Source organism: Larus michahellis, chromosome 1 (assembly GCF_964199755.1).
Source record: "Larus michahellis chromosome 1, bLarMic1.1, whole genome shotgun sequence".
Classification (NCBI taxonomy): Eukaryota; Metazoa; Chordata; class Aves; order Charadriiformes; family Laridae; genus Larus; species Larus michahellis.
Window position 1 is genome coordinate 212,591,357 of NC_133896.1, and position 60,948 is coordinate 212,652,304.

The following is a 60,948-nucleotide window of genomic DNA, read 5'->3' on the forward strand; positions in this document are numbered from 1 at the left end:
TCTTCTCATTTTTACATACATTATATGCAGGACCTCTGCTTTTGCTTTAAAGTAAGAGCAATCAAAAGGCCTTTGCACGGGATCTGGTGAAGTGCAGGTCCATCTCGTGTATTGGTTCAGCATTAAATGTTGCATAGTCCCTGCAATTAATACAGTCACAAGAGCAGTGACATAAACATAACACAAAATCATCTGCATGAAGCATAAAAGAGATTAGTAATTTATGAATATTGCTTTTAAACTATATTAACCACTGTCCCGGCAAAAAAAAAACATTTACTGAGCCTTATTCACTTTGTAGTTAAATCAAATTTAGGATAGGATAAAATGTTTCTTATCAATTAAATTTTACTTTAATCCTTACAGAACTGATAGAGAAAACAGATATTAAATCCCAAAATAGAATTCTAAGTATGCATGAAGAACGGGGCAGGACAGCAAGACTCGAGAGCGCAAGCAGCAGGTTTGGACTAGGTCACTAGAAAGAGATTTTTAGGGCAGAACAACACCGCTACTTGTGGCAGGGGTTACCTGAACACTGTGTCTGGTAGTTCACAGCAACACGGCTAATCATATTATGTGATTTCTTGATACAGCTGTTCCTTTCATCACATGGGAATGTGGAATGACCTTTGATTAAATGGAACCGGAATTTGAAAGGGCAGGAACATGAAGGATAAAACTTTACATTTTTTGTTACTATTTCATCTCCTTACCTAACATTAAACTCCCAAATACGTACTTAGAAGGGATGGCAAAAACATCCCCATCGAAATATATTCTTTTTCAGTAGGAAACTAGGGCTTTGATTGAATGAACAATTTTGTGAAATGCATCTGCTTTCCCTAATAAGAAAATTTTGATTTTTATGTAGGGGTAAAAAAATCAAAACTCCCAAATCATCCATGTATTCAGGTTCTTAGTATTCAGTTAGACTTGTTACGAGATGCCTAAAGGTTCTCACAAATATTTCATCTCTGTTTTATACGGAAAGTAAAAAACATTTTTCTCTAACTCTGTTATTTAGATATCCAGGGTGAATTTACTGAGTGACATGAGAAGAAGGAGCCCAAACCCTTCCAGTAGTACAGCCTGATGCCAACTATGGCATCATGGTGGCATGACAGGGGAGGAGAGGGGTGTCCACCAGGCTCTCACCTCCAGGCACATCACTGCTGCCCCAAGCCCTAAGCTCAGCGCTGAAGCAAACTGATTTCCTGGCACTGATTTCCCAGCAGGGAAATTCTTTTGTCTCAACAATTTACCTGGTGAAGTTTTAGGTTCTCAGACTTGGATCAATCCCTACTCGTAAACAAAGTGGGGGAAGAAGTCACCAAGCAGAACGTGTGCCCATGAGGTACGTGACCCCTGAGCAGACAGCTTATAAGAGGGAGATCCCACAGGCTGCTGTGGCCGTCGGAGGTTTGGCTGTGCAGTTCTCGTCTTCAAAGAAGCCCGTTCTCGCTGCTTGCAGGCTCATGCTGGGACCCCTCCCACCTGCCACAGTGCAAGGAGCAAGATGTCACACAGACACTCAGGACACGGTCTTTGTTAAAAGGGAAAAAATAATCCAGGGGGATCTTGGCACAGGGCAACACTTGCACAGGAAACAAAATCTCCCAATGCGACAGCAGGTTTCTGACCAGTGGTGACAGTAGTCTCCACTGCAGGTGTACCTTGTATCTGCAGCAACATCTTCAGTTGGACCGAAAGAGACACCCCAAACCTCTGCTCTGATCAGTTCTTATAACCCAGCTGGCCACAGTCCTATGTGACCAGCCCAGAACACCCATAATCCATCTTGACTACTTCCTAAAGACTGCCCTCTGTGACAATTTCTGCAGGAACAGTTTCCATTGAATGTTCATAAATGTCTTACCTATGTAAAATTTCATCACTTCTAAAGCAGAAACACCTAGGGGAGTCTTTGGGACACTCCACTTAGGATGTTAATCAACACCTTGAAGTATGCAAAGTGGACTAGACACAGGAGGACCTGAGCTGGGGAATGTCTAGAATTGTCCTGGAAAGCTCCTGTGACAGCCAAATACCTAACTATAAAGTTTCAGTCAATCACCGAGTCTGATGCCGTTACCTCATCTGGTCCACGATCTCAATCAGCCCGTTGTCTCATCCCCGCAGGTGACAAGCCAGGAGGACTTGCTGGACCACGCAAGGAATTAATGTCCTAAATGCATTGGGTTTGCACCGCTCTGAGACCAAGCTAAACCACAGTCATAACTAAAAAGCAAACTACATTTTCATACATGGAGCTCACGGCCCTCAGCTCTTGCCACAACGGTGGGCTGGATGCTACTAAGCTGGATGCCTGGAGAAAGTTTTTGTACCATAAGGCAGACTCCTGTTTCTGCGTGTGTCTGCTTTACTACAACTTGGCTACCCACAAGTGTTGTCATGCAGCAGCGAACATAGCGTGCTGCTCTGGGTCTCCTTTCCTTTTGAATAATAATCCAAAAGCCAGGAAAGAGTATTCTGTTTTTCACTGATCAGCATATAACTTTGTTCAAAGTGGGTCAGACCATCATGCAAATGTGTGAGGATCAGTCCGTGGCTGTAGAAAGAAAAGCCTGGGGAACAGAAATAGACTTAGGGATGACTACATGTTCCTTCAGGCTTTCGCAGGGGCAGAGGAAAAGAAAAAGAAGCCGCGTTTGTAGTATTGGGTCCTGGTTTGCATAGTTTCTGAGCACCCTGATCTCCATTCAATATCGCTGATGTTCTAGAAATTAGGCCAGAAATCGCGCTGCTCCTGCGCTGATGGGAGTGACAGGTGCCTACTCGGATGACAGCTGAAACGCTCTCTCCGTGCTGGCAGGGCAGAGCCCTGGGCTGTTCATCCTGAATGCGTTCTTTACCGAAGCAACAGATTTGGGTTTGGTTACATCTTTTATGAACGCTTTTTCAATAAATTAATCAGAAGCTTCAGGGGATTTAAGGCTTTTAAAAACAGATCAGTTCTTTTGCAATTCCCTTCTGAGAGCTTCAAAACTGGATTTCTTCCCATTCAATTTTTCATATTTCCATTTTGCAAAATTGAAGATTCCTGAGCCAATGCAGACAGAGTCTGTACTCTCCTTGATCAGAATTTGCCTCGTAGCCACTGGCCGTGGGGTCTGATGGCTACTCCACGCAACATCCCTGATTCCTAGCTGCGTCAAAGAGTCACAGCCTCCATAACCATAAATTCCTGAACCACGATTCCTCCTGCTCGTTAAAAAGCTCCAAACACCATCTTGTCTCAAATTGCCCCTCTAGGCTTGGACAAGGTGAATAGACTTCAGAACAGAAGTGCCTTGAGATACTCGCTGCACCTGGGGAGTTGCATGGCTTTCTAAAGTCCTCTTTGGGCCAGTTGGGCTGCTCCCAATGGCTACAATGAATTGCAGCCATTGCTTTGAAGCTTCTTGCTATTGTTTGGGAAGCCAGTTCAGAGTTAATACTTTCTTATATTCAGAAAGAAAGAGCATTGAGTTCATTGATAAGCTCATGCTGTGCAGGACATCAATAGACGGAACGAGGGATACAGAGGGTTCAGACAGAGCCTGGAATTGCAGCTGGGAGTATCCCCTCTGCTCCACTAAAATAGGTGGAAGAGATATATGGAGTTTATTTCAGGCGCTTACCTTGTCAGCCGGTGTGGTAGCGCCCTTCTGTGAGGAGAGACCCAAAGGAGATAACAGAAGTCCTTACAACCCCACAAAAACAGCCTGCACATCATATACCACATCATTTCAAAGGATTCTCCATAAAAGAGGTGCACAAAAGGCAGGTTATTTGTGGTCTTTTGGATCTTTTGCTGTTTGCACAGTAAAAAATCAAAGCAAAGGAGACACAAGGGCACAGTCACAGCTCATATAACTTTTTACAACAAATACACAAACGTACCATTCCTAACTATATATTTTCAATCTCTCTTGTCTGATTTCTGGTTATTTCTATAATATATAGCGGCATGTGCAGCATTAGGGGTCTCTCAAGCACTTTGAAGTTCTACTGCTGAGATACCTGACATGGAGACAAAAGAGAGGCCAATATTTCTTTAGTGTGGTCTTGATTCAGACAGGTGTCTAGGCAGAGTCCTCACAGTAAGGCATAGGGTTTAAGAGCTTAAGAATCCCTGTTAATATTAATGGAAGTATAAAAGACCTTGTAGCTATGTAGAAAACAATTGTGGTACTGGAAGAGTGTTTGGACTGAAGACAACAGTGTAAAGGAAAATTGAAAACTGAACCTACCCGTTCTCAGCAATGTACAGTCTCCTGGTGCTCAGACTGCCTTGGAAACTTTGATGTTTGACTGTTTAAAGTTTGCTTTTTCTTTTGATCAAAAAAAAAAAAAAAGAGCATTTTTTTCTTTTTCTAAGTAGCACAAGGCCCTCAGTAGTCTTTCGCAGGAAATCTCTCAAGACTGAAAGTCAATAAAAGCTGAAAAGGGTAATCGTGGCAAAGGCTTTTCTTCTGAAATCCCTTGGCCAGAGACGAACTTTGCATTTGTCAAGAATATATACTATAAGTAAAAGTGTGCGTATGCAGTAGGGAAAGAGAAAAGTACAGTCCAGTGGATGTGGGTGTGACAGCAGATCTATGGTCTTTCAGTCTGGCAGCCCATGGAAAATTTCTAAGGGATCTGCAGAGGATAACGAAGAAATAAAAGGCTTTTGTCACTAGGCTAGAATATGGTATACAGGGGTCTACGCTTCCACAGAAAAAAATCTTAGGAGTTCAAAACTGAAAGAAGTTGAAAGCCACAAGAGTGGAGAGATGCATGAAAGAGAAAGAGATATGGAATGCATGATAATGTAAGTTATAAAATTGTTAATATCCAGAAGTCTTAAAGAGAAACTAGTGTCCATACACACCTCCTGAAAGACAGCTTCCAATTTGAGAACTCTCACGGGCTAAGAAAAAAATGGGGTAACAACTCATAGATTCATCCAAAACCTGTATTTTACTGGCATTTTATGTCAATACTTAATATAAAAATAAGCTACAATATGGACAGTCAAGGGGCCTGTATTTGCAAATAATGGATTACACTCAGAGGTGAACAAAATTTGGAATTTTTCTTGAAGGAAAAACAGGCATGCAAGCATTTTTTTTGTAATGTATGCTGGCAAAAATTTTGAATTAAAAACATTTTCATACAAAAATAAAATTTTTCTTTTGAAATTGTCATCTAGAATAAAATATTTTAACTGAAGTTCAGTTGAGCAGCTTCACTGTTGATTACTGATATGAACTCACATGTTTTGTTTGGATTTAGTTTAATACACATGCAGGACTTTTTCATTAAAACACCTCACCGGCATTATATCTCAAGAGAGTGATGCCCATGTTCCCGTTCACAACTTGGATTGGTTTATCTTCTGTTATGATGTACCAGGGTCAGATGATTTCTACCTTGAAACGTAGAGCATGCTCAGAAGGAAATCCATTTTGTCTTGTGAAAGAAGAAAACCACCCTTTGGAGACCTCTAGGTGACCAGGGGTGATGACAGCATCTCAAACTGCCGCCTCATGGACCAATGCACCAAGTGAGAACGCAGCATAACAATTTGCCAAACAGAGCAAGCTAAATCTTCTGAGCCAGTTCGACGGAACACAACACTTTCACCTGGGCTGAACCAACACAAACTAAAATGATCCTACCCGACCCTAGCCAGGGAAAGAGGCTTTGTTTTCTAAAAGATTAAAAAAAAAAAAAAAAAAAAAAGGCATAACATTTTGGCACCGTATAAACAGCATTTTTCATCTAAAAAGAATTGCAATCACCTTTACCTGCAAATTCTAACAGAAACAAAATACATCAATCATCTTGATTCACAGCTTTTGTTTTCTTTTGGCTCCAATTTTTATACATGCAACATACTTGTGTGAGGGACAGTGAATTTATTATGTCATTAAAAGGTATGTGCAGCTGCCATTTACCACGGCATTAGTTAAATGCTGTTCTTTCACCTTCAGGAAAACCACTTTCCTTTATGGAAGAAGGTACCTGGTGGCAGCAGCAGCTGATGGCCAAGAGAAGCGAAAGTGAACCTCAGCACAACTGATGCGCGTAGGCTGAAAATCTGTCCCCAAAGGCAGCAGGACAGTGTTTGCAAGGACACACGTCTTGTTGACAGAGGAGCTCGACAAAAGCCAATGGTGAACAAATGAAACGCTTTTGTGTGGGTGGCCCTGAGACAGGGCCAAGTCAAAGGCACTCGAGGTATTGAATTTTTAAACTGTGTTCAAAAGCTGCCTCTAGTGGTTTCTGCCAGGTTTGGGGAAGCATAACTTTGCGGATATTCGTTGTAAATAAGCAGGACAGCACCAAAAAAAACTGTCTGATTCCCGTCATCAATTTCTCCTCTTAATGGAAGCAACTTGGCTAGGCCCCAAACGCTAACTGCTCGGGTCAGGGGGACAACAGTATAAATGTTCGCAATAAAGGACTTCTGGGTTCAGAACACATTTGTTTAATCAAAAAGATTTGTGTAGTGATCAAAGAAATTACTCTAGCAAAAGCCATACAGTTTGTAGAGATTAAGCGAGTGATCCAGGCCTAGCAGGAGAACCATCTTTAAAGCTCGTTGCTGTAAATCCCACGGCTTTCAGCAGAAATCAGAGATGCGCTTAACAGTCAAGATGTAGTGTTCTTAATAGGACAATCTTGCACAAACACTTTCTGACCAAGGCTGAAAATACATTTGCACAAAAAAGTCAGGAAAGAGTTACAGACAATTAACCACATTTGTAAAATCAAGATAAGAGACAGCAAGCTAAAACATGAAGAGAGGTGCAGTTCTCTGAATAAATGACTATTTTTTTTACAAATTGTCAGTCTGCTGATGATTTACGGACAGATAAGTATGGAACATACAGTGATCCCTGACACATGGGAAGGGTGAATTCTTTATAGTGTGAATATTAATCACACCATTATATTGCTTCTCTCTGCTTCCGCTTTCTGCTCATCCTTACTGGAGTGGTTAAATGTAATTTAAATATTAAAAACCATCAATGCAGACTGAGATCCATGCTACAGTTAATTACAATGTCTTCTTTTTACTACTTATAGTTTTCATTCTGGGCATACCGTACCTGTACACTTTAATGAGGTTGCTGGTCACCAGGATGGCCAGAACAGCCCTACAGAATTAGAGGAGATACTGTACCATAAAGGAAGTACATCTGGGTAAACAAGGCTCTGGCATGCCTATTTGAAATCCAGTTATTTTTCTGCTGTGTGGGAAAACCTACATACCTCCATTTATTAAGAAAGAATGCTACAAGACAGCTCCATGAATGGAAAACTTCATACAAAGTTCTTTTTCTTCTATGCACACACATTTTCATGTCAGCTTGCACAGGTTCTCTGAAAAAACACAGCCCATTAAAAAAGCTCCCACTTCCAAGCAATACTCCGTTTGGATGATATTTGTCAAAGGACGTGAGGGGCTGGGAAACCAAACACTGAAGATGCCAATGCCTGCCACTTCAGAAAGATTCCGGCTAAATTTTCCCAACAGCAAAGTGCCAGAGCCACCCAAACGGTGCTGGTTATGAATGGGACTAGGGCTCCTTTGAAATCTTGAGCTTCATGCACGCTCACTAAACAGAGAGTCTTTTCACCATATCAGAGAGAATACAGGAGAAGTGGAGGAGGGAATCAAGACCCGAATCTAAATTTCTGGCACTGTAAATCATTTTTTGCATCAATAGTGCTTAATACCGGTCAATAATGGGGATTGCTAATAAAAGGTATTCTGATAGGAGTGCTGCAAAGAATGGACTCACCTTCTTATTTTCCATTCCTCTGAAGATCCCTCCTTGTTCTTGTCATTCTTTTTGCTATTTTCCAAAGACATGCCGTATGGGAAGAACTAAAAGAATCATCAAGTGGAATGATTAATGTTGCGACTGGGCTTTTGCTCTGCATATGATGCATAGGGATAGTTTTATCATGAGGAATTATAGTGAAATTCTATTGCTGGTGGTATCCAGGTTGTCCAACATGAACCATATCCACTGCAGAAACATTAATGACTTTAAGTGTTCTGCATTTTGAATGTCTTTCAAAACCATGCCCTCTCAGAACTGGAAGGGACTTCGTGTGATTTCCTAATTTACATGGCAAAGACTTTGTTCATCTATGGTGTCAAAGGTAATTGTTGGGCTAATGAGATTTTACATCAGACATTTATCCAGCTAAATAAACAGACTAGATTCAGCTTGTAAGAATGGCCAAGAGATTAATTTGAAATGCGCAAATGAAGGAATGGAATCTGGGGAAAGTATTTCTTGCTGCAACATGCAGGCAAACTGCAGAATCAGAAAAGCCAGAAGCTTTTTTATCACATGGTGGCAGTTATAGAGCTCAAACCAGGCTGGATCCCAAAGGTATACCACATAGCTTTCAACCAGTTCAAACTCATGGAGTAATTGATAGCAAGAGCTGATTGTCATCTTTGATGCGGATCAGCACAGACAGGGGAGAAGATGCTTTGCTGGAAGCCTTCACATGTGCAGAGAACAAGAAAACATGGGTTGGAAAACTCAGGCTGTGCTCCTGCCCAGTGCAAGAATGCAAGGGTCAATGAAGCATCTGCCCTTCCCTTCGCCTGCCGCAGCCTGATTCACTCCAACGTTACCCTGTTCTCCTTTTGCTCTCCATCCCACTCCACATGGTTCATCTTCATCTCTTCTCCTCACCCTTGCCACACCAGTTTCCCTTCAGGTTGCTCGCCCCAATCCCAGCCGTCACTCATCAGCCATGTCCAGTTCTTCAACTCCCTGCTTCTTCTCCTGATCCAGGCTCCTTGCCTGGTCGGTCCCTGGTCCCTCCCAACTTGGATCCTTGTGCAAGACATCGCCATCTCACCTCCAGTGCACCAGAGACCTGCTCCTTGCCCTCTAATTCCAACCCATATCCTTCGGGTTGTGTTTTCACTCATTCTCCATCGTTTCTTTGCCCAGACCCAGTAATTCTGCTCCCTCTGTGTCCACTCTCCATATCACAGTTCAGGTCTGCTGGAAGCTCCTTCCCCGAGGGCTGCTAAGGCACAAGGGCATTAGGAGGAGTACAGGAAGGACACACTCCCTGTTTGCATGTCTGTCCCCTGCACACCCTGTCCCCGCGCCACTTAACAGGCAACGACTTATTACAGGAAGTATCAGATATTCTTAGTAAAACAAAAATATGAAACAACAATAAATTGCGCATCCCATCTCCATTACCGAAATATTTCCCCTCTTGCTGGAATGCTTTAGAGCCCTGCTGCTTAGGCAGAAGAGGTTCACGTAAATAAGACTCTTTTGCAAAATTATCTGGACATAAACTGCCACCTTAAGTTTACTCACTGGAGCTTGGGGAGAGAGTTACTAATGCAAGAGGCAGACTTTTTGAGAAAAACAGTCAAAGTAGATTGGGAAAATCCACGAGAGATCCTCTGAAAGTACCAGAGGTTTTCCTGAAGGGGAGCAGAAATGGATTTAACGGCTGAAGAGGAAGAATGTGCTACACTGAGCCATGAAAACACTGGGGAAAAGAAGGGACACTCAGTGTATCCGAACCCTCAATAAATTTTTATCTACTGCTGACGCCAGTGATATCAGGAAGGAAGTTGGGAAAAGCACCAAGGGGATAGTATGAAAGAAAAGGTGCTTGCCCTTGGCATGACAGAAGGATTCTTCCTTTCTCAGAAGCTCTTTTACCAGCTCCCTTGCACTGCTCCCTCTCTCCTTCCCAGGAAAATAAAAAAAAAAAAGGTTGATTTGCATAATCTCTTCTTAGAGGTTGCAGTGGAACCTGTATCTCCCTTCTGGTTCTTAAGGGATCATTATTTTATTTCTTCTTTATAGACCTTTCTTCCTTAACGGGACTTTTTCCCTAAGCCCAGCAATACTATAAACCCGGAAAAATCAGAGCCAAGGCAACATGTTAAAGACATCAGTATATGCTATATTGTGGAAACCTACATCTAGGGGATGCACAGAAACTTAGCTCTGCCTGGGGAGATGCTACAGAAAAAACACTGTGACATTTTAATGTTGGTGGTCTCAGCTTAGACTAAGGATCGAATTAATATGACTATCTATCATTCCTGTGCCCACATACAGATCCTTGGCCAAACAGAGACGTTTCAATAGAGTGACGACTCAGAATAATTCCAGTTTCCACTTGTGGGACCAATCAGGGCCCCATTGCCCCTGCCAGTGGAAGGCGTAACTTCCTTTTGATAGTAAGTCATTCCAGTACGATACAAGGATTCTTCCTACTCCTCCATTATGGGAAAAGCTGTGCTTGTGTGGGAGTATGTATTCCTTTAGGGAATGAACCGACATAATCCCCATGAGTTTGCATGTGAACCTTCCTGGTTCCTTGCGCTATGCCAGAGGACATTTGCATAAATATAACAAGCAATGCAACAGTCAGTTGAAGACAGAAACTTCATGCTGTGTTTCTCAGTTCGCTAAAGGCCATATCCTTTGGCAGGGATAAATCTCCTGATGCTTTCCCTCAAGAACTCAGAATGCTGAACAATAGAAAATTAACAAGGTAACTTTCCCCAGATGACAGGTGAAGTTACATTCCTTAAGCTATTTTTTCCTTTTCAAACTCATACATTAAATGTTCCGGCACGCTATGAAATAAACAGGACACGCAGCATGGCTGAGCTAACAATGCTGAGAGAGCATTCATACAGTAAACTTAATGCTGCATGAACTGATCTTTTCTGCATTTGTTTTGAAAACTGCTTGTATTGAACTCCTTTTGCCCTTGTTTGGCAGGATTGACAATCTGTCCTCAGAAAGGATGCAGAACTGAAACAAGCGAGATGCCAAAGTTCCGCAGTGAGACAGAACAGAGCATGCGGATGTCGGCAACGCACCCTGGGCTTTGATGGCCGCCCAGGAACTTCCTAACCCGTGATTAATGGAGTTAAATCCAGCTGGCGGCCGGTCACAAGTGGTGTCCCTCAGGGCTCAGTGTTGGGACCATTTCTGTTCAACATCTTTATTGATGACCTTGATAAGGACATAGAGTGTATCCTCAGCAAGTTTGCAGATGACACGAAGCTAAGCGGGAGTGTTGATCCGCATGAGGATAGGGAGGCTCTACAGAGAGACTTGGATAGATTGGACCGATGGGCCAATGCTAACGGTATGAGCTTCAACAAGGCCAAGTGCCGGGTCCTGCACTTGGGCCACAACAACCCCATGCATCGCTACAGGCTGGGGGCAGTGTGGCTGGAGAGCTGCCTGGCAGAAAGGGACCTAGGGGTTCTGATTGACAAGCAGCTGAACATGAGCCAGCAGTGTGCCCAGGTGGCCAGTGTGCCCAGGTGGCCAAGAGGGCCAATGGCATCCTGGCTTGTATTAGAAATAGTGTGACCAGCAGAAGGAGGGAGGTGATTGTCCCCCTGTACTCAGCACTGGTGAGGCCACACCTTGAGTACTGTGTCCAGTTTTGGGCACCTCAATATCAGAGAGACATCGAGGTGCTGGAGCGAGTGCAGAGGAGGGCAACGAAGCTGGTGAAGGGCCTGGAGAATAAATCTTATGAGGAGCGATTGAAGGAGCTGGGACTGTTTAGTTTGAGGAAGAGGAGGCTGAGGGGAGACCTCATCACTCTCTACAACTGCTTGAAAGTACATTGTAGAGAGCTTGGTGCTGGTCTCTTCTCACAAGTAATTAGTGACAGAACAAGAGGGAATGGGTTCAAGCTGCAGCAGGGTAGGTTTAGGCTGGACATTAGGAAAAAATTCTTCACGGAAAGAGTGGTCAGACACTGGAATAGGCTGCCCAGAGAGGTGGTGGAGTCACCATCCCTGAATGTGTTTAAGACTCGTTTAGATGTGGTGTTAAGGCATATGGTGCAAGGGAGAGCTTTGTAGAGTGGAGTTGCTGGTTGGACTCGATGATCCCAAGGGTCTTTTCCAACCTAAATGATTCTATGATTCTATGATTACAAGTCAGAGCCTGACATATTGCCTTACTGTACCCCCAACGGTCTCCCAGCAAGTCCACATTCCCCTCACAACTGGGGTTCAGCAAATCCCTGGTAGGAAGAGTCAACCCCACCATGAAGACAAACAGAAGGAGGTTCTGGGGGAAACTGAGGCACATAGTGACCTGTAGAGGTGCAGCAGATGAGCAGTCTGGCTTTAAAGCTGAGTCTTGTAGCTTTAAGCCTGCTGCTGTACCCAGGGCCACATTTCTCTGCTGTGCTTATACTACCAGATTCCACTCCAAAGTTCACTGGAAATGAATAAAAAAACAACTATTGACTTAGCGGGCTTTGGACTTTGTTCTATAGCTCCAGGAATAACCATCCCAGTTTATTCAGAAATATCTACAAAAGGTAGCGAAAATACCCTATTAATTTTATACCCATTAACTTCTCATAACATGCTTGATTAATTTGTGTGTATCTGGAGAATGCTGCCATTAATGAAGCTGACACCCTTTCAATCGGATCAGAGTGCTATGGATCTACTGGGGAACTGGCTGGGGGCTGCATGGAGACTTGTGCCTTGTTAATATTTATTAACTGTACTGGCAAATGCGTTTCTGAAAGCATGAAAATAATGCCAGTGTATTTCCCCCTATTTTCCATTCCCTCCTTGCCTTTCCCTCCCCTGCATTTTTTGTGGAGGAAATGTAACACTCGTAGATTCTGCTGCCGTTCATTGCAGAGATGACAAAATCCCTCGTATCAGCAAGTAAACTGGAGCCACGAAGACAAGCTCAGAGATTTCTCCTCCATTCTTTCAGGCGAGGGAAAGTTCATGCCCACAGTTTTGCTGCAGAGAAGCTCAGCAAATTCATTAATACTCCAGAAGTAGGTAATCAGTCCCTTCAGGTCAAAGATGAGAGGTAATGGTATCAAGGTTTAAATAGCAACCCTTCAGCAGTTCATCTGGTATTGGCTTCAGATTATGGCGACGCGTCTCTGAAGCTGAAGGCCAGGTTTTGTGTGTTCTCTCCCCACTTCACATAATCCTTGATTGTGGTTGAGCTTTTTGTGGTTTTTTGTGGTTTGTTTTTTTTTTCTTCCTTTCTTAAAGGGGAGAGCTTCACAAAAGGTAGAGAGGCATTCCTTCTGGAAGTAAATGGATGTCCTACTAGAAAAACCCCTACCCTCTGACATGCATGCAATACATAAAATGTTGACAAGAAATGAGAGCATACGTTCAGAGCAGAAATGCTGTGAAAGGTAAAGAGCAGTGCAAAGAGTTTCACGCCATTTTCTGTACTTGAAGGACCGTGGCCATCTTATTCCCAGGAAGCACAATGTGTTGGAAACCTGAAGAATGGGTAAATTGTGAATGAATCTTCATTTTTTTTTAGCTTACTGTTCTACCTGCCGTATTGCTGCCATTAGCATCAGCAATACCCTCTCCGGCTTCGGCTCTATTCATCAGATACAAGCACCCCACAAAAACAAATACTTGCAGCTTAAATAAGATAGCTATTCTTTATACACAAGGCAGCAGTTTTGATATAGAGGAGGGTCACATAAGAAACTTCTAGTTTCATGCTGTGCACTGCTAGTAGATGCAATTTATTTTCAGCACTACCTGCATTCTCTAGTTAACAATGGCACTAGATTAAAGCCTGTTTACTGACTTGCAATATTGCGGTTGCTGGTGAAAGGAAGGAAAGAATAAATTACAGAACGCCAAGAATTCAACAGAAACAAGTACGTAGTGTTGAAGCGCACAATTTCTTTCCAAATAGCCTGGGGCTTCTGGATGGTGCCGGACCAACCGAGAGACCCCCATGCATCTTCTGAAAGCCAGGGCCTGGTACAGACACTGCAGGAGGGACACAGGTCATGGGAATCATAGAATCACAGAACCATAGAATGGTCTGGGTTGGAAAGGACCTTAAAGATCACCTGCTTCCAACCTCCCTGCCATGGGCAGGGACACCTCCCACTAGACCAGGCTGCTCAAAGCCCCATCCAGCCTGGCCTTGAACATCTTCACAGATGGGGCAGCCACAGCTTCCCTGGGCAACCTATTCCAGTGCCTCACCACCCTCACAGTAAAGAATTTCTTCCTGATATCCAATCTAAATCTCCCCTCTTTCAGTTTGAAACCATTACCCCGTGTTCTATCATTACACTCCCTGATAAAAAGCCCCACCCCATCTTTCCTGTAGGCCCCATTCAGGTACTGAAATGCCACTACAAGGTCTCCTCGCAGCCTTCTTTTCTCCAGGCTGAACAACCCCAACTCCAGGCTGAACCTCCCCAACAGGGAAGACCTGTTCTCCGAGGGAAGGACAGGAGAAGGGCTGTGGATGAACCAGAGGGCAGTGGGCGAAGAGCTCATGGCAGCATTTCACTGCAGCAGCGTGGAGCAGGTGTTGAGCACTTGTGGAGCCCCAGGTCTTTGTGGCCAGCTGTGGCAGGGCTGGGTGGCTCCCCATGACATGCCTCTGCTTTTCCAGTGAGGATCCTGCCCCCTGGCATCCATGCAGCTCTGTCCCACCAACAGAGGTAGCAACTGCTATCCCCATTTAGTGGCTTTCCACATAAAGTCTCATCCTTTGTGTGGGGGAACAAGAGGAACGCCCTGGATCAACAAGATAATGTGGCTGAAATAAATATTATTTTCCAAATTAACTGAACTTGCTGGCCCCAGCTCACTCACGGCTGGAGAGAACTGCACAGTCAGGGCGAAGGCATCCATTTTTTCTTTATTTTTCACTTTTTAACCACATTGGCAGCAATGGAATTAATTTTTGTAGGAAGTAGCTCCTAAAAAATCTCATATGCCCATGGGCTCTGTGCATGTAGTGGTAGTATATGAGTAAATAAAGTGAGTAAAAAGGTTAAATTGAGGAGCAATGAGGTGCTCTAAGAAAAACTGAGGCCATTAAACCAAAAACTAGCTCCAAACTCTGCAAGTGCCCCCACAATGGCAGCAGAGTGAACAAATGAAACGGCCGGGGTTTAATTTTACTGTTACATCTGCTAATCTGACACCGAGATATTTTCTTTGCTGTTATTCCTGACTTAAAGTACTGCAGCACAGCGCAGAATCAGATAGGAAGATCAGGGATCTTTTATATGACTTGGGATTTCTTTTTCTTTTTTTTCTAATCTTTTTGATATCTATTGAAGATTTCACAACGTAGAACTCAGGCAATAAACTGAATCATAGATTAAAATATGCAACAGTGTCAAGAACAGTGCTAATCTCAGTCTACTAGCTCACATGGTAACTAAATCCCATATCATCCCTTCCAAAAATGATTCAGGCAGATTAAATCTGACAGGCCAGCGTGGGGTAATTTGTGCTGTGGTAGCATGCAGTGTACTAGTTTTCAGATAATTTCTCATTTCCAGGGCATTTGAACGTTTAGCTTTGAAACTCTGACACATAAAAGGGAAAAAGCATTTGAGAAAAATTGTTTTCTCCCTCTCCTCCTCACCTTTTACTTTGCTTTTGAAGAAGCAAAGGGACGTGAAGACGGATTGCCATCTATTGGTGTGACCAAGAAATACCGTGAGTGAAAATTTCCTGGTCAAATGCAACTAGAGTACCTCATTTCCGAAAATCTAGAGGTACTAAGTCCCCATATGTAGCACTTGCTTATGCAAATCAGGTGCTCTCTAAGATATACCTACAACCTAATTTAATTAAAGGACATATTTAGACAAAACCAGTTTTCCCACTTTTTCTCCATTTTTCCCCAAGCAATATACCTGGATTCTCCAATCACGTTAGTTCTGAATGCAGTCAATAGGTATCAGAGATTGTCTTTGCACAGTCCTGTTATTTATAGAGGCCTTTCAAGCTACAGCCTGGCTTTGCAAAACAAATTAGAAATAATTAAAAAACAAAGGTCTTGCCTGAAACAGCTCCTTTTAGCAAAGGAAATTTAGGTATCTTGGGAAGACACAAGAGATTTCCTTCTTTGCAGAAAAACTCAGAGAGAGGAAGGAGAAGAGAAAGAGAATTAATTTAGGGATTTCAAGGCATAGAGACATTTCTTGGTAAGCAAGAAGAGAGGCTGTATCAGGAGAGAGACAGGGAAGGAAGCACAAAGAGGACACAGGAGAAGAGGTGAGGAGACCAAGCAACATAGGTATTCCATGTTTTTAGCCAGCTGGCCCCTCCACCAGCCTTTCCACCACGGAGTCAATATTTCCCAGCTAATCTTCCAAGTTTAGTGACTCTCAAAGCCACGAGCAGGCAAGCTGCCCCACAGATGATGCTACCTCAGATGCATGCTGCCACACACCAGCTGGATGTTACTCTCCTTATCCACCACTTGAGCAGTTTATAGGGTATTTTTCAATTTCCTTCATGGTAGCACCAATTACAGATATTACACTACTTTTGCTTAAAGGCAATTATTTCACAAAAGCAGAACTACAGGAACAACAGTCACCAGCAAAGGGAACGCTGGTGGTGGTATTCTCTTCTCCCACCACAGCCGGCTCCTGAGCAGGACGTGTGCTCTGCATTAATGGCAAAGGCTCTTTGCATCCGTGTCCCTGCAGAAATTTTTCCTAGCACAGACTGGAGTTTTACTTCAGGTTTCAGTGAGGCCACAGTTCCCCTTTTTTCTTGCTCCAAACATTCATTTTATAACGGCTCAAAGAGGTCTTCCTTTGTTTCATTTCCTCACTCATAAAAGGGATGTGTCTGTATCAGTGTAGTCACCAAGCCCTATACTGAAATTTTCTATCTTCTTCTATCCATAAGGCTCCACCTGCCTTTAGATTAGGTTTCTGTCCTCCCTTTAAACAGCCATGACACCTTGGCATAATACCCTCTTCTTCCCATGATGTAGAGCACTTTTCCAGCCAGCACCGCTAACGCGTGGGAGCGGGAGGGCTGCAGTCCCCTAATGCCTTGGGAAACGCACTCTGGAACAAGGATTCACACAGCAAAGCCTATTATTCAAACTAAGGCCTGCCAAACCTCTTTTTTCTGTGTGTGTGTGTGATCTTAGCAAGGAGAGCACGAAATGAGAAGACCAGAGAAAGCTGTTCCCCAAGCTCTGGGCTTTCACGATGGCCAGAATAAGTCAGTCCAGCTCCTCTGCATTTATTAGAGTTGTCAAGGTTTAGACCTAGTCTTGCACCAGCCCTTGGCTTCCAACGCCACCGCTACTTCTGGGCATCAAAGTACTCTCCAAAAGAAACAAAATGAAAACACCACTTCCCTGTTTTAGGAAAGAGACTCTCTATGACTCTGTCAGCAGAAGGTTAAAAGGGGCTGCTGTTAGTAGATAAGTAGAGTACCAGGGAGCTGGGCAATAAAGCATCTCAGAGATATTTACCAAATAGGTGGGCTGATGTTAATGCCTGTTAGATCAGCCTGGAAACACCCTCTGGGGGTATATAATAAACAATATTATCCGAGTGGAGTGCAGGGAATATCAGATTCCACTGCTGACTGACAAAGTAAGAGATTGGTTTATTTACTATTAAGAAGCCAATTTGCAGCGTTGTGAGGTTGCTATGTCTCTGTTTACTAGGAAATAATATATAGCTCTGATGTTCATTTGTTGTGTAAACATTTCTCAACTACTTGATCCCCAAAAAGGCAGTTGGTGGTACCGATATCGCACGGGAAGGCTTAGTTGCACAACAGCATTTGCTGACTTTGGTACTGTGAAATGACATGTTGATCTAAACCACATTATGAGGAAAAAGAGCAATGATTACTAACAAAATCATGAAAAAAGCAAGAGAGTTTAATACCCAGAGAATGAAAAGTCCACCTACGGCTTTTGTTGCTGTCAATTGATTTCCAAGTGAAAAGGCACTCCAGGGCCACGTTCAAACCACCTAATAGAGGGGCTGAACTTCACCGTCGTAACTGCTGCGCTGCCAAAGGTCAAAAAGCACTCTAGCAGGTGGCCAACCTACATTATCGCCCACAACTTCCAGGTCTTGGCTCCATATACGGAGAAGACAGAAAAATACTCCCAGTATTTTTCTCCCAACTCCAGCCTTAGAGGTAAAGCACCCAATGCAAGAGTCACCTTGCAACAGACTGCTTAGGCAGCTTGGGAACAGTCAAAATACACCCCCAAGACACTTTGCTGATGTTTGGCAACAAGAAACTGTTGTAATCATTACTGTGAAAATCCCTGTGAAAGGTGAGGTATGTGGTAAACCCGGGGCCTGCCTCTTGCTAACGACAACAGGTTATAACAGGTGCAAAATCACTGAATTCTGTAAGTAAGAATCACATTCATACATTGGACGTAGACTGCCTCGTCCTTCTATCATCCAACGCCTTTGTGTAAATCACTCGAGTGTCAATTCATATATGAAAATACCTTGTCTTTGGACTCTCCACCTTCTCGAGCATTCAGAAGTCTTGGCAATAACTTTGAAACACTACCACGATTGTCAGCAGTGAAAGTCTGCCCATTAATACTATGGAATAACGATCTCCGAGGTCTTGAAGGAAATTGTTAAAAAAAATCTTAATGGGTGTGATAACAGGGTCCTGAAAATACGCAGTGCAGAAGGCCGTAAACAGGTAACTTCTGAAACTTTGGAATCCTGGGAGCCAGTTTGAAAGTTTCTGTGCCAGCATGAGATGAATCACACCCTGACTACAGAAGGAGCCTGCGATGATTCATTCATGTTTGGTCTTCAAATTTGTAGCTGCTTGAGTTAGGGCAGGTAAATTACCCTGTTTCCACCCCTGCCATTCAATTGGTTCCACAGATTTGGGGTTGTGTGAAAAAAAATCAGAGTAAAAGCTCCACTGTCATCTTTTAAATGCCTGTCCATACTTTTAAAGACTCATTTTAATGACACTGGTAAAATCTGTTATTCTATGAAGACAGACGGCGGAGGACCTTCAGTTATTTAAGCCGTGCTGGTAGCAGGGGACAGAGTTTACATGACGTACGCAGCTTATATTGGCCATTTGCAGAAAGAAGAATTCCCCCTCCAGCCCTGCATATTTTCCCAGCATTTCTGACATGAAATATGCAGCACAACAGCATCTAGGCATTTTCTTTCTACACACTGGACCATGACAACGTAAGAATGCAATGAAGGCACGAGTCCAGAGAGGTCCTGATAAAGCACCACCATCTGGGTTATTTATGCTGTTCTCTGTCAATCTGCACTGTAATCTGATTAAGAATTAGAGGGGTTTGGAAGGAAGGCTGTGATCCAGCTTCTAAAAGAGATTTCTTAAAGTCAAGGAAGGTTTGTCCTTAGCATCAATTACACGTTCTGCCTGAAAATACTGAATATGTTCTGCCTTATTCATTCTGGGTCAGTATCCATCACATATAAAACTCAGATTTCATTAAGTATTGCACTATTCCAAATGCGTTCTTCAGCGTTCTGGTTATAGACAGGAGAAACTATAGGATTAATAATGTTGATTTCATACACTATGGATTTGGTAAAGGTTATTTCAAATTTCAGGGCTTGATCTCGCAACCAGAGCCATTGGCTCTAATGCATTGTGTACATAAGGAGAGCAAGACCTGGTCACTGGTGTGCGAAGTTTCAGCGTGGACTACAGTAGGAGGGAGATCGTTATGATAAGCAATACGAAAGTGTAGCACTAATGACACAGGAGTATTGACATAATGTAACAGAACCTGCAATCAGCTTTCTACAGTACAGCAAAAAACATAGTTTTTGACTTAGTAAACAGGGGCCTAAGTCAGCACAAAAAAAAAAAAATTGTTGTCAACTTTGGTGCAAATTAGAACAATAGAGTCAACATGATGGAAAGCATTATTGAGAACTTTACTTCAAGGACTCTCTCCTTTCTAATTTTTGTTTCTCAATTTTTGTCAAGGTTCCCCCTCAACGGAGGTAGGAAGTTCTCCTCTAAAGAGAAAGGAATGAAAAAATCCAGCAGACCTTCCTGACAAGGAAGTTAAACCATGTTTTTCCATCTACATCCAGCTTCTTTACATGATACTGACTTGGGATGATGGGATACACGAGCAAAGCCACGGCATATTCTCACCCTTTGACAGAAAGGCTGTACGAGCAGTCATCAAGCCTATTTTGTGCAGTGATTATTAGTAGCTCTTCTTGCACAAAGAACTTCCCCAGAAGTTGAGCAGTCTTTGCTAGGCTTGCCTCTCAAACACACCGTTCACACTGCCGCCACCACAGGGCAGCGTCCTTGAAACGCCTGTGCTGTTGTCCATTGTCACCTCACAGTCACCCACTCTGCAGCAGAGCTCTGGGACTGAGCCTGCTCCCAGGAGCTCTGTCCTACGGACAAGTTTAACTCTTACAGAATTCCCCTCCATTTCAAATGGCACATGGTTCAATCCCTCCTTTTGCTGCCAACTCTTACTTTGAAGGACCCCCTCTCTTCTTTATCTGCTTCGGCAGAACCTGATACGAGCAGAGGAAAGTCTCAAGGACTATCTGGAGTTTTGTGCAATATTCTGACTTTCATATTGCTGTGCAACCAAGTATTATTTAGCATCTGCTGTTGTGAGCCAGTAAATATTAACCACTGTTCCTGATCCTACACGCTTTCGCAAAGAACTCGGTCTTTCCTGTAGGCAAGCTCTTTGAACATCACAAGTGGATGAATTGCTAAGGTCTTTTGGACAAAGAAATTAGCATTAAAAAAAAAATAGAAGAAAGAAAAGGAAGAAAAAAGAAAGAATGCTTTGTTAATGTGTGCTACAGTCAAAAATTGAATAATGCTTTTAACACTTGCAGTGCAGCATCGGAGAAGATACATTTGTGACCATCTTCACTGAATTTTGCTGAAATGTTTCCACTGAGCTTTTAATACCAGTTTGTTATTTCTTAACATCTGGATCAGATTTAATAGTAATTACACATGTTGAAAAGAGCTTGGGGTTTGGGGTTTTGAGGGGGCGGCAAAGGTGGCTTTCAGTAGAGGAATGAGCCCTGAGTCATTCAAAGGGAATCCCATTCATGACAAATTATTTACTTTCTCCTTTACCTTACCGAAACAGGGCTCAAAAAAACCTGTCCGGTATTTTTGTCCAAGAATTTCAAAAGCAGCTGGAGCAGGATTCAATTGCCTAAACTTAGGCATATGGCACAATTCTGGACCCACTAGGGTATTCAGATATCAGTATGGAGCTGTCAGCCTTGCCATCAGGAAGACCCATGCCATTCTGGCCGGACACGAGTATTTCAGAGGGAGCACTGAAAATCAGTAACCACATTTGCAATTCTTGGCCACAATGCTTGAACCGGAGTTGCACAGCCATTACAACTTACTGGCAGTGATGAAAAAGACAGGCATCGGTCATCTGGAAAATGATCTGAGCCTTTAAAAATCTGAGCCTTTAAACCAGCAAGAGCAGCAGTAGTTCAAAACTATGGTAGTCACCACTGAAAAATGAAGTACTAGAGATACAGCGGCTACAACGCATTTGCCATTGATAACTGTGACGGGTGCTGAGCTCCACCTGCTAGAGAAGCGAAACGGGTTATCAATTTAGTTATCATTAAGAAGCAAATTGAATACAAAATGCTGTCATGGGCAGGAGTTATTTGATTGACTTTTATCATGTGCCAGATGAAAAATGGAGATTCTGGATCAAATCCTCGCCTTGTATAAATGGATTTTGTCCCCCTACAGTAAATGGAAATACATTTAACTACACCCCAAAGGAAGTCAATCCCTTCATCCTACACATATGGAAAAGGCACTTTAATTCAAATTCTTTATATTCCAGAAATATTTCCGTCACTGATGTGACTCTTTTGGGGGCAGCAGGCAAATTCTATTTTGTCCACACCTGGTCACAATAATTGTTGTGGGGCCATTATTACACAAATCAGACATTTGGGGTGATATTTACTAAATGTAGATTTCTGTATTTGAACTACTCTTTATAGGCTTCCTTTATAACCAGGGGGGAAAAATAAACATTTTTAGTTGCTATTTTTCTTGTGCTAAAGTAGACATCTAAAATAGGTCAAAAGAACTGCACCTTAGAAGTGCCCATTTCTCTTCACCACTAACACAGAACTTCGGGTAGCTCAAAAGTATATGTCAGCACTGCAGATGTCTACGGTTAGATGAGATTAATTCAATCCCAAATTAAAAAGAGATGCAGATTATGTTAATGCTTCTTAACAGCACTTACCCATGTTATGAAGTATCCTCAACTGTGGATTAAGCAAGAAACAAGCTTAATGTACTTTTGTCTTCAAACCCGTAATCGTCCTGCTATTGCAACATTCCTTCTAGTGGGAAGTAATACACCAGTGATGATATACTGATATCTAATATGACAATTTATGACAAGAGTTGGATATCAGTTCTGTAATGGCCCTATTAATGTATTTTTCAGCATCACAATTCATCATAAACGTCTACATTAAATATTAGAAGAACAGCATCTGTGTCACATTGTAGAAAATTGCAGTAGAGCTATTTAGACCAGTATGAATAAAATGTATGGGTGCGGAAGCACCTCAAGGATCACACAGCAGGAGGAGGTCTAGAAGAAGGACATGCGTTGATGTCACTTAGATCCGGAAGTCATCGAGATCCCAGCACATATCCATGTTTCTTCTCAGGATACGCAGGCCAGGAAACAAACAACAGTGAGTAAATCCTGATGACTCACAGGTGGGACACGGTGCAGAGACTAATCCCTGTCAGTTTATAAGGGGAACAAAAAGGCATATCCAAAATCATCAACCTCAGATGAACCCAGATGTGAAGAGAAATTGGCCTGTTTCTCTCGTCCTCTGTGTTACCACAAGGAATCTCAGTCTGCCAGCGTCTTGGTGCCCCCAGGGTAGGCAAACTATTTGGAAATACACGTTTTGGTGTTGTATGCGCTTATGGGAACGTGTGGACGAATGAATGAAATCAGTTTTGTTTTAAAATATAATCGCCTTCCTCTCCCTAAAGTCTCCCGCTGAGATCTGCTGTGCTGTTGCTCCAATGCTGCAGCATTATTTCTGAGAGTACTTCTCCGTCTCTGTCAAAAAACAGCTCCTCACCAGCCTGGATCCACCATTTTCTTTCATGTCAGTAAATATCCAAGGGCAGGAATTATTTCACACTCTGTAACGCTCAAGACTTCATGAGCATTACACCAGATTTTTGGAGGCATACATAAGAAAAGATTCTAGTCCTGTTTAACTTTTCATTTCAGACTAGCAGCATGACTAAACTCACATTATTTCACCTGGGTGACGCTGACGATTAAAATGGACAATGACAAACCCTAATCCTAGAAAGCACTGAATTATGAGAGACAGGGTGTTTTACAACTGGTTGTGTTCCACAGCGTTGTGAATGAACAGGTTGAAATCTGGCACTTACTATAAAAAAGAAAAATTAATACTTGGGTATATTATTCATTCAAAAGAAAAAGAGACAAGCCTTTTGCTGGCATAAATTGCCACGGCTCCACTGATTTCAAACAAGAGGTGATTTGCATCGGATGAACATCCAAGCCATATTTTATAAGATGCTCGATTTTGATTAACTGTTATTACAGTCCTAAACAGGATCTTTCGATGCTCAATTATTTTCAGCACCATACACGAGAAGAAAACAAAAAGCCCTGCTGCTGAATATACCACACTCTCCAGCCATAAGACAATAAATAATTCCTTTCATAATTTAAAGAACGTTAGACTTGATGTTCTCCGTTGACTTGTCTGTGAAAAGTGAGCAACTACGTCTCCTACACTCGGCCAGGTGGACTCAACAACGTTGTCTGTGTTCAATTTTGTGGTGTTCCTTTCACCAGCGTGTTGGGTCGTCAGGAACACTTCCTGCACAGAAAGCCCCAAGGGGACACTCTTAATGCCTGGACAGAACTGGATACGGTTTCCCACATGACCGGTATAGAGGTGTCTGTATGAGCCATCTGAAAAACTCTTATAAAAAAATTGTTCAGAACTACAGAAGCATTATTCTTGCAGCAGTCTGGGCCTCCATTCTTCGGTTACTCCTGTCTTTAATTTACATACCATTACAATTCTTCCTTAGAAATAAAAAATCGCACATTATTCTGAGTACTGTGCTCCCATGTGATACAAACCAGGTTGTTTTTTTCTTGATCTGTCAATGATTTTATGGTTCATTCTCTTTCCTTCTGTACTAGTAACATACTGGATGTTTGGGAAAGTTGTGTCTGCAGGTTGTTATTGTACAGATATGTGAGAAAGAGGGGAAGCAGAGCGGGAAGGCAAAAGGGAAAGGAGAGAAAAAGACAGGGAGGGAGGGAGGGAGGAAGGAAGGAAGGAGGGAGGGAGGGAAGGAAGGAGGGAGGGAGGGAGGGAGGGAAGGAAGGAGGGAGGGAGGGAAAGAGGGAGGAAGGAAGGAAGGAAGGAAGGAAGGAAGGAAGGAAGGAAGGAAGGAAGGAAGGAAGGAAGGAAGGAAGGAAGGAAGGAAGGAAGGAAGGAAGGAAGGAAGGAAGGAAGGAAGGAAGGAAGGAAACTGAGATGGAGGAGGTGGAGAGGGAGGGAGGAAGGAAGGAAAATGGGCAGCTACCCTGTCACTAGAGGAATCAACACATCTGATCACACTACGAAACGGAGCTGAGAGAACTGTAACTCAAAGCACAAGTCAAGAGGTGATTTCTTCAGTCAATTCTCCTCTGTGTAAACCCTTGTGGATAAGAAGTATGTTTACATCTAAAACTTTTCTCTCTGATAAATCTGTGTGTTATTTCTGTTTATTTAACGGGTTTTTTTCAGTGGCTTCATCCTGAATACATCAACATCCCTCATCTCATTCTACCACGGCGTAATATTCTTGACCCCTTCCTGCTTGATTTAAATCACAGTTAGAATCATCTCACATGAGTCTGTTCTGTGCTGTCTAGTGCCATGATCTCTTCTGACTTCATATGTCAAGCTGCCTTGGACTAAATTTACACGTAGATGGAAGATCTTCTGAAAAATACATCTGTAAAAGAAAAAAAAAACCACAACAGTAGTTTTGGTAGTTCAGAACATAAGGTTATTCTCTGTGAGTAGGCAATCTGTACCTTTACAGAAAGGTGCTATAGAATTTGCTATAGGATTATAAAATGCTATAGCATTTTGAAGCAGACTAGAAGATTCTTTAGTGGGGAGTCTATGCCCCGTTATATTTTATGGCCCTGGCCCCTCCACAGTGATAAATCTTGACCGATTCAAATGGTCATATAAAAGGTTATTTGCTTCAGCAAGCTACCTATAAAATGTGCTATGATTCCAAATCAGGCTCTATTTTCAACCATAAACTTCTATAGATGTTTGTAAATTTTGTTCTGCCATCTTGAATGTATTACCAGCAAAATATTCCATAGTATGTATTATGGGAACAACTGGCTGATCCCAACTGTTACAGAAATAAAAATCTGTTCTTTCATGAGGTTGTACAAACATAATATAATAATGACTATGGAAGGAAGCTCAGTAAACATTGATTTACTCCTGCGGCCTATTAATATTTTCCCATACATTACCATGTAGATCTGTAGCCATTCTTTTTCACAGGATCACAGGGAAATTCAGGTTGGAAGGGACCTCGGGAGGTCTCTAGTCCAACCTCCTGCGCAAAGTAGGGTCAGCTCTGAGGTCACACCAGGTTGCGCAGGGCTTTACCCAGTCTGGTCTTGGGAACTTCCAGACACAGAGGCTGCACAACGTCTCTGGGCAACCTGTGAATCTCCCATTTCCACATATGCCTGCTGTCTCTCATCCTCCAACCATGTATCACGTCCTTAGTTAAGGCTTTTCTTTTGGTTTGTGTGTTGTCATAGCTATGTCTTTAATCCCTAAATTGGATTTATATTGGTGCGCCTTAACGCGTGTAAAAAGTCCTGGTGATACTAACGAGATTATGCCTAAGTGCAAAGACATCCATACCAGCCCTGTTGCAGGGCTGCAGACTCTGCAGACCTTCTCTGCAAGCAAAAGGGAACAAAAATAAAGTAATAAAAAAAAAAATATTTCAGAAAATTTCAACTTGTCACTTAAAAAAGCACATTTTCTGTAGATCTCACTTACTGAAACAAACACAAAAAAAAAAAGCCACCAAACCCCCTCCATTAGATATATAATTTAACAAAGCTGGGTATGTAAAAGAAACTGGAACAGCAGGTGCCTTTAAAACAGTCCAGGCTGAATCTTGAGGGGCTTTATATGATGCAGTAATGATCTACCTAGAATTATATGAAATTTTCTATTACCTTAGCAAAATGCCATATCGGTACGCTAGCTTATCCCACATATTTAAAGACAGAGATAGGCAAATAAATGAAAGCAAGATTGGAGACTGTGACATAAAAATAGAGAAAACAGGAGTCTAATATATACTGTCAGATAAAAGGAGCCTGAAGGGAGATGATAAAACAGTTTAAATACCCTGAAGGAAGCAATATCAAGGAATGAAGAGAATTATTCACACTATGTAGGAGAGCTAAACCAACTTGTGTTTACCAGGACCTGCACGTTTTAAAAAATAAAATATTTGGGCAAGACAATATGAAGATTTTAGGAGAACAATAATGCATAATTGGGACTCCAGCAGGGAGAGCACCACACTCCTCGAGTTTCTTGAGTGCTCTCTTGCTGGTCAGCCAGTTGGGTCTTGGCTGTTCAGCTGTCCCTTTTCTCAATGGCAGGGCACACCTGCGACAGTCTCCTGCCACCCATGTTGATCCCCTTGGTGGGCTGGAGCTCAGTTCAGCACAGTGCTGTTCTCTCCCCAGCAATTACAGGGTTAATTAGTGCCCACCCAGGGCTCACCTATAACAGAACCATCTGTGAGAACCAACCTATTTCAGAGAAGGCTACTTGGAAAGCATGAAGGCTGTCACACATCTCCACGTGAAGACCGGCCCATAGCCTCACCATGGTCAGTGGTGGAACCCCATTGCACACTACCATCAGCAGACCAAAAGCCCAGTCACTGAAGACGTGATGACCAGACCACATGTATTTCAGAGGGTCTCCTTCAGACTACTTCTAGTCCTGTCCCGTCTCCTGCATGCTCACTACCAACTGAAATGGGCTAGGTGCGCTCCTGGAGTACCTCTTCCAGCCCAGTTTCATCTGAGATGGTTCTAGTTTACGTGCTCTGAGACCACTCTGAAAGAAAGCACAGAAACTGGGGATCATTGGGAGACTGACTTCAAAAGTGCACTCTCAATCCAAATTAAAATGCTAATGGAGATTAATCCAATTGTCAGAACCGCCATTTCAGAGTTTGCAGGCAATTGTCTTCTTAGCCCTTTTCAGCTAGGTCAGAAAAATCCAGGCTTCCTTCCCAGCATGAAGCTCTTTTGTTTCTGCATTTGTATATTTGTGTTACTCACTCTCTCACTTCCAGTTTCTGCAGGGAGCATTGTTTAGATCAATGATTTTTGAACTTCACGACTTTGTAGAACGCTAATACATTTATTTTTTCGTCAGAAATGGCAGTCCATGTATACCACATTTAAACAATAAGCTTGCCTTTCTCTGATACCTTCTCCAAGGCCAAGGACCCCGCAGAAGTGGCTCAAAGATTTCCAGAGATTCAGAGGCCCCGAGAAGGAAAACGTTAGATTTGCGTTAGATTACCCACAGAACAAAGGGCAGAGCCAATAATCAGCCTATGACAGTAACACAGTACTTACAGTTGATGTCCTACTTCTGGAGAGGTAACGATGCCTCTTCAAATGCTCTCCTACTCCACGTCACTGCATCTCTCTCATATGGTTCAGGACTAAATCAGCATAATCACACAAGGGAAAGAAAATTCCACATATGTTACAATTAGATGGAAAAAACGTCCTTTTCAAAGCTCAGCGTCACAGATCATCTTTGATTATAAAGACATTTTATTAGTCAAGATGACTCCACGCAGGCCAGAATTCGTTGCTATAATATGGGAGATGACAGCATAACCAAAACATGAAAAGAAAATAAAGGTAGGCACTGTCTTCATTATTCCTTCATACTGTAATATCTTCTGCAGGATAAATCAAGTGGATTTTACAAGCTGTGTGTTACAGCACAGATTCATTTTTCATAGCTTTCATACACATTTTTCTGCATTAAGCAAACAACTGCCAAATAAAGGCTAAAATGTGCTTTTGGAATCAAGCCATCCCTCCAGCAGTTTTGCATGAATCACATTGTGTTTATTGGTAGCCTCAGACAAACAAACAGTAGCCCTGAATAATGACAACAAACGTAATATGCCTCATTGCTTCTGGAAAAGAGGACAGAGGTAGCATACCCACGTTCCTGCTCATTCTGATGTTACCCTGATGTGTCTGTCACTGCCAGACAGGACACACATCCTCTCCCAAATTACTTCCTAAGGAAGGAGCGCCTGACCAAGAGCAAGTAAATTAGGTATGACACAAGTTACCTGGATTCAATTCCTTGCTTTGATGAAGACTTCCCACGTGACTCAGACAAGTAATTTTTCTGTCTCTCTGTTCCCAAGCATTATGTATGGAAATAGTTAGTTACTTCAGCGAATATTAAGAAAATGTTCATTCCACATTACAAGAGGCTATGGCCAGGAGCGTCAGACAGTCCAAGCGCTTTCCCATGTGGGATGAGTCTAATTGTTTTGAGAGATGTTACATACAAGTTGTAATAAAAGATCCTGATTCATTATTGTAATTATCTTCCCAGGAATACATGGAAAAGATTATACCCGAGTAATATTTCATAATATTTTTCTAAGAGCCTGAGAAATCGCCGGCTTGTTGAAATACAAATGCCAGCGTTCCTTTTCCAAATCAAGACTGAATACACTGGATTTAGTGCGGCAGCACCACCTGTCGGTAAATTTGTCACCGAGTTATCTAAAAAGCAAGTAGAAAATTATCAAAGCAGACCATGAAATGAAAAGCCATGATTTAACCTGCAAACTATATATTCATCTGTATCGTCTTACTGCCAAGACCCATATGTGAAACTGGGACCTATATCAAAGTACACCCATATTATTAGTGCCACAGAACTATTCTTCCACACGAACCATTCTTTTATTATAGGCAACATTTTCTTGAGCCAGAATTTCACTTTTTTTAACCTCAGTAATTTTGAAGCAGCAAAGGCCACCTAATTTGCACAGAAGCTTCAGATTAAAATCAGGGTGGTTCTTCGAAATGAATGTACGCAGAAAAGAGTATTCCTGGAAGAGGCAAAGCCATCGTAAGTGGCAAACATTTTATCAAGCTGTCAGCAGTGTCAGTTCTGGCTGTGAAATCTGAAAGAGCAGCAAATGTAAGGTTAACAAGAGATTATTACTTCAGGAAGGGTGGCATTCACATAACTGTGAAAACAGGGAAATCTCACAGCTCTTACTGATGAGATTGTTTTTCCAATGTGGAATAGTAACTCAAATTACTAGAAGATTGTAAGGAAAACACACATCTCATCACCTTAATCTCAGAAACAGGTTGTAGTGTGCAGATAAATATTTTGCTTGCTGCTATAGTTTTCTACGAGGATGTTAAGCAGGGATTCTGGCACACTGTAATAAAGGCAAATGAGGTGGAAAGGAAACTGCCACCAACTGCGGAGAACTGAGCAACAATCTGGGAAGAAAACCCCAGATAACTTCACCAAACAAACTCAAAATTAAGAAACTCTGTCAATCTGATCACACATAATGTCTTCACCTTTTACATTGAGTGTGGCAGCTTTTCTAGACCACAAACACATCCTCGAGCAGGGGCTGTTGCGCTCAGACTACACTGTGTAGTTCACATGTGCCCATCGCTCAGAAGCACATCCACCACTGTTCTTGTTCAGACCTATGGTGCTGAGACCATCCTAAGGCAGACCTGCCCATCACATCACTTGTTCTCCAGCTGAACACATGCTCAGAAGAGCTTGTTCCAAAGCCCCCGTGGTCTTCTACTGCCAGCACAAGTTCAGCATGCAACGCACTTGCACCTGCCGGGGTCTATTCTCCAACCACAAGTGCCTGAAGACAAGGATCTCTGGCTTCCCTTACACAAAAATGCTGATACTTTGTTTTAGACCTCTAGTCATTGATTGCCTGCTCATGTACTTTATGCAATAACTCATTATTTTTATTACAGATTTAGGCTTAAACACCTGGTCACACGACTACTTGCACCCTGCTTTGAAGAACTGCAAGTCCAGCCAGGCAGCTTAAATTACAAGACCATGGTTTTGCTGGTCCTACTTGGAATTACTCATGCCTGACAACATGATCGGTGTCAGCACTTTCAGTGCTTAGTTCCTCATATCGGTTACATATGATCAATTGCACAGCTTTCCTCCTTTTTAAAATTTCTCACTGACTGACACATCCATTTATTTACAGCTAAACAGACACAGGCTACAGATTTTACTTCCGTCAGTGCTAGAGGATAAAGGGAAACACGAGCGGTGTGGAGGACAAGCAGCAGTTGGGTCTCCTCATTCCTCGCTCGGTCTCTCGCCGCCAGCAATGGGGGAATATTTCAAAGGGGTCAGCATAGGACACTTTGCAGAATGTGGTCTTTTCCACTTTTTACTGCAATAGGGCTTTCTCTTCATTCCTAGGAAAGCAACACCACAGCAGGTTTGTACGTTCCAGCCTCTTTGCAAGAACAGCGGTGTTCGTTGCTCTCCAGATGGAAGCATTACCCGCAAATAACTGCACTGACATTTCCTTCTTTGCCCTCGTACTCTCCTGCCACAACCACATTAATAAGGCAGTAAGAGCAGGAAATACAGACCAAGACATTTCAGATGACTAATAGAGTTCAGATACCCCAATTAATTTGGCGTCCAACATATGGCATCTTAAAAGAAGCTCAGCTTTTCGGCAAATAGTCATTCAGCATTATACGAAGATAAAATAACATTCAGTAATCTCAAAGGAGATGCCAAGTACTAATTTAAAGCAAACGGGAACAACTTTGGGCTTCGCTAGGACTTCTCACAGACATGGAGATAAAGGAATTAGATATTATTTCTAAAATATTCACTGGTGCCTATCTAGAAATTATGCTTTTGTACCCTGCACATTTGAAAGTGCAATCACTGTGCACTTCAGTACTACGCTGAACTGAACTCCATATTCGCAAAGCATTTTGGAATAATGTGGTCTTTTCTCCCCTATATTGCAAAGAAACAGAAGGATAATGCATTCTTTGTAACAGTACTGAAAAATGCCAGAGCACTCCGCTAATGGCATCTTTTCCTTCATCAACTCTCTTTGATTTCATATCACTGTTTTGGTTCCCCAAAATAAACACTTCGTCTCCTTCTTTTGAGACGAAACAGTTAAATACAGAGAGAGAACTGGTAATGATCTCTAAATATAAGCCTAGGAAATTTATTATTGATTACACAAACATCTGTATTTTGATTGAATAAATTCATGTTGGCTTAATCCTCTCCTACCTTCTGCCTCAACAGAAAACAGGGCTGTTGGCAAAACTACTCCAGGGTTTTTCAAAGGCCCAAGCGTTACGATGTAATCCACAGTCAATTTTACCCCTGGCATCTTTGCAACACCTCCAGTTTTGCCTAAAAGACACCTTAGCTGTGAATATGCTTTCCCTGCATACATACAAAACAGACGTCTGAACTTTGTGATTATCTCAGTATTTTGGCATATTTTCCACATAGAACATACATATTGGGTCTTTTTAACCTTGCTTTCTAGATCTGTATTCTGATATTTACATTCTAATATCTATATTTATACCTGTATTGATACCTCTGTCTGCCCATTATTTGTACTTCCTGCCGTCTTTTGCTGTGCTTTAAATCATCTCATTCCATACCTTCATCACTGTAATTGTTGTGGCTCCACTACCAATTCCATACACGCTGCCCTATACCCACTGCCCCAAGCAATTTTATATTTATACTGCGAACAACAAGAAACGGGGAGGGGAGCACACAGGAAATAACGCTCCGTTGTTGTAATACTGGGTGAATGTTTTTCTCTGTCAGAACTTCGGCAAGAGGAGACTATGAAAGCTGCAGTCACTCTATAAAGCTCCTAATTATAAAAAGACCACCAGCTGCAAAATTATAAGAGCAGCAGGGCTTGCTCTGGGGCTCTTCCTTTTTCTTTGCTCTCCTGCGTAGCTCCAGCCAGCTTGCCTTATCAGCCAGGCAGTGAGACTGATGCTCTCTTGAACTGCTGTTTCAGTTTACTGATAAACAGATCAAGCACAGACTGCTTTATTTTTCTAGCTTATTTTATTGTGGTGACTCTTCCTAATGTCACATTCAAACTCCGCTGCCTGCATTTCCAAACTGTACACTAAGTTAAAAAACCTCCACGACTATAGTTACCATAGAAACTATCTCCATGATACAGAAAAATTTCTTAAAGAAGTCTGCAGAGGAGTACCGGGTATCATCAGAGGCATGATACAATGGTTCAGAAGAAAACGAGGGCCGGGCTGTGCTCCAGAGCCTGCATTTCTGACAAGTTTCTCTCAGGGATGAAGAGTGTCTGCTGAAACAGGAATGGTTGTTTGCACAGTGAACTGACTTATCAGGGGCTCACATGAGTATCACAAGGCCATCGCAAAATAATAAAACAGAGTAATAAAACTTATCCCTTTGTATCTTCAAGTCGTTACACTTGTTAAGAGTATGACTGCGGTGCTGATCAGTCCCAGCCGATGGATAATATTCTCTGCATTTGTGTTCGTATCTGTGAAAGAATGACAGAATTCCTCTGGATGGAAATAATGTGTTATCTGGTCTTCTCATGATACTGACATCTTCCAGTCTTGCGATACCATGAGCAAAACAAATCTCTTGTCATTTCAGCCCATAAATGGCTCCCTTTGGCATTAAAAAGTCTGTAAAAACCATAATTACAATTGCAAAAAACCAGAGACAAACCCCAAGTAACAGATCCCACATGCATTCCCGATGCATGACATCTCAGGCGTAAGTGCAGACACTTTTCTACTCAAAGATGCTGCCAAATGAAAAAAATGTCAATGCTATTTGTTCCTGCTACTAAAAAAAATATGTTTTCTGAACCGCGTTTCAAAACCACTTTGTATCGAGAATGCCTGCTGGAACACAATTCAGAGCTGTTACGGGAGAATTCTGCTACCACCTTCTGGCTGACAAAAATACTTAGCGCTTACTGAACCAGCGCACACTGAGTTTGTAACGTGTTTGCTGTTTTTTCAGTCTGCGCTCTTCACAAGTTACTGCCCCATTTTCATCAATACAGAAATAGGAAACAAACAAAAAAACAAGGTACACCTTCATTTTGCAAACCTTTCTCATAAAAAGAAAAAAAAAACCCACCAAATTGCAAAGAAGCCTAAATATTTGGATTTTTTTTAAGGATTTGAAAATCATTGTGCTGTAATTGAGAAGGTTTAAATTGATCATAATGGAAACTGAACTTCTTGACATAAAAGTGCTTTTTTTCCATTTCTAATCCCTCCCAAAAAAGTGTTGTGGTTCAATGCAATTTATTTCACTAAGTTATCAATGAACCGAGAAATCAATTGTTGATATTGCTAGAACAATAATTCACAAAAGGTGCAGTCTTGTAAAATCTTTTGCACACTTCTTCCATTGCATATGTGATTTAGCCCCACTAACTTCACAGTCCTAGAAACAAAGACAATCGGGATGCTGGATGCTTTTACTTGAATACAATTGCTTGAATGAAAAAAGAGCATAACCCAGATCACAGTCTTGCTATCTGTGTTACGACCTTCTCTACCATTGCCACAATTTATTCTTAAAACCTCTGGAGTTATATAACAAAAGCAGTATTTCTTTCTTTTGCTTGAAGGCCACGAAGACGATCAGAGGGCTGGAGCCCCTCTCATATGAGGACAGGCTGAGAGAGATGGGGTTGTTCAGCCTGGAGAAGAGAAGGCTCCAGGGAGACCTTCTAGTGGCATTTCAGTCCCTGAAGGGGACCTCCAGGAAGGATTGGGAGGGACTGCGGCTGAGGGAGTGTAACGATAGGGCACGGGGTGACGGGCTCAAACTGAAGGAGGGTAGATTTAGATTGGCTCTCAGGAAGAAATTCTTTACTGTGAGGGTGGTGAGGCACTGGCACAGGTTGCCCAGGGAAGTTGTCAGTGCCCCATCCCTGGAGGGGTTCAAGGCCAGGCTGGATGGGGCTTTGAGCAGCCTGGTCTAGTGGGAGGTGTCCCTGCCCAGGGCAGGGGGTTGGAACTGGATGATCTTTAAGGTCCCTTCCAGCTGTAACCATTCTATGATTCTATGATTGTTTTTTAAGCAATTATCTAGCCTTCATCTGAAGAAAAGCCTGAAGACACAAGGTCAAAGGTTCAGAAACATGACGATAAACAAAAAGAACTTCATATTTAAATATTTTAAATAAACTTATTTTAAAACAACATCTGATTTAGGGAACCGTCCAAGAGAGCACCTTGAATGATTTTGGCAGCGCTGACCAAGTGGGAGCAATCAAATGAACAAAGAGTACAGCCGTAAAGATCATCGTTAGCTTCCATAACTAAGACCCAGTCACTTCTTCTAATATAATCCACTGTTGTTGCTGAAATAGGTGGTCAGAACTCCCCCTCGTCATACACAAAACCAGATTTAGTTGTGTTAGTTCCCTTCAGGATAAAAGAAGGTAAAAGGACAAAAAGCTGGAGAAGGACCAAATGGAAGCTCAAACACTCAGTCTGGTAGTAGTACAAACATCCACCAAATAAAGTGACATGTTACAACACTGTAACTTTTAAGTTACTCATCTGTATTTAGTTCTTCTCCCGCCAGTATTCCTGTAATCCATCGATTTATTTTCAAATTCTTCTGGGTCGCAGCATTAGTGCACTACATGTACCTACATGAATTATCGGAGTATTTTCTCTCACCTAGGGAGCTGAATTTTTTAAATTTCATGATAACATTTATGTTTAATTTTATTCCCAGATTCTGTTGTATTTCATCCTTGTTTCAGCTGCAGCAAGGATAAAAAAGATCGTTATAAAACACGCAACACTGCAAGTTATTACCAAGTACCACTTTACAGAGCGGCTGTACAGATTGCATCAAAGAGGTTTTACTCTCTGCAGTGAGGTCCCAGGCATAGAAAATGTTAAATGCGGAGGCATCAATGTATTATTTGGACTTAACCTACGTCCTATTGAACTCAATAACAAAATTTCCAGTCTCCTTAGCAGGACCTGAAAGCAGACTTCTGAAAACTGATTAAAAATTACCATGTTTTCTAGGTTTCAAAGGCCCTGTGAGAATCCAGCCACAAGTGATTAAGCCCCTCTCGAAATGAAATGCAGGCACCTAGGTTACTTAGATGACACCTTTGAAAATTCTGCCTTAAATGATTTCTTATGATCACACAGCGAGCCTATGCTAAAGCCAGATATTAAAGGCAGGTGGCAAGCCTTAATGAAGCATCTCCTCAAATTCAGACCATGTTTTAGCAGCGAGCACTCAGGTGGATTATTAGAAGCGGGTGCTGTTTAATCTCTCTCACCTCCTGGGAAAAACTGGCATTTAAAAAATGTTAGCAACAGCAATCACAGGAGGCGGAGAAAAGTATTCTCTCCTAAAAAGACAGTCATTCTGCTTCTCCACAAGATGTGACATTTTAAGTTGTTCTGCCCATCAAATCTGAGCATATTCAGTTGAACTGGACAGTTTCTTGCAAACTCTGCAGGCTTTTGACTCTCTTAGCTTTTCAGAGATTTACATTTGTATTTAAAACTCTGCTAAGCTTTCTAAAGAAAGGATTTGTTTAATTATTTCACATTTTGATATTTCCAGATCTGAAACAGGGCTACCTGCCTTGACTCACAATGAGCCCCCAGAATCCCTTTAAGTTTCAAGAACTCCCTGTCTGTTCCACGGAAGCTGAAGGAGCCCAAAATGCCCTTTGCCACTGATGAGAAGCCAAAACATTCAGGCGCCACCCACGAAGCGGCCCTAGTCTGGAGCTAGAGTCTTGACAATCTTCTTCCCACCCTCTGTCAGTTTTATTCAAAACTGATGCAGTTTGGATTTTTTTGCAATCCTAGGCTTAGCAATTCTACATGAACAATGACCTGGTTTGCAGACAGCAGGACCCAAGGCTTCTCACCAAACAAACGGGCAAGGAAGTCAACAGATTCTGCCTTTTGAGAAGTGTTTCTTTGCAGATTCAGGTTTTACAGCGAAACCCTGCTGTTTCAAATGCTTGAAAATTTGTGACCATCTCGCGTACAGATACCATTAAGCATGGGTGAGGTGGGATGACTTTTGACTGGTAGAAACTCAGGGTGGCTTTTGGCAGAGGAAATCTGCTCAGAATCTAGCTCTATGCAAAAAAGGAGATATAAACCCCTCTGCTATCAGGCAGAAAACACATCCAGCATGTCGGGACACAGAGAAAGCATTCATGGTCAAGGGAAGGGTGTAGTGATGTGCTACTTAGCAGTGAAAGCCAACAGAGGATAACATTACTAAAACACAGCAGATCTGATAACGTATTTTTAAGCTTAGAGCACAATGAAAAGACACCACTTCTGCCTACTTAAAGGTGTCTTCCCTGCAATCTCTCTTTTGACAGAATTCAACACCACGTTCTGCTCATTTCGCCTACCTGCTCGGCCCAAAGCAGCAAATACAGTTCTTGGTAGAGGCTTCCAGCTTGGTACAGAGCGCCTTGAAGTGAAAACTTCCATAACAAGTCCTTAAAGTATTAAACCATTGTTTTAATGTATAATGTGTGATATTTCATGGTAGGCGGGTGCAAAGGATAAGAAAACTTCACTTGACAGCAGTCATCTCCAAGGGTAATACGCAAACATTTTTCATGGGTTCTCAAGACCACAGGATGGGCAGTAGCTCTGCTTTCTAAAAGGCAACACACATTCCTGGTTGACTAGGTCAATCTGTCCAACGACCACTTTGGGGGAAGGACAGAGGATTTAGCAACAGAAGAAAATATTGTCACGACGGAATGTGTCACTGGGACACTTCAATCTTCTGGTCCAGATTGTGGATAATGAATGTCAAATTAAAAAGGATTTTCTCTGAGAAAAAGAGATTGAACTCCTTCACCCCTAGAGAAACTTATTTTCACTGTCTGATCATCTAATTTGACCCCCTGAATAACAAGGCATGGGAATTTAGCAATTCCTGCTTCAGATATATAATCTGTGCTTGAAAGACACTCTGTTTATATACACATATACACACACTCCCACACAAATATATATACATAAAACCAACAGATAACCTACAAAACCAGTTGTCCTTTTAAAGCTTCCAGTGATGGAAAAATAGTAATAATAATCTCATCAATCATCACTACTCTTAAGACTATGCATCTGATTTCTGGGTTGCAGGTGTGTAGCTTCCCTTTCCAGACACTGATTTTTCCTATCCTTCTGTTAGCCTCAGTGACCCTAGATCAAAAATGTCAGTTTTGCATGAAATTATACAAACGATGATCAAATCTTAAACTTCTCTAGAACTACTTCAAAATTCCCCTTGATCAGAACATTTCTAACATTCTGTAATCATCGACGATCAGCAAAGGAAGCTGTGTTCTTACCATCAGTATGACTGGCACTGAGAGATTATTTCCCAAAAACTTCCTAAGTCTATCCAAATGCGCACATAGATCCAAGTCCAGAGCAGCAGCACATCCTCCTGTGTACGTCTGTTCATTGTAGAACACTGCTTCCGTATTTTTTTAAGTGCACAATTTCTGATGTGAGATAAACAGAGCATGTGTAAATAAATTAATTAAAAAAAAGTTATATGAATGCAAATCTTCACCATTTCTCTGATATCTCAGAACAACAAGTGCAAGATCCAGTTGTTAAAGACATCACAGCAATTTGTCTAATGCTCAGGAAGACTTTACAACTGAAAATGAAGGACAAAATCCATCAAAAATTATGCACGTACTTTCAAGTTTTAAGTGCTAGGGACCCAAAATCCAGTTACCAACCATTGGACAGTTATTCCATATCATTCTGAATCTCAGCTAAAAGCAGAGGTTTCTCCAAACAAGGCTTAAAAGTCTATTGTTATGCACACAACATCATTATCTAAATCTTATTTGAACAAGTTACTCCCTAAATCTTCAAAACTGGGTTGAAAACTCTCTCACGCCTTCCTATTGAGCACGGAAACTGCCTTCTTGAAGCTATGCAGGCTTGTGTGAGATGATTATTGCACACCGTGAATCTGTAGTGTTTTGTGCAGGCACAATATAGGCCATTTCAAAAGACTCACTTAATTGCAAACCACGACTTGTTTGTAGACTGTTCTGTGAAACAAAGAACTCATTCCGTCTAACATCACACACAAAGAAGACGGATACAGCTCGGTAACCTTCAGAGGACCGATTGTACGTGGGTTGGAGTTAACAACAAATTGAGTTTCCAGATTAGTTTTTCGTTTTCTTTAATGTGATAACACTACAGAATTTTGAACTATGAAATAAATACATTCTTGATGGATTTGTTCCTGGAAGATCCAAAGGCACGTCTCCGTACCAGTGAGATAGTAATTAGGTGTGGAATAGCACCGTATGATACTTTTGGGGAACTACATGGATTTTAAATTTTCCTCCCTACAAGTTTTCTCTGTGTTTGAACCAACTCCATTACTAAAGTGATAGGAATGCTACCGTTCAATCCAGTAACTATCATGCTGGTAAAACAACACTTTTTGAATTTTTATACAAATATTCTCAGAACAGAAAATGACGTGGCCTTTGCAGAAGCATAACCTTTTTGCATCGCACAAAGCCAAAAAATGCTGGCTCGTTCTAAAACAGAAGTATGCTTGCTCACTACAGATGAAACACAAGCACAGTCACAGGAACAGCACAAAACTTATTTTATGGATATATATCAGACTTTTATTCTTGTGCGGTACTTTCACTGACAGCGAATAAAGTGAATTTCCTATTTTAAGCACAATTATTGGCGCTACAATAACAATGCAAATACACCTACTTTAATTATGCAACATTTCCACCAATCTTCTTCTTATAAAATAAGGTATCCAACAAACAGAAACAACTCAAATGCTTTCTATATAAACAGGGAAGGATAAAACTTTAATATATTATTCTTACTTCTCCCCTTTCTTTCCAAACTGTTGCCACCACATACATTAAAATGCTCTTGGCAAACAGCAAAAGAATGTTTCTTCTGCTTGAAACTAAGGAGCTTATCCTCCCAGACTTAGAACGGGCCTTGGTGGGAGCTTCGGATCAGAAGGAAACACTTGGTATTTGATGGCTCAAGCAAATTTGTTTCTTGACCAAGAATATGTGTATCTTTATGTAAGATACACAGGTAATGAAGCAAGCGGAGTGCGTCTCACACAAGTTTGCAGAAGTTTAGGGCTACACTGTAAACAGTCTCCTGATGATCCTTTTTGCATCCTTAAACTTCCTTTACAGCAGCAGTTGTAGGGATCACTTAATCTGCTCATTCTAGCCACATGTACTTCAGGATTTGCTGTATACCATACAAACATCTAGGCATTTCCATTTTAAAAACTGTGCAGATGTTTAATTAGGAGAAATCAATTTGTATTCGCCTGCAGAAATGTAGATAGCTGTAATTATTACATATAACCTATTATAATACATCAAAGAAGTTGGCACACTACAGAGGACACATAAATTGGTCAGCTGACAGAAGGGAGCATTCAGAGCAACTTTTAGGGAACTGGGAGAACGTAAAATCCGTCTTTTTCATAGTAATTTCTGATGTTAGCATCTTTGTTCCTGTGTGAATTAAACAATCCTTGAATATACAAGCAAAAGTTGGGGTTTTTTTTAAACTCAACTCACATCTCACAGACATTTAGGAAGTTGGCACTCATAGTTTCCTATTACAGTCTTTTTAAGTAGCCAAGTATTTTTTGAAGTGAGCTAGACAACCCACATTCTCAAAAATAAAAGGTTTAAAACTCGCCGGAGGCAGAGCACCTGCCCCCCGGCAGGCCGAGGCCCGGCAGGCCTGATGACTCCAGACGGGAGACCAGAGCCGCTCCACAGCGCGCCCGGCCGCGGCCCGTCTCCCTCAGCGCCTCCCGGGCCCAGCCGCCGGACGGGGCCCTCAGGAGACCGGCCCTCAGGAGACCTGCCCGACGCGACAGGGCGCTGGGGATGGGGAGCACCGCTGGAGGCCGGCGACAACCCGCCCCCAGCGGCTGCCGATGAAGGGTTTTCCAGGGAGATTTCACTCCGGCGCCAGCGCTGCCCGTGGGCGGGCAGGCCACGGCGTCGCCTCGGGGAGGGGAAGACTCGCCATCCCCGCCGCCATCCCGCCTCCCCCGCGCCGCACAGCGCATGCGCCCCGCGACCCGCCGGCTCCCCCCCACCACCTCGCCGTGCGCATGCGCCCTGCGGCGCCCGGCCACCGGCACCTTCCTCCTCCTCCCCTTCCTCCTCTTCCTCCGGCTCCGGCAACGGCTCCCCGGCGCCTGCGCAGCCCCGTCTGCCCGCTCTCCCCTTCCCCCGAAGTTTCGTGAAGATTCCGGAAGGCTCCGGCCGGCTCTTTCCGCCGAAGGAGCCGCCGCGCCTTCCGGCTGCCGCCTTCCCCTGCCCTGCCAGGTTCCGTTCTCTCCTCAGCGCCGGGGCTGCCCGTGCCGCTCCGCCGCCATGTCGCTGCTCTGCTACAACCGGGGCTGCGGCCAGCGCTTCGACCCCGAAACCAACACGGAGGGTGAGGGCGGCGGAGGGGGAAGGGGTGTGAGGGAGGGTCTGCCGGGGGGGGGGGGGGGGTGGTGACGGGGGCCCTGCAGGGGAGGTGTGAGGGGCGAGCTGAGGCGCCCGCCCGCCCTCTCTGCCCTCCCCGGCTGCTGCAGCCGCGTCGCGGTGCGGAGCTGTCACACGGGTGGGCACTGAGGGGCAGGGGAAGCCCTGGCCTGATGGTCGGTCTGTCGGTCTGTCTGTCTCTCCCTCCCGCCATCGCGGGTCCCGGCTCGCTTCTCCCCGGGGAAGCTCGGTTTTCTGTCGTGTGTTTCTGTCGCGGTCGGGGGGGCGCGGGGCGCTGAGGCGATGCTGAGGGCTCGGTGGCGGCTGGACAGCGAAACCTGCCCGGGCCAGGAGTTAAAATCACAGAATCGTAGAGTTGTCTAGGTTGGAAGGGACCTTTTAGATCCTTGGAGTTATTCCTTTGCTGCGGAGGTGCCGGGCTGGAAGGGTCCTTTGTAATAATAAAGCTATTCCCAGCAGTATGGGGCGGGGGGGGGGAGGGGGAAGAAAGGCAATAAGAAGCAGTTCCATACGTTACTGCGATATATTCTAAAGGTAGAAGCTGGAGGCCTTGAGCAACAGACGTTCTTCTTTTGAGGGCCTTGGTGGGTTTTGCATACATACTAGTTATCTTACCAACTACTGCTGTTGTTTTTTTCAATTATACTCTGTAGCCTTGCAGCGGGTAATTAAACGTGTCCTATGATACACATATATCTGCTTTGCCAAGAGCTGTGAGCTCATGTAGTGCTGCCCCTGCATATACTGGGAATCTAAGTACCTGGTGACACATCTTTAAAGCGCTATCATTTTAGGTTTTACAGTTCCACAGAGGCTGCCAAAGGGTGATCTGAGTTCTCGGCAGGCTTGCCCTCAGCTGGTTTGTGAAGTAACTCTGCTGGCTCAATTTCTAGAATGGCCTCTTTGCATTACCTTAATTTTTAGCGACCCACAAGATTAGAAGTAGGCTAACGTGTTCTAGCCTGCGCATATTCTGCGGTTAAAGAACCATGGCATAAAATGTGTTTATTTTTCTGAGCTAAGTATTTCCAAAGAGACGGGCAGCATTTTGAGTAAGACTCACTCACGTTAGTAATAGCAAAAGCAGGCACAGTTGTAAATGCTTCCATTTAGTGATCTCTTTCACCACCATCCCCTGTGCCCCTTTGCCGCAAAAGACAAAGCAGATGGGGTTTTTTTTAATGATAAAAATTAGAGAATCATAGAAGGTGTTGGGTTGGAAGGGACCTTTAAATGCCATCCAGTCCCACCCCCCTGCAGTAAGCAGGGACATCTTCAACTAGATCAGGTTGCTCAGAGCCTCATGAAGCCTGGCCTTGAATGTCTCCAGGGATGGGGCCTCCACCACCTCCCTGGGCAACTTGTGCCAGTGTCTCACCATCCTCGTTGTAAAGAACTTCTTCCTAATGTCTAATCTAAACCTGCCCTGCTCTAATTTAAAGCCATTGCCCCTCATCCTATTGCTGCATGCCCTTGCAAAGAGCCCCTCCCCAGCTTTCTTACAGGCCCCCGTCAGGTACTGGAAGGCTGCTGTAAGGTCCCCTCGGAGCCTCCTCTTCTCCAGGCTGAACAACCCCAACTCTCTCACCCTGTCCTCATAGCAGAGGTGCTCCAGCCCTCTGATCATCTTCATGGCCTCCTCTGGACCTGCTCCAACAGGTCCATGTCCTTCTTGTGCTGAGGGTTCCAGAGCTGGACACAGTACAGTTCCCACTAGGGCTTCATGACCTGTACTTGTTATTAAAATAGCGGTTCTTTACCACGTGTTCCTATGTTTGTGATCAAGTTATAGTAGACTCGATCTGGTTGGCATGGCCCTATGCTAACTGTGTGGTGCTTGGATTGGGGAAAACAACCACTTGAGAGAAGTTTGTTTCAGGAAGTGACTGGAACACTTACTGGAATTACTGTGTCCTAGACTGAGGAGTTCTAGATGTAAACATAGTTGTTCACACACCACTTCAGAAAACAAAATTTGACATTTTCTACAAAAGTAGAGTGATTATAACTTTCGGAATCCCTAAACTTTACCAAGGTCAATGAGATGATTACTACTTGGGTGTCTAAATCCGTATTTAGCTGTGATGGCTGTCAAGTTCAAATGGTTGTTTGTGTTTCAGAACTCTGTTTGGATTTACCTCTAAAACGTTGTGGGGATTAAACGTGTTAAACACCAAAATACTTATCCCTTTAATAAGAAGTTTTGCACTGACACAGTCTAATAGTTAAGCTTAGGGTAAGTATATTATTAGGAAGCTTTCTTAAATGAAAATAGGTAGAAAATAAGGCCTTCTGGCCCAAACTGGATTTGGATCTTTCAGGGGTTTTTGCCTACATTCACCCTGCAGTATAGATATTCCCATAGTGGTGACTGATGTAAGAGGCCGTTAATCTTCTCTTCAGAATCTGATGGCTGAAATAATATATGCATGTATTTTCTGTAGAAACTCTCATTGTTTCCAAAAAATGAGCAAGTGGCAACTGGCTGATATGAAGGACTGTATGCCTCTTAAAGAGAGGCAGAAAAAACAGCCTGAGGGGAAGCAGTAAAGGTATGTCTACACAGTTGTGACTGAGTGCACAGTTATGAAGTCTCCTGTGGCATGCATGGCAAGGTACAAATTTCACATGCATTTTAGATGTGTTAACTACTAGTTAATCCATACTGTTAAAGACTTGTACGGCATCTGACATAGAAGGTAGAACTTAACTTCAAAGTGTTTTTAGTTTTTTAATTTTTTTTTTTTTTTTTAACCTGTGAATGACCACATAAGCATTTCTAATCCATTTCCAGGCCAGGTCAAATTTTGCTGCTAAAACAGTGGTATGAGGTAGTACGTGCACACTTTGGTTTAGTTTTGAAAGCGGTGCTGCTTAATGACAGTTATAAAGGTGGTGTGCACAAACAGATGGAAAATATATATGTTACACATGTTCGTCTTGATTTCTTCATTGTACTGCAACATTTTTTGGTTTAGACTCTAATTTGGATCTTTCTTAATGCAGCTTAATTTGGTCCATTGCCAGAATAGTAGCATGTACTTTTTTGTGCTTGTTTATACCCTTTTTCCTTAGGCCAAACATAGTGATCTTGCATCTGGAAAATAAACATGATCACAGACCTGATGAAAACTTATTTTAGTATTTCTGAGGTGGAGTGACTGAGAGATGGAGTTGCAAGAAATGGTAGCCGAGACTTTTTGAGTCTGTGTGCCCAAAGTCAGTTTTCTTTAACCTTGTCTGGTCCCCACAGTTCAAACTCTGTTCCTGTAAAGTGCACCCTCTGATCTTCTGTCTTCCCCGCGGCTTTCTGTTTCTCATGCTGAGCCTTTCTTTTCTCTTTGAGCTGGTTATAAGCTCTTGCCATACCATGTTTGTCCTGTTTTCTATGTTTTTTCTCCACCACTGTGAGAAGTAGTTCAGTGGAACTGGCTTCCCAGCTTCAGCAACCGCTTGAAAGCATCAGCTTCCCCAGGGTGCTGAATGAAGTTCATCATGTTTAATGACCTTCCATTGCTTTGGGGCTGTAAAGCATAGCTTGCAAAGTACCAGAGTGTTTCCACAGGACAGCAGGTTGGTTTGCAAGTTGTATATAGACAGATGTCTCATTTTGTCCTGAAAAATTCAACAGCATTTTGTTGTAAATACCTCTAAGTTTGGATGACCTGCACCATTTTCTACTTCGACATTAATGAAGTGCTTCAATGAATAAGCAAGGGTGTAGCAGTAAGGTGACAGCAGTGTGTGTATTGTGAGAGTGGGATTGGCTTGGGTATAAGATCAGCATAGAAAAAAGAACCCACCAAACAACCTGAAATTTTGTGATACTCTCATCTCCAAAAATGTACTGAGGGTGAGAGAAAATGCCTTGCTTTGAAAAACCTTAAGTTTGTCTTGTTTAAGGAAAGGTATTAAAAGCAATGGAGAGGGGACTTGACTTTTTTTCAGTGGAAAACATAGAATAGCCACCAAGGGCTGGAAGTTTAACTCTGGCAAATCAGAAATAGACGTGCCTCTAATTGCTCAGGTGACTATTGCTGGGTGCTAAATTCCTTTTTTCCCCCACCTCGTCTGACATAAGTTTACATCCATAAAAATATCCTTAATCAAATAGGAATTACTGGGCTCAGTATGAGTGAAAATGAGTGACGTTTTACTGTCCTCCAGTACGTAGAATGGTCAGGCTGCTTAGTGGGTAAGTCCCAATGCCTCTTTTTGAGGTACTGCAGAACCTCAAATGTCAAATGCATTTTCTGTTGTGGAACTTGCACGGCCCTCATGAGAGAGCAGCAGAGAGTGGGCTGGCACTTGCTCCATAATGTACCTCCTCTAGAGAGGGCTTCAGGAAGCAAGGAAAAAGGATTGGACTTGGCCAGATGGACAAATAGACCCTTGTCTGTGTCTGACTTGTGAGCTGGAGGATAGCCATCCCTGAGTTAATTGTTTTGGTCTCTAAAGGTCTTAGTCTCTAACTAAGGTAGTTTTGGTCTCTAAAAATGTTGTGCTGACTAACAGCACTTCTCTCATTTAAACCCACGTGCTTGTGAGGGATTAGAAGTATTAATTTAAGTCTTCTGATTCAGAAATAGTCTTTGCTGCAAACAGAGCTTAAGTTTACTACCATGATGCTTCTGATGACATACTTTCATACTTTTGGAAAAGAACAGAAAACCTCTGTTTTTACTTTTATTTGATTTAACAATGAAGTTCTGGTCTCCTTATACAAAATAACCACTTTTCTTAAAATTTGTTTTCCTACGACGTTTACATTTACAAAAGCATTAGTTTTTCATCCTGAAGCCAAAGGAATTGGTAGAAGTTCATGGATATATAAGTCCACCTGAATGACTTAATGTCCTGAAATATGTGCCTTTTGAGTTAAGGTGGGAACTGTCGTCTTAAAGCAACATATCTGTCAGACTGTATTAGTGTGTTAGACTTAGGCACTGAATGTAAAACTAAAAACCATGATACTAAGCAAGATTTCTTAAAAATCTACGTATTTTAAAAAAAATGAAAACAACAGTTTTTAACAACAGTTTTTAAGCCCGTTTAATATCTGTAGGCAGATTACTAATTTAAGTTCTTTATCAGTTTTCTCTTTTGCCTCTTATTTTGTGAATTGTGATATTTTTCACTCTTTTGTTTTACAGAGGCTTATAATAAAAATTTTTACTGTTTCTTTTAGCTGTTTCTAACAGCGGCAAGAATTTTTGCTTTAAAGGCTAAAAGATAGCTAGTGTTTCCCATTGCTTTTAGAGTCAGGTCATTAAAATATTATCCATGCAGTATATGTCAAAGAAAAGTTATATAGTCAGAGCAATTATATTACACTTGGAACAAAAATACACCTGGTAGGTGAAAAAGGAACAGCTGATGCATAAAAAGCTGTAGTGTTGATAAACATCTGTGAATATAAACAGTTCAGTTAATGGAAGTCATGTTTCAGTGTAGTGTTTGTACAGAACCTATTAATAATTAATAGTATTGACGTGTCTAAATTTTGTATGTGGAAGACTGGCCTTTGGGTTCAAGTCCTTAAGTGACCTAGGATATCACAAACAGTGAAAAAAGAAGCGACCAATTATCATGGAGAAAATAATGAACTCAAGATTTGTGTTGAGAGAATTTTTTAACAGAGTGCTTCTAGATAGAAAGCCTTGATCAGGTGCAAATAGATGTATTTGATGCTGTAAACCAGTATTTTATGTCTGTTGGGTGGCCATAGGGCCACCTTTTTTACTTCTGCTGAATTACCGTTAAGGACTAATTATTGATGAAGGCAAGGGATGGTCCACAGAAAATTTACTTGCTCTATATGCAGTAGAAGTTTGTCCTTGATGCCTCCTTTCTGGTTTGTGTTGTATAATACAGAAGAAAAAAATCTGGATGATTTAGGTTTAACATATGCACCCAGAAAGCTTGTTCTGTGGGGTCTGTGTTTTCGTTCATAATTCTGTGCACGTGGGGAAGCAGGACAGCTCATGGCATACATGAGTTACAAGTGTGAAATTTTTGCTGGGTTTGTGATCAGGTGAATAATGATTCTTGGTATGCCTGAACGTTAACAATAGCCATTTTCTTCTAGATTCATGCACATATCATCCAGGTGTGCCAGTCTTTCATGATGCTCTCAAAGTAAGTATGCAACTCACTTTTTAAGTCTTATCTTTTCTTTCCATATGTGTAAAACAGTATGCTTGTTTTCCTTTTTAATTACAAATCTTCCATTTGTAGAGACTGATGTCCAACCTAGCATGTTTCAGCAACCCCATGAAATTAGAAAAGCACACTGAAGAAGAAAATAAAAACTGGACTCATATGGTCTAAACGCTGTGCAAGTCTGTATGACACGTTTCCTATTGACTGACTTTGGGTGTCTCAACAGTTTAATTAGGTCCACTGAATAGGTCTTTGGAGGCATTGAGAGGTGTCATCATCTTTCAGTTAATTAACCTGCTTGGAATTCAGACCAGCTGCTGGTGGTCTTACAGGGCTACTGAAGTAATGTGTATGTGACATTTGCCTGCTGTAAAAAATAATTGTGTTCTGTGCATCTGACAAATAAGTATGTTGGTGAAGTTGGGACACTTAAGTTTTTGCACTGAGTTAAGAGTTGCAGCTCTCCAGGATTCTTGGGCTACATCTTCAGTAGTGAATGAAATATACCTGTAACTGATCTCCAGTGCTTAGGCCAACTGCCATATTCATTATATTAAACTGTTTTCCTACTTCAGGATCTACTTGATGCATCCAAAGTGCCTGACAGGGAATTATCTGAGAGACAACTGACAAAGCAAGTACTAGGAATCATTCTAACAGTGTAATAGTGTCTGGTGAGAGATCTGGTGTCCAGAAATGGAGCCTGGCACTGTATACTGTACTAATACAGATGTAGCCTAAATGACTTTTCTTGGGACACCAAACTGCTATTTAACTGAGCTTTGGGGCAAGCGTTTTCCTGGGTATTTAGGAATGGCTTCTGCTGACAGTGCATTTCAACCCTGTCCCATAATGAGGTGTCTTTTGACCCCATGGTAGCTTGTGCGTATGTGCTGGGCAGCGTGTTTTCTGTGAGCTGTTGCTCATATTGCAGTACGTGACTCCAGAATCTGCCGTCCTGTGCCACTGGCAAATTGTGACAGATGCCATTAGATCAAATACGATACAGTTACTTAGACTATGGCAATTTGTTTTGTACAAAATCATAGTTGTACTCATAACGCAGTACATAAAACCTCTACCTAATTATAAAGACATAAATTATACAGTTACCTCAAAAGGTTGTGTTTATTCCCTTTTATATATGCATGGTTTTTAAAACAAGTACTACTTTCTTCCCTCTCTTTATCCTCTCTTGGCCTAATTAAAAAATTATCGTAATTTTGTATGAGCAGTTTTCTTCCTGCTATTAATTCTAGACAATGTAAGTGGGCAGGGTGAACCTTTTGTCTCCTCAACTGTGGATATAGTTAATATTTTGAGGATATTTTAGAACCACCTACCAAAACTCTGTTGTGTCGCACTGCTTAAGCTTAAGCTCTCAAAGCGGTGGTACGTTCACTAGTCAAACTCTTGCCTTTAATAAGGTTCTTCGAGTTGTAAGATACCTTATTTACAGTAGCAAGATAATCTTCTATAAAATTGGATTTCTCGTTTATATAATAAAAAGTGCTCTTGATTGATGTAGCTGGGTAGTTGGCTATGCAGTGCAGATATTCGGCTTTGTGGTGGAAAATAAGCTGTTGAAAGACTTGACTAGTACTCAAGGAAAAAAAAAATCCTCATCATTTTAGGAAGGGGGCCTGTACATTCTGCCACAGGTGACCCCAGTCTCGGGTATAGTATTTGCTTGGTTTGTTTATGTGTTACTTTATGAGTTAAAGTAACATTTCTGTTGTACAGAGTTGGCACCTAACTTGTCGCGGAAACACTGCCTCACGTTTACCGAACTGTCTGATTAAGACAGCATGAGTGAACTAGAAATGGCAGCTGTAAGAGGTTTCTCTAGCTTTCAAAAATGCAAATGATGATAATATCGTCCAAAAAAGGGAAGAAAATAATCTCTAATCATGATGTGCCGCATCTTGTGAAGGAATATAATTAGTCTTTTGCTTTTTAGAAGCTGTTGCCAAGTAAGATAGTCATGCTTGTTTTGTTTTTATTCCAAAATGTTTATAGGGTTGGTCATGCTGTAAGAGAAGAACAACAGACTTTTCTGACTTCTTAAGCATTGTGGTATGTACTCATGATTATTTACAGTTTTTATACTTGTCAAATGACAGTGATTAGTGTTAAATTGTACATGTGCTTACATGTTTAAAATTTGCATACTTGTTAAAACTGTCTTAAATCCTGCATGCACTATTTTTCTTGATGTAATGTTCAAGTTGAGTCTCATTTTCAAGCTTTAATGGTTAAAAGTAGTTCTATCAAAACCTCTTTAAACACTTGTTAACAATAAGGCAGGTCAATATTTTTTTGTTATTTTTCTTCATTATGGAAAGTATGCATTTTTCTTTAACATACATGCAAATGAAGATATTTTGCACTTTAGTCGTAGGATTTCCTTCGCAGCCAGTGTTTAGAGTGGGGTAAAGGAGAAGATGGGGCTGAAGAAATAAATCAAGAAAACTTGTTGCAGTTTTTGATAATTTTTAAATGTGCACACAGACTACACTGCATGTATATAAACGTATGCTTTCCACAACAGGGATGTACAAAGGGTCCCCATAACAGTGAGAAGCCTCCTGAGCCTGTTAAACCAGAAGTCAAAACTACCTCTGAACGAAAGGAGCTAGCTGAACTGAAACCCAAATTCCAAGAGCACATAATTCAGGCACCAAAACCATTGGAAACAATTAAAAGGCCAAGGTACAGTATACAAAACTTAAGTTTTGCCAGATTTGTGGTCAGTTGGCTTGGTTATTCAGCATTATGCATCTCATAGTGTAAAAGTTCCTGAATTAACTTTAAAAGAGCTCGTGTTTAGTAGCAGTGATGATGCTACCTTAAGCTTCAAAATGAGATAAAAGAAGTCTGGTTAGGACAAGGTAGTACTGGATATCTCAGCATTTAGTTTCACAGGAAACAAAAATTTCAGTCTAAAGCCTTGTAGCAAGAATGCCACTAGCAGTTGTGTTTAGTGTTTTAAACAGTCATAAAAATAATTTAAGGGTGCTTACATCTAGATTCCTTAATCTCTCTGATTTATTCTTATTATTGTAGAGTATTTAGGATTTCCTGTTGAAATCCAAACCTGCCTTGTAAATATCCAGTCTGTTTTTCCATAAACAGTAAGAATTGGCGTTTACAAATCTAGTTTATTTGTTTGCTGTTGTAAGGGAGGTTGGAAAGGAAGCGCCTTATAGCAGGATTAAAAGTTACTACTTTGTTGTCTTTTGTAAATAATTTTTCATGAAGCTGACATGAATACATGGACATTTTTTCAGCCCAGATGAGCCAATGACAAATTTGCAGCTGAAGGTGTCAGCCTCCTTGAAGCAAGCACTAGATAAACTGAAACTGTCATCCGAAAATGAAGAGAAAAAAGGTAAGGATGTAGGGAGGTTAAGTAGGTATGTGATGCTAATTGTCACTCGAATGAAATGCTGTTAGTTGGTGTTGCTTCTGAAGTGATTATTTCGTGTCATTATGTTCTTATTCTTAATAATCTGGGAAGTACTTTCCAGTCTAGGGAATGATAATCAAAGTTGAAATGTGAACAATGTGGAGACTTGGATGTTAGAAGCAGTATGTGGCCATTAAAATTTTTTGAACTGCCTGTTTTGTAAGATTTCCGGCTTAGAATGGACGTAATGGAAACATCCATTTCTGAATACATGACTAAAAGAGTTCCCAAAAGAATGAACTCTACTCATACATTATTGCAAACACGATGTCATATAAAGCCTTTCATAAACTGCTTAAATTCCTCTGTTGGAGGAGTCTAGTTGGAAGGAGGAAGTCTAGTTTAGTTCTCCCTTATCTGTTTTTCCTCTTTTTTTTCTTTTTTTTTTTTTTCTTCCCACAGTTTATTTGGAATTTGGTTCCACAACTAGACTACTCCTTAAGAAACACTTTCTAATTTCAGCCTACACTTGGGCTCTTTTAAACTCTTTTGTTCTTGTGCCAAAATTGTCATTTAGCTCTTCTTTCTACTTGGTATCCAAATTCTTTGTATGTGTGTATTTATAGACGGCAGTTGGAGCCTTTTACCTTTGTAGTTTTAAAAAACCGAACAAGATGAGTGATTGTTCTCTTCTGGTATGATTTTAATAATCCTCTTCATCAATGGGGTTTTTTTTCCCCACTTAAAACAGTGTAAAGGTATAGAAGCTAGAATCTGATGCATAGGAAGTACAGCTTTTGGAATGTTTGCATAATTTCTGTTTCTTTGTACCTTTCTGGCAGACTTCAGTGCCAGGGAGAAAACAGACAGCTTGAGAGGTGTTGGTTTTTTTTTTTTTTTCCCTAATCTACTCCTTATCTTGTTCTAATTCTTAATAAAAGCAAAATACTTAATATTATTTTGTATAATATGTATAATTATTATACATATTATATTATTATAATTATATATTATTAAATAATTCAATAATTATAATTATAATTATAATCAATAATTATAATTAATTATAATTAAATAATTAAATACAATTCAGTTGCTATTTTCTATAATATTATTCTGTTTACAGAGGAAGACAGTGATGAAATCAAGATTGGGACAGCATGTAAAAATGCAGGCTGTTCAAAAGTAAGTGGTTCAGTTCCACTCTTAAACCCATCTGCTAAACTATTAAGTGTGCAGTTTTGCTTTCTTGGGTGGTTTTTTTTTTGTGTGCTACAAATTGATTTGGAAATAGCTCAAAATCCATCAGGCTTAATGAAGGCACATTTGCTAACACACTTTAGTAAGGACAAATGTGGGCTGTTTTGTACTGTGGATGCAGTAAATCTGAGATTACTTTTTTTTTTTTAAAAAGCCTGTCCTGAACTTCTAATTAGTAAGCTTGCCAAACCCACGATACTGATGTGTATCAACTTAATATATTAAATATATAGTATTGGTGAGAGGTGGCTTACTGATAACACTTGAATTGCTTTTGATAATCTGTGTATAGGTCAGAAGCATCTGCCGATCTCATCAATTCATGCTTCCTGGCGGAAGGATCCGCAAAGAAAATGTTTTAACACTCCTATCACCAAAAATTAGTATTTATATGACATGGTCATTTAAACTGAAAGTTTTTTACACTGACACCTTTGTGTTGTACAGAATGGGACGGTTGAATGAAAGTAGGTATTCCAGTGGACATCTGGCAGATTTTGCATCTTCTACTGAAACTCTGGTGGGAGGAAAATTTATAGTCTCTTGTTTGTATTAGGAAGAACTGATATGATATTCAGTGGCAGAGTCGTATGTTGTTTAATTTACTTCCTTTTGAGAATCCATGTGTTTTACGAATGATGAATTTAATTTATTTTCCAGTTAAGTACTTGTTTTCTCTGAATATTCAGAGTGTTTTTAAAGATAGATATCTCTGAGGATCGCAAGTGACCTTTATGAGCATAGGTGATGTCACCATTGATGTACGCCATTGAACTAATACAAAGTATGGCTTGTTTGAAGGAGCGCCAGAGAACCTTTCGGGAATGAAGGTTGAATGGTTATTTTGAAAACTAGGGCAAGCCATTAGATTTAGATTATTTACACAAAAGCTTTGTAGCACTTTGTTCAAAGTTTCTGTTGTGAGTTGTGTTTTGGTTTGTTTTTTCCTTTGGTCCACGTCCTGTAACAGTAACGCGCTTTAAATGCTTCATTTTACTAGACGTACGAAGGACCACAAAGCGCAGAAGAAGTATGTATATACCATTCTGGTGTACCTATATTCCATGAAGGGTTAGTATTCAGTTACCTTTTAATTTTTTAATTCGTCTATTATGTGTTCATGCTTTCTTTGTAGATGTTGCCTTCTTTTCATTCTGTATTTCTTCTTCAGTCAAAAATGGCAATGTTTGAAGAGGGTGTACTAAATAAACAGTAATGTTGCACAAAGGAAGGATCTTAAGTACTCGCAGTAAATAGTGTCCTAAATATTGTTTGTTAATTACTTTGTGAATTTTCAAGGATGAAGTATTGGAGCTGTTGTAAAAGAAAAACATCTGACTTCAATACGTTTTTAGCTCAAGAAGGCTGCACAACAGGAACACATGTATGGACTAAAAAGGATGCGGTAAGTAGCATTAACGCTGCATTTTGTAGCTGGCCATTCCGAATTTTTGAATACTGAAATGTAGTTAGTAGCTTGATTGAGTTATTACTGTAGTTGAGATCTGTTACAGATCACTATCTCTGAAATAATACAGAGGATATTACGCACAGCATGACAACAGAGAAATGGCATTGGAAGTCATCTGCGGTAGAAATATACTTGTAATAGAGTACAACCTTTCTTTTTAGTGATACGTATAGTATCACTGTTCTATAGTACAAGTGGTTTTGGCAAATTCAGGAAAAAAAATAGCAGTCTTTTCTGCTTTGTTAGTTAAGAAAGTCTGTGGTATTCCATATACAACATATTCCATATGTAATCCTTTAAAATATAATTATTAGAAGTCTCTCCTCCCCCAAAGATCATGAAGAGAGCAGCCATACACGTGCTTGCCGTTTCATGCAGAGTTGTGTTGTTTAGGGAGGCATGGCAGGGTAGATAAGGTCGATGAGGTTCCACACCTGCAGGTTAAAGGGTCTCTTTCTGTCTACTTTGAATACGGTTTACACGCCTGAATATTTTTCTGGTCTGAATCTAATTCAGTGTTTTGGTTTGGCTACCGGTATAACAAATAGGGAGAGAGCATCTGTGTAGTTTGTAGGTATTGTATTGCAATGTCAGGAACAAACTGTAGGATTACAAGGTGAAAACGATTTCTATTCAAGATTTAAAAAGATTCTTAGAGAATATTATAGAATGTAATAATGGAACTGAGCACTTCAAAAACATTAGCTGCTCACGTGTTGGATGCAGTTGAACACAAAATTCTTGTTACAAATATATTGTCTATTGCTGAGGCAAAATAAGTTTGATACCGCAAACATTAGTAACATTTAACAGAAGAAAATTAAGTTATATTATGGAAAGCATAGTTCTTCTAACTTATTCTGTAACAGTTAGTTCACAAGTCCTTCTTTTTAATCATGGAATTGCTGCTTGCTCAAAGCGCTTTGTGGTTAAGAAGTATTTTCAAGGACAGAAAGGGATTAAAAAAAAAAAAAAGCTGAAGTTGTAAGCCTCAAGCAGGAGAGTGTTCTTGTAAAGAATTTACCCAGATGTTCAAACTATGTATACATTAAATGTGTGTATATTGAGATAATGGGCTTCTAGCTAACAGGGGTTTTTTGAGTTTACCTTTTGTTGTTCTTTTGGGTTTTTTTCACTCTTTATTTTTCCTGTGTCGCAGAACAGAGAGTAATACTACATTTTTTGGAGCAATGTGAAAGTTTCTTGGAGTCATGGCTTTCTTTTTCTTTGTTCAGTTCCTTTCTACTATGGTCTGGATAACTGTAGTCTTGGAAAGGAAGTTAACCCAAGGAGTAACTTTTGGGGTTTTGGTTGTTTGTGGGTTTTTTGTTTGTTTTGTTTTTCTATCACAATATCTGAGTTTCTTACTGTAATCTGTGTTATAAGCCTTGATTTTTCTAATGTTTGCCAGGGACCAGTAGCTGAAATGCTTAGTAAAAAAAAGATATAAGTAGAGTCTTGCGATCTCCTGTGAACATGAAATATAGTCCTTTATTAGCTATGGTTATTGGCTATTAAAATAGTCCTGGGCTTTTATTCTGACTAATCTTGTAAAAATGCTCCTGAATGCAATTTTAAGTCTTTTTTTTTCCGTAACTTTTTTTCCTTTATATAGGGAAAGAAAGTAGTTCCATGCAGGCATGATTGGCACCAGACGGGAGGAGAAGTGACTATTTCTGTATATGCTAAAAACTCTGTTCCTGATCTGAGCTACGTAGAAGCAAATAGCACAATGGTGAGTATCTACCTTAAGATTTAATTTTATTTTTTTTTATTCTTACAACAGCTTGAAGTTAGGAAAATCTGTTTTCTGCTATATTTTCAAGGCAGAGGTAGCAAAAGAGTCTTTTTTGAGTAATAGCTTTTTCTTGGCTTTCGTGTTTGTTCAAGTATGTATAGCCTTTTTTTTCCCTTCTGTTTGGACGACTGTACTTTGGGGATTTTTTAAAAGCTGCAATATAATATGTCAAAAAAAATCTTTAGTTTGACTTTCACAATTAAAAACCAAGTGTGATGGTTTTGCATCACTGTATGTGTAAATAATTATAGATTTGTAATTTAATTGTATTTGGCTTAATGTAATTTAATATTGTTGGTCACAGTATGCTGTTTCATAGCTACTGATATTAAACAAGTGTTAAAATGCTTCTCTGATTTCTTAGTCACACATTTGGAGAAAATGATACAGCTTTCAGGATGTATGGCCACTATTGACTATGATACTGTATCAGAATCTATTAGAATAGATTTTTCACTTCTGTGTCCGAGGCACTGTTGGACCACTTTGCTCATTGTAGGATCTGAGTCCTAACGTGATTATATTCTGCTTAAACATACTTGAGGTGTCAAATGTTTCATTAGCCTGACAAAATGTTCTGTTGTTTCTTCCCGTCAAGTTAAATATCCATATTGTATTTGAAGGAGAAAAGGAATTTCATCGCAGTGTGAAATTATGGGGAGTAAGTATAAGAATAATTTTTCTATTTAAAAAAAAAAAAAAACAAACCCACAACACAACCCCTCGGCTTCCTGTTTTTCAAAACAGTTTCTTTTTCCTCATTACCCTGGTTATTGAAAGATACTCAGTTGCATGTCATTCAGTAATCTACATATAAATAGGAGTCTAATGCCATAAGTGATCAGGTATAACCTCATAGTTGACACTGCTTTGAGCAGAAGGTGACCTCTTGAGGTCCTTTCTGTCCCAGTTTGTCCTAATATCCCAACACCATGGTAGTGGTGTTGCAGAAAACACTTGACGCTGTGTAATTGCATGCTTACGTATGTGTTAGACCAACATTTACGTTACGTACGCGCAGCATATGTTCATAGGTTGGGAATGGGAGAGGGCTGACTTTTCCAGATAACAGAGGGAGCTCCCATCTACCTAAACATCTACTAAAATTTAGTGACAGGATGCTTTTCTTACCTTCATTCCCAAATATCTAGCAGTCCGTTTCTTAAACTGAAGTGTGAAATATGTTTTCTGTTCTAGGTAATCGATGTAAAAAGGAGTTATGTGAACATGACGGCTACAAAGATTGAGCTTACTATGAGAAAAGCAGAGCCCCTATTATGGGCAAGTCTTGAATTACCGGTATCCAACACACAAGAAAAAAAAGAGAATTCAGATCAATAATGATTCCAAGAGACAAGTTATTTCCCCATTATGAAGTGGTGACTTGCTACTGTAATCAAATATTTAACTTTTATATAGATTCTTTTTTTTTTTTTAATGCTAGATCATATGTTCCATGCTACAAAGAAATTTGATGCACAGTAAACAGGGGTGTAAACTTGAAGGGTAATAGCCGTTTCTGCTCTTGCTCCCAGGAGTATATTTATTCTAGTTGGAGTGTCTCGGTGGGGATTTGGAGTAAAAGAGCTATTGCCCTTTACTTGCACCCTTCCCTACCATGCACTGACTATCCAAATAGATGTGTTCTCAGTCCACTGTGTGTGTTAATTTGTCAAGTGTTCGGTTTAGACTGGATCTACTGGGTAGCACGTTAAATTCATCACTGTTCCTTATGAATCATAGAATCAGAATGGTTTAGGTTGGAAGGGACCTTAAAGATTATCTAGTTCCAACCCCCGTGCCGTGGGCAGGGACACCTCCCACTAGACCAGGTTGCAGTAAAGAATTTCTTTGTAATATCTGATCTAAATCTCCGCTCTTTCAGTTTAAAATCACTACCCCTCGTCCTGTTGCGACACTCCCTGATAAAGAGCCCCTCCCCACCTGTAGGCCCCCTTCAGGTACTGGAAGGCCACTAGAAGGTCTCCCCGGAGCCTTCCCTTCTCCAGGCTGAACAACCCCAACTCTCTCAGCCTGTCCTCACAGCAGAGGGGCTCCAGCCCGCTGAGCATCTTCGTGGCCCTCTGCTGGACCCATTCCAACAGGTCCATGTGTTTCCTGTGCTGAGGGCCCCAGAGCTGGACGCAGTACTGCAGGTGGGGTTTCACAGAGCAGAGTAGAGGGGCAGAATCACCTCCCTCGACCTGCTGGCCATGATTTTTTTGATACAGCCCAGGCTACAGTTGGCTTTCTGAGCTGCAAGCGCACATTGTTGGCTCACGTCCAGTTTTTCATCCACCACCATCCCCAAGTCCCTCTCCTCAGGGCTGCTCTCAATCAAATCAAACGAAGCATACAATAATACAGATACAAAAATCTGAGTTTTTGAAGCAATTAGAATACAATTTTACATCTAGAATAAAAAAAGCACATCAACATAAATCCAAAAGAACACTTGTAGACTTGCTTTTTTTGTCTTCTGAAACTAAGGTTCGTTTCAATACCTGTTGGCTGTGGAGGGATGGAATAAACGGTATTTTGCTAAGGATTTCAGTACTTGCTGACTCTTCTGCTGTCTTTCATGTATAAAAGCAAGAGATCAGATAAATAAAAACAAACTTGGCAAGAGGGAATTTATTATTTTTTTTTTACTCCTGCACCTTTGGTATGTGAATTGTTAAATATAAAAGTGAATGGGAAAGTATGTTCTGTCCTGTTCTACAACATTCAAAATTATCAGTCTTTTTTCGGAGTAGGTGGATATGTGTAGTAGAAGACGACAGTACACACTGTAGGTGTCTCAGGAAAACTATTTCCATGTAGATACACGTAGCTCTCGTTGCTGAGGATGGTGATATAAGAACTAAATTTGTCTACAGGACAAATATTAGGAGAAACAAACAACAAGCTTTAAAATGTCCAGCTCAAATCACAATTGTACCTTTGAATTAAAATATTTTTTAAATATTGTTTCTTTTGAACAGCATAACCAAAGCGCTGTAATTAGAAACCAAGACCTTATTTTTTGTTTTCAGTTCTCCATCAGTAAAGATTTGTGGCTGAAAACAGGATAAAGATGAGACTTTTATCCAAGCAGCAATTCACGCAGTAATATTGCTTTCTCTTTCTGCTTGAAATAGTTTCTTAATTTTGGGTTGCAGCTGGAAGGAAAAAAAAAAAAAAGTTTTTGTATAAAAGTCATGCAAAAGCTACACCATTATTTATTGTGCCAAAATTTACATATGTAAACAAGCGATCCTGCAGACTGTTGGAAAGCGTGGATGCTCATCTTTCTACCTTTGCAGACCTGGAATAACGCCAAGAGAAACACAGGGCGTAGTAAAGGCGTTCTGACGTCAAACAGGGATTTCTAAGAATCTCACTGTTACCCAACAGGTAGAATTTGACTTGAGCTCAGAGTTCTGTCTCTAGCACTACTTGAAATCCTACTTCAGGCTTTAAATAGTAGGAAATATGTTACCAAAGAAACCAAACACCAAGAAAGTAACAGCGGTGCCGTATGCATGAAATTTGTTTTGGTGCTTCTTTGCCTTGATTTCAAGATCCTGTTTCCTCAGTGACTTGCAGGGTGCGGGGTTGCTTACTCCCTTGGGCCCCTAATAGAAGTTCCAGCCCTAAGTTCTGCCTAAAAGATTCTGTTAACCTCTAATAATGCCTTCTTGTTCTCTTTTTTTTTTTCTTTTTTAAATGAATTTGAAAATGTCAGGTGCTGTGAAGTCATAGGGTACAAGCTTACAAAAATGTATGCCTGCAAATGGACCTCTAAAAATGGAACTCCAAAATGCTCCCTGATGTGCTCTGAACCAACACGTGGAGCTCTTATTAGTCCAGTTCTGAGAACAATCCCTTCGGTGGATGAAGAATTCTAGGGAGCTGTAGCTAGGAGCGTGCCATCTGTGGTTTGATGTGCCGGACTCAGACAGCGAAATGAGCAGTGTTCAAGTGACAGGGTAAAGTTCTTATTCGACAAGCAAGTTCAAACGTGTGTCTATCCATATTGATATATAAATACCCTAAATAGATCAGTTTATTTGCATGTCGCAGGCTTACATCACATAACATCCCTTTTAAAGAACTACAAGGGAAATGGAATTTCTTGGGAAAAGAGAATTTCTGTGTTTAAGCAGGTCATATTCTCCCTTTTTTATGCTACACGTGAAATGGAGAGAAATCTGCTGTTAATGCTGCCGGCTTTGGCAGCCCGTAACTATTTGTTACACTCTTTTAATGTACATTCTGCTGGTAGCTGAGTCAACTTGGTCACAAGCGCAGTGTGCCCTCAGTTTGGCTTTTGCTTTTTATTCATTCCTCCTACTGTTTTTCCCGTTGTTCGTACTTTCAGCAGAAAATTAAAGATACTGCAAGAGTTCCATAAGGACTTTTCTCCATCAGTGACAACAAACTCACTTTTTAAATTCAGCTGCTTAAAAAAGCAAGGAAACAAAAAAAAACAACCAGCTTTGATCAGGCAAGGTGGGGTCAGTTTTACAAATAACAGCCCGGTTTTCTATGGCCTGTGATGGTTTTGAAAATAAAAGGATAAACTTTCAGACTGCCATAAATCTTTTGTTTAACTGTATTAATTCTTAGCAGCCTTTTGTGGCGCATAGAAGGTGTCTGCATCCATCATCAAGCTGTAAAAGCTGTCGCACTCACTGAATTTGAGTGCTTGGAGCAGTTGCGCGGAGTGGTCTTCAGCACACGGATGTTTGATCCTGGTACGTCCTGAACTGACACTTTGACACCGATAGCGGGAGCAAAAGTGGAATTTTGATTTGGCTGTAACTTTTATTAGTAAGCGTGAAGAGAAGAGGAAAGCAACTGTAGTACCAAACCAATCTCAGTACTTCTCAAAAGCAACAGTTGGAAACCAAGCTGAGCAATTTTTCATCACTGCGGCTTTCAGCTGTCTGATATTAGTGAAATTAAATAATAAAGTGCGAACAAGTACGTACTGGAATACTTACTGTTAAATTTATCCTTTTTTTCATGTTTTCAGAAGTTGTGCTGTATTTAACAAGTGGGTTAACTTGCTCCAGGCTAGTTATATTTTTATAATTAATAAGTCTTTAAAAGCTGTAGTGGGTTTACATGTCTCAGAACTTCCTTCACGATCCCTTTTGAGATACTGGGGGGGATACAAATCTGTGAGAGAAATCTTAACCTTTTCCATCACGTGTAAGCCCGTTTTGCTGCCTAGCGTTGTATGTCGTAGCTCTACCAACATTTCTCGGAGGAGCTGGAATTTCTCTTTAATGTTAATATACTGTTAAGCACTGGGCTGCTCAGCTACTCTGACCCTTAGGTTTTACATGACACTGATGTCACTTGACAAAAAAAATCTTCCATTGGATGATCTTCTGGAACAGGTACATTATCAAGTCACCATTTCAGTAGTCTAGGGGCTACTTTCAATAGGAATTTTGCCTTGAAAAGAAAAAAAAATCTACTTATTCTACGCAACGATGCATTTTTTGCTTGAATTCTTTAAACATGGCATGAGTATCGGTTACACGCTGTACCTCTTGAGCGTTGGTCTTTCCCTATTGCTACTAAAATTTTTTTGTTTATCTCCGTTCAGGAACGAGATCCTTTTTAAAGTAATGAGTTACGTGTCTGGAACACTGTTTTAAGGTGGTAATAATTTTGCCATTAAAGAGAGTCTTGAATTACAGTTGAAGGGGGGAAATGTCTTTTTTGCATGGTCGGTTGATTCTGCACATTGATAAAACTTATATGCAGAAATTAATCTCATGTCTTCATGCTGTAGTTTTTTTCTAAATGTCCTCAATAAAATTCTTATTACATGCTGGTTGCATTTGGGGTTTTTTTGACTTCTTTTGTTACGGGAGAGGACTTCCCTTTGGATTTGCAACGCAGTTGGTAAAGGGAGACTCTGTGGTGAAGGGGTTTTTTTCCCCCACTCCATAGGTGAGGTTTGCAGTGATTTGAATCAAACTGGGGACCTGCCTCATTCATGGAAATTGTTCTGACCAAGAATTTTGAGCTGCCACAAAGTTATTGGAATAATTCCAAATGCAATGTTTGGGCTGTCTCTAAGAATCACACAGAATCACAGAATGATGGAGGTTGGAAGAGACCTCTGGAGATCACCTAGTCCAACCCTGCTGGCAAAGCAGGTCCAC

General features: G+C 41.2%; 1 protein-coding gene across 2 annotated transcripts; it reads left to right on the plus strand.

Moving 5' to 3' along the window:
- The first annotated feature begins 40,327 nt into the window (after positions 1-40,327).
- CHORDC1 (cysteine and histidine rich domain containing 1) lies at positions 40,328-60,620 on the plus strand. 2 transcript variants are annotated; one of them, XR_012585082.1, is made up of 12 exons: positions 40,368-40,628; positions 46,770-46,819; positions 48,863-48,919; positions 49,395-49,555; positions 50,134-50,234; positions 51,379-51,437; positions 52,513-52,583; positions 52,812-52,917; positions 54,599-54,718; positions 55,380-55,442; positions 55,979-56,173; positions 58,509-60,620. XR_012585082.1 is itself a non-coding variant. In XM_074571568.1 (11 exons), exons 1-11 carry the CDS (start codon positions 40,565-40,567, stop codon positions 56,120-56,122), a joined length of 996 nt encoding a protein of 331 aa, XP_074427669.1. In that variant the 5' UTR covers positions 40,328-40,564; the 3' UTR covers positions 56,123-57,407. The 2 variants fall into 2 exon arrangements, 1 of the variants encoding a protein (XP_074427669.1); XM_074571568.1 differs by lacking the exon at positions 58,509-60,620 and having other exon boundaries at positions 40,328-40,628; positions 55,979-57,407.
- The last annotated feature ends 328 nt before the right edge of the window (positions 60,621-60,948 follow it).

Bases quoted from the DNA above. Each gene is read 5' to 3' on its own strand.
- CHORDC1 (XM_074571568.1), top strand. From the start codon at position 40,565: ATGTCGCTGCTCTGCTACAACCGGGGCTGCGGCCAGCGCTTCGACCCC. The intron at 48,920-49,394 runs GTATGTACTCAT...TTTCCACAACAG, and splicing joins CTGACTTCTTAAGCATTGTG to GGATGTACAAAGGGTCCCCA. The intron at 55,443-55,978 runs GTAAGTATAAGA...TTTCTGTTCTAG, and splicing joins GCAGTGTGAAATTATGGGGA to GTAATCGATGTAAAAAGGAG.